Source organism: Engystomops pustulosus, chromosome 2 (genome assembly GCF_040894005.1).
Source record: "Engystomops pustulosus chromosome 2, aEngPut4.maternal, whole genome shotgun sequence".
NCBI lineage: Eukaryota > Metazoa > Chordata > Amphibia > Anura > Leptodactylidae > Engystomops > Engystomops pustulosus.
In genome coordinates, this window is record NC_092412.1 from 222,097,033 (window position 1) to 222,169,121 (window position 72,089).

The following is a 72,089-nucleotide window of genomic DNA, read 5'->3' on the forward strand; positions in this document are numbered from 1 at the left end:
TCAGAACTTTTATAAATTTTAATTCCCCCAATATGCAAATTTCCTAAAGAGGTTACTGTGGCGTTTAGTAGCCGGAGCTGAGGCTACACGGCGCGGCTACTCCATGCCCCAGTAGCCTCTCTTGCGTTCCGCCTATCAATACATCTTCAACGCACAACTATGAGGAGCTGCGCACACTCGTCTGCAGAGCTATTGTACTTGCTTGCGGCTTGCGATAAGATGACCATTATTCTGATTGTTCTCTGCATCTATTCTTCATCATAATGACACTTATTTGTCTGACCATGAATCACGCCTCCCGCTGCCAAACATCACCTGTATTTCCCCCGAGGTGAAAGTCTTGTGCTATTAGATCACACCTTTTAGAAAGAGATGAGACTCAAACCCTGGACAGTCTTAAAGGTGACGTCGTCCAATCTCTCCTACACAAGTATATTTTATATTATATTGGTCTCGGATGTCTCCGCCAAAATGTGTTCATACACTGGTATGGGAGCTTTTAATAAATGTGTAGGTCTGAATGTTTTGTAATAAATAAAATGCAATTTGTTTTTAAGGCAGTTTTGGATACTATGCATTTCTTGGTATTTTATCTCCTACTCAGGTCCAGTGCCCAAGAGAGGCCCATAAAATAGATACCATTACTATAAACAATACATTTAAAGGGAACCTGTCACCAGGAGACCCATTTTTAGCACTCCCCCAGTCCCCACAGAGCATAGTACATATACTGCCAAAGTGTTTTTGTATAAAAAATTGGTTTTACAGAAAAAAAAGATATGTTATATTGTACCTTTCATTATCATCTGCTGTGTGACTAGGCAGTTGCCAAAAGGGAAGGTCTGGTAAGGAGCAGTTTCCCCCCCACCCTTGGGAAACATGTGACCTTTTCAAATATATGAATAACTCCCATCACTCGGGATTGGCTGTAGAGGAGCAGGGGGCGTCGCTAAGCCAAGTGATGGGTGTTTTCATATATTTAAAAAGGTCACATGGAGAAGCTGTTCCCCAAGGGTGGGGGGGAACTGCTCCTTTCCAGACCCTCCCTTTTGGCAACTGCCTAGTCACACAGCAGATGATAATGAAAGGTACAATATAACATATCTTTTTTTTCTGTAAAACCAATTTTTTATACAAAAACACTTTGGCAGTGTATGTACTATGCTCTGTGGGGACTGGGGGAGTGCTAAAAATGGGTCTCCTGGTGACAGGTTCCCTTTAAGATGGGGGGGGGGGGTGCTTGGTACAGATTTTGCCCCCTCTTTTAACTTATACTTTTGTACATAGTTTCTAATAATCAATGTGCACTATATAAACAACTTGTTTAAGGACACCTCAAAGGAAATCTACCACCAGGTTGAAAGATTGTAAACCAAGCACACTGATATACTGGTGTGTGCTCCCTCTGGCAGGATCCCCCCTTTTTTTTAGCTCCATATTCCCTTGTTCTTGCAAAAAAAAGGGTTTAAAAGTTATCGAAAGTAGCATGAGGGGTTCCAGGCTTAATAGGCGTTAATTAAACCTGGAGCCCCTTATGCTCATTTGCATAATTTTTAAAGCCTAATCCTTCATCTTAGCAGTAGATTTCCTTTAAGTTCCTTATTATTGCAAGTTGTTGGGTGATATACTTTCTCATTGGTGCAGATAAATTTATTTAGGTATCATTTGCACAGTCTCCGGATTTGAAAAAGAACAATGAAATAAAAATATGCACTGGTCTGGTGATCAGCCATGCCAACTTCTTGGGTATATGAAGAGTGATCCAAATCTCTTTTTAGAATGATTGATTCTAGTAGTTTCGCCTTATAACAGTATCAGATGTCTATGAAGCTGTGTCTTATTCTTCCTCTGGGAGGAATTAAAGGGTTTGTCCCAAGCTTTGAAGTGAAGGTGATCACTGGGGGCCTGACTGCTGGAACCGCCAATCGCGAGATCAGGACCCCTTGCTATCCTTAGAATGAGGCTCCTGATCTCACCAATCGGTGGAATCAGCAGCAAGATGAGCATGTGTCCTGCTGCTCCATTCAGTTGCATGGATGTGCTAGAAATAGCTGAACACAGCACTCAGCTATCTCCGGCAATCCCATCAAAATGAATTAATCTTCCACTCTGTTCCACTTGTTTACAGATGTAACATATTGACAGTGATTCTATGAACAAGTTATAAAATGATGTCTATTATCTCATTAACGAAAAGTACATCTCATCCTAATCCATATCAATATGTAACAACCATATAAGCAGCTCGTAGAGGTCTATTCTAGAACATTTCTGTCTCATGGTGGCTAAGTTTATATTTTATGTATCATCAAATTTTTCAAGTACAGGTGGTCCCCTGCTTAAGAACACCCAACTTACAGACGACCCCTAGTTACAAACAGACCTCTGGTAAAAGGTAATTTTCTGTACTTTAGCTCCAGGCTACAATAATCAGCTGTAACAGTTATCACAGGTGTCTGCAATGAAGCTTTATTGTTAATCCTGGTTGTCACGGGTGCTCCCGCGACCCCTGTCTCGGATCGCGGGCGCATCCGTGCTCCTCCGTGTGCCCCCGCTGCTGCCCGGTCTCACTCACCTCTCCCGGCTCCTGCTCTTGCCCGGACTGCCGCGGCTCCTTCCGAAAATTTAATGGCCCAGCGCACCGCTAATTGGTGCACTGGTGGAACACCTCACCTTTAAGAATCCTGCCTCTTCCTGTGTTCCCTGCCGGATCTTTGTGCCTCACAGCCTAAGAGAAAGCTTCCTGGTGTTTATCTGTGTTCCTGTGTATTCCTGCGTTCCTGTGTATTCCTGCGTTCCTGTGTATTCCTGCGTTCCTGTGTGTCTCCGCTCCCGAGTCCTGTGTTCCCATGTTACCCGAGTTCCTCCGTGTTGCTGTGTTCCGTGTGCCTGTGTTCCCGTTCCCACCTGCCTGGACCTCCCGTTGCTGACCCTGGATTTGGACTTGACCTCGCATCTCTGCCGCCTGCCCTGACCCCGAGCCTGGACCTGACTACGAGACTGTCTTCTGCTAAGGTACCTCGACCTCGGCTGCCACCGCGGGCTAGTCACGCCTGGGAACGACCTGGTGGTATCCTGCCGCAGCAAGTCCAACCCGCTTTGCGGCGGGCTCTGGTGAAAACCAGGTGCCACTTGGATTCCGGTCCCAGGTGTCGGCTAGTTCCATCTCCCGCGGTGGTCAAGAGGATCCACTGATCCTGACACTGGTTCTTTTGACAATCCAACAGTTTTAAAATCCAATTGTCACAGAGGCCAAAAAAAATTTGTCTGGGGTTGCAATTATAAAATATACAGTTCCGACTTGCATACAAATTCAACTTAAGAACAAACCTACAGAACCTTTCTAGTACGTAACCTGGGGACTGCCTGTATTCTTTTTTATATTTTATCATTGTCTCCATCCTAAGTCCATGCCTTTTCATTTTTCATTGACACTGCTGTAAAGGGGGTTGTTTTTAGCAGGGCCTGATGTATTTTTGAAACAAACCTTATCTTGGGTACATAAACGTATTGAACAACTGTTATTAACCTTTTATTTGTGTTTTAATATTGTGTAATTCACTGTGTGATGTACATAAAATTTCACTTTTGTTTTACATGTTGCTTTGATTACAGTCGTATCAAACATGTTTAGTATTTTATATGCTTTTGAGTTTTTGAACAATAAAATGTCATATTTAAGAAATGATTAATTTTATAGGCCATAACTTATTTTATTGTTTGTCATGGTATAAATTCTGAAGCCAACCATTGGTAGAACAAGACACGGTTTTTTATTGTATGGTTTCTGGTTTCAAGAAACATATTGTTATCTTTTATTCATGGGTGTAAAAAGTAAATCTTTTTTTATATTTTGGGCAGTTTTTAATGGCATTTACAGCATGGTTTAAGTAACTTTTTCTTTTTGTTTTGTGATGGTCACAATTTTTTTTCATGCATTTGCAAAATAAAATAAGTTTATATTGAATAAAATGGTTTTAGGATAAAGCCCTGGTATTGTTGGTAAGCTAGGGTGCAGTCTCTTGTTAATTTTCCATTCATTTTCATGATATTTATAACAGTAAGTGTGCCATCGCTTGTCCTCCACACTTCATTTATTTATACACTTTTTTGGGTTATTTTATGTTGAACATTATGCAATACAGAAAAAGTAACAGGGATAGAAAATGTCAGGCAAGCCATGACGAGAAATTTAGTTGATTTTTAGAACCGATTCTCTCTTTTGATCAATACATGTTAGATATTCTGTTGTACGACACCATTTAGGTCTCCTAAACGCCATCAACTATTAGAAATGAAACCAGCTCCTTTTCCCAAATAGTAACATCACACATTTTAACTTGGGTTGGTGGAATCAGGCAGCGTTGTGATTGATTTAGACAACTGCTTTATGCCACCATAGACCAATACGAAAAATATTTCCATACTTTACTTTGGTACATAGAAATCATGTTTTGTGTGCATATACAGAGATTTCCATTAGAGAAGTTTCCTTACCATTTATCTATTTTATTTTAATCATGTTTATTAAATAATTAAAAGAAAAACTTTATAAACGTTATTATTAGCCTCAGTTTATCAGAATGTGCTGTGTGTTTATAAATGCATACAATATGCATTAAACATCAAATGGAGTAACGAAATCTATATCCAAAAAGAATAAGACATCTGCTAAACATCTGCTAAACTGAACTTTTTTTATTAATCTGGTATTAAATTTGTGTAGCCCGACAACTCAAGGGTTTATAATATTCATTTGTAGATTATAGTTTTCCATGGGAGACATTCTGGCAAACCTGGCATCAATACCATATGGCAAACCAAAAAAAAAATTAGTATATGCAGCCATATTTTGTCTACTCTGTTCAAAAGAGGCTTTTAGTATATGTGGGACCAATCTTGTCCTGGTCTGACCAGTGTAGAGATATCACTCATGGGAGCACATGTATTATTGCATCTGCGTCATAAAAATGCCAGGATTTTAATGTTTTTTTGGCGCAGAACTGTTGTGGATCATTTATAATCAGTTTGCGCCAGAAAGAACAGATGTTTCTGACTATCCCGACTCCTCCGTCTTTTTTTGGCGTGGCCTAACGTTTCCACATTATCCTCCACATTTATGTGTATTTTGTCTGCATTTTTAGGCGCAATTTTTGGCACACGATAGACCAGGAAAAAATTGATCTGATAGCAAAATTAAGGTGCAGTCCATGAAAGATTTTGGCGCACGTCTCATTGATGTCGGCATTTTTATGGCGCCCGACTGATCAGTTCCATCTACCCATTAATTACTAACAGCCTTGCCCCACTTAAATACATCGGGCTGTGCTTTGCGGAGACTGATCTCCGATGCTGACAGACGTGCTTGCACCACAATTAGTAATTCCCCCCCATGGTCTCTGTCAGTTTTCCAGAAGGGACTATAGCAAATACCGCTGCCTGGGGCGGCCACCCCACATCACCTAGCATGCTGTGCGGGGCGAAAATTCTACAAAACGTATGGAAAGAGGGCTTTACACATGCCTTTATAGAAGGCATAGTAAATTCCTCTCAATGACTGATGAAACAGAGATTTTTAGACAGAATTGGAGTTTTTTGTTAAAATATTTTTCTTTTTGAACTTTCTTATATTTGCATGTGGTATTAACCTTTAACAGTTGGTGTAAATGTTAGTGACCATTTAACCGTCTTGGGAAAGAGTATGTTCCAGTGGAAAATCAACATTACAGTAGATTGTAAGCCTGAGTCCTGTGTTTCAGGAAAGATAAGTAGGGGGAACAATTATTATAAATTCACCTATTAACTACCAGTTCTCCATAAAATGTCTTTCCTGTTCATCAGAATCAAGTCTGCCAATTCTCAAGAAGGTATTAGTCATGTTATCCATCCACAATAGAGAGATACGATCACATCCTTGACTGCTTTCCATTGATAAGAGAATAAAAACCATAAACACTTCGTCAGGTCCTACTTACTCACATCTCAATTATTTAATTGGTTATTGCATAAGTTATTATGAGATACAACCAGGTGTGGAGAGATCACAGGTAGAATTCACCTGTTCTGTTTGCTTGACCGTGCCTGGATTTCGCTCACCATAACAGATTCATAAAAATGAGTGAACTGACCCTAAGTGCAAGTGGAACCAGATTATGAGTTCACTACAAGCATGTGTTCTGAAACGGGGTACGGGCTCAAGTATGAGGTTTTCGATAGTTCCACATGTAGCATGAGCTCAGTAATATATTAAGACAAAATAAAACCTTCAAATCACAAAATTCTATTTTTATTGTGAAGTAATTTGCACACTACATGAAGTTTATTGGGTTGCCTAATGCAGGAAAACAACCAAACATTTATTAGGTGTTTTATTCTAGTATATATTGGATTATTATCAGAATGTTCTAAGAAGCTTTTTAGATGTAGAAATATTGGTGGTGCAAGAAAAAAAGTGGCTCAATCGCCCATTTAGGTGAATGAGTCGGCTGATTTTACATTCTAGGGCCTAGGACCAGAGACTCTTCTAGTTTTTCCTGTACACTAGGTGTGATAGATATAGAGAAATAACTTGCGGTTCCTGGTGTTCAATGTAAAATCTATAAGCTGGCCCCGGTCTGCCATGGCCCCGGTCTGCAGATGGGGGCTTTTGAGCCACCATACACCTAGAGCTAGGACGTGTTTACTTACTCTTCATCCACTATAGTTATGCTGTCTTTACATATGTCCCTCACACAAAGAAAAATCAAGACAATAGAACAAGAAATGTTGACGCTATATACAGGGGAAGTATGGCTGTCATGCACTTGGAGGACTACAGCGTTCTTGATTTCCAAGCAATCTCCAGATCAGAGAAGGTAAGAGTTTTCTGGAAAGACAGTACAATCTAATTAGAAACTCATCTTATTATGCAAAACCTTATACTCTCAAAATTATTGGTTTTCAATGGTAATCTTAGAACCTATAAAGCTGCCAGTTCAAATATACTCTATTTAGTTCAGGCTGTTTCATCAAGTCTAGTGAGATGCTTCCCTTTAAAGACTCTGTCACTGTCCTGTAATTTATGTAATATCCTTGCCAAGTCAGAGTGGTGGGTTTTCAGCATATTCCTCTCAACATGGGGCACATGCCAAGTCTACTTTAGCTACACCCCTGCCACCAGCAGGTATCTGTTGTTGTTCTGCTGATTTAGTGGTCCTCCATGGAGAGAAGAGCAGAATAGCATTGTACACATTTGGACACATAGAAAAAGTCGGCTCATCCAATCCCTGGCCACAGCGGTGATTCATCTCAGCAAGTGATTGACTTCCTGCAAGTTGAGGATTTCCAGGAAGTAAGAATATATTTATATACATACATATGTGTGTGTGGAACTCTATGGCAAAAACTTTATTATTTCACCCTGCGAAAGATAGATCTAAATAGTTATATAGTCTTCAGAAGGCCCCTGGTTTGTATAGTCGTCCTAATCAGTCTCATTCACAAAGCTCGGCATAGTACTGCACCATCCTAGCTCTCATCTCTCATCTCATTCCATTACCCAACCTGTGCCAGCAATCTAAGATTATTATCTTCTCTATTCTGGACCTCCCATTCACATCTCCAGGACTTCTCCTGAGCTGCACCAATTCTCAAGAATGCCCTTCCCCACACGAAGGTTATCCAGCTCTTTAGGCAGCATATCACTTTCCCTAAATGTAATTAAGTACAACTCACTTTTCACTAATGTTATGTTATCCTCCAAGTACTAGATGTCAATTACGTATTGTCTGTATTATAATCAAAATTTATTACAGTGAAGCCTCATGCCAACCACTCAAAATTCATTTAAAAATGTCCCCTGCAAACAATGGCCCAAATATATGAAAACTGGTGTAATCTGCATATGCCTAGTGCAGTTTGCCTCACTAATGTGTGGTTAGCGCCAGATAATCCAATAGCGGCGCACGCTCTATGTAAATCTGGCCGGTTTTCAGGATGTGACACAGTTGCACCTTTTTTTTCTTGGTTCACTTTGCTTTATGATGTTGAGACACAATTGTGGCAAAGTGCAGTAATAAATGTGGCACAAACTCCAACTACCGCGCCTCTTTATATGCACAGTTTTTGAAGATGTCAGACAAAATGCAACCGCGACACAAAAGTGGTGCAAACACTTAATAAATACGTATGCAAACTCTAAAGACACTTTTTTTGTGCAAACTCAGAAAAACTCAATGGCATATCTGGGCTAATGATTCCTATTGTAGGAGATGTCCATTATGGATAGTATATGATGGTACATCATGTCATATTTTTCAGATGAATATGAATAATATGGTTAAAAGAGTCGTTCCTAAGGAAGGTGTATAGGTTTCTTTTCTATTGACCAGATTTTAATTTTGATAATTCTTTTGCCTACAGTTTGGGATACAGATCCATATCTCTAGCGGAATTTTCCATCATATTTCCGGTATGTTTTTAGTGTTACTTGTAAATATCAGCTCACCATTTTTATCTTGACCTTGTCTCCATGGCCCTAGGTCCAGGGCTGGGATAGTGGAGCATCGTCGAAAATCTCGAGGATACTGATTGGCCAAAAAGACATTTTGAGGAACCTCAGTGATCCCAGTGTTTTCACAGATGACACGGGCAAATGACACTCTCTCTATGGCGTTCTTCTGAGCTGAGGTGAGCACCCCACGGTTCTCATAATAAAACCTACAAAAAACAATAATTAAGGAGCCTATTAAAAATGTAGCCCTTAGGTTATTGTACCCTTAAGTGAGCAGTTATTGTTTATATCAAATATCTTAATTAACCATACAGGCAGTCCCCGGGTTAAGTTCAAGATAGGGGCCATAGGTTTGTTCTTAAGTTGAATTTGTATGTGAGTCAAAACTGTATATTTTATAATTGTAGTTGTAGACAAATAATTTTTTTTTCCCCAGTGACAATTTGAGTTTTACATTTTTTATCAATAAAGCTTGATTACAGACACCTTACAGCTAATCATTGCAGTCTGTGACTATAGTAAAGCATCCAGAGAGCTTCACCAGAGGTCATAGGGGGCAGAGGGGTCCGTCTGTAACTCTTGGTCGTCTGTAAGTTGGGTGATTGCCTGTATTTTCAAATTATAAAATTTTCCATATATTATGACATCCTCATAAAAGTTCACTTAATAAATAATTATATATTATATATCTGTTCCACAAATTTTTAAAATAGTTTTTTGTCTATACTAAATGTACTTACCGGTCTCCATCCCGAGCCCTACCAAACTGGTTACCAATCAGACATGTAAGCAACTCCCCGATTCTACCATTACGAACTGATGGCTCAGCAACTCCTCCAACCCAAATGTCAATATTTTCTGGAGTTCCATACAAATTTATGAATTTTTGTGCAAGCTCCCTGTTATTCAGCACAGCAGCTAGTTCATTCAGATTTCTCGGTGCAGAAAGTCCACAAAACCTTCTCCAGGCGTTATATCCTATTAAAAAAAATTGTGTGATATAATAGCACACCACCTATAATCACTATAGTAAAGGCAATTCTTCTACACAACTACAAAAAGTAATATATAGTAAAAAAAAAAAAAGCCCACAGACTGTATGTAGACTGTATAGAAATAAACTTTTTGATTTTGAGAGAACATGAACTATGGCTTTCGTGTCTTTGAGGATTTGTGCACAGCATACTGTTGACAGATTGCATAGCAATTACCTGGAATACCATGTTCACGGCCTCGTTGCAGGTTTATGGCTGGTAAGTCAAGACCAGTCCGTTTGAAGAGTTTGAAGAGACGTTCTCGTAACTCATCTACTACCAGCTGATTTTGATGATTGAGTTTAGCTCGGTTTGCCATCAGTCCTCTAAGAAGAGGATCAATTCCACCTATTTGAAAAAAAGAAGAAGATTTTTTTTCTTCTTCATATATCAGGCTACAGGGTGACATGGACAAAGTGTTTGGTCATCCACTTGGCAGACGAGGTTCAATGTGGATAAATGTAAGGTTATGCACCTGGTGGCTAATAATCTACATGCAATATATGTCCTAAGGGGAGTAAATCTGGGAGAGCCCCTTGTTGAGAAGGACCTGGGGGTACTTGTCATGTATCAAAAGTGGCATTGACTCTTGGGATAGGGATGTAACATTACCACTATACAAGGCATGGGTTCGGCCTCTTTTGGAATATGCTGTTAAGCTCTGGGCACCAGTCCATAAAAAGGATGCCCTGGAGCTGGAGAGGGTAAAACGAAGAGCTACAAAAATGAAAAGTTGCATGGAGGGTCTTAGTTATGAGGAAAGATTAAAACAACTACATTTATTTAGTCTCTAAAAGAGACGACTAAAAGGGGACATGATTAACTTCTATAAATATATGAATGGTCTATATAGAAAATATGGTGGGAGAAAGTTGTTCCAGGTTAAATCAAATCAAAAGACAAGGGGGGTCCTGTCTCCATCTGGGGAAAACAAGGTTTAATCACCAAAGACAACAGGACTTTTCTTATTTTGAGAGCTGTCAATCTGTGGAATAGTCAGGCTCAGGCGCTGGTCACAGTAGGGACAGCAGAAAGCTTCAAGGGTCTAGATGCCTTTTTACATCTAAATAACATTGATGTTTATGTTGTAACATAGAATTCGTTGCCTTAAATCTCTTCCTCATCCAATTCCTTCCATGTTTGAACTATGTAACTAGGTAATTATTGATGTTGAAAATGTATTGTGCAGAAAATGGCAGGGCTACTGATGACATCAGAAAGACCAGTTCAATAGTATAACATCAAATGCTGGTATCAAAAATCATATTACACAATAAAAAATATTGTAACAATAGTAAATACTACAGAATACTGAGAGGCTTAATGACTGGCACACCTGGCGCTCAACATGGCAGAATTACTACAAGGTTTTGTGCAGCAGAATTAAGTACGTTACCTTGTCTGACTACTCTCCAGCTATTGAAGAAGGTCATATGAAGAGGGGTCGTTGGCTCTTGGCTCACAACTGTGAAGACATTGGCCACTCTTGGATCCACAGACTCATTATAACCCCTGTAATTTGGAAGAACTCTGGGCATCTGTGACCCCAACAGTAAAGGCAGCCAATCTTTGTATGTTATTTTCTGTAAAAATGAAAGATATAATTGTTAAAGTGTACCTCACTGTTCAACAAACGCTGAATGAAGCAGTCTAGTCTGTGTCAAAAGCCTCTCACTCAGCGAAACCAGTTTCCTACACTCTACTGATGAGACGCAAAAATATCAAAACAGTGCTGTCTGCAGTAGGGAATCTGGTCCTTCTGGAATAGATATAATCCCATAATGTAATTAGGATTCTTAAAAGTCATGCTTGATTTTGAGGCGGCTGCTATACAATGTAGTCAAAAGAGGCATTGTTTTTCTTATTCCATCCTGGAAAATGTATATTCACATATTACATAAGGTTTAAATTTGATCTAGTGACTTGAAATCTTGATTTTCTCTCTGATCTCTCTGAGCTCTTTGTGTGACTTGCACTTGTTTGTGATCTTGTGGGTAGAGTCTTAGTAGCTGTGACTCATCCTCAGGCTTGAAACGCGTCTCTTCCCTGTTATTTGCCTGTCCTTTTACTTGGGGATAATATTTGAGCCCAAAGTTCAACCATTTATTTTATGTAATATGTTTTAAATGTCTGAATAATTCAACACATCCTTATGGTAAAAATGTTCTCTATTCCTGCATATGGAGGTGGAAATACCCATCCCCTCTCCATAGGCTTCTATGTAATCTGACGCTTCAGTGTGCCCCTGTCCATCTCACTTTCAGTAGAGATTTTAGAGAGAAACTCTATATATTGAGAAGGGAATGGGCATTAGAGGAGATCATTAATTGTAGAAAGAATAATTTTACTTTGTTTACATATATATACATGTATATAATCTATGTTTACAAAAAATTTATTTTTTGTTTTCAAAATACGAGTGAATAAAGTGGCTATATATGTGTGACCAGTTACTCCATTTAACCCCCACAATAAGAGGCGTACTACAGTGGTAGCAACCATAGTTGCCCTTATGGGGCCTGCAGTGTCATGGGGCCCGCCCATCCAACCCGCCACACTAAAGAAAGGAGGATGTGCACCATTATATACATGTTTCACTGCACATCTTCCAAAGTACACAGCTGAGCCGGTAGCTCAGATAAGAAATGTCGGGGAGGGGACAGCAGAACAGCAGGGCTAGGGACAAAGAATTGACAAAGAATAAAACATCACCTGTAAGATTGCGCCCACAATCTTCCTAGCCTCTTGATACAATGTTTCACCGGTCATTCTTGGATTTAACCTCCGTAGTGCTGTTGCTATGCGATTGTGTTCACGTACAAAGAGTGTGTGAAAGGCCGTGAGACCAGGATGTTCACTGACACGAGGGTCCCCTATAGATAATAATAAACACATGACTTGTATAGGATCTTATAGTCTACTATATAAAATATTCACTAATAATGGAGGGGTCATGAGAGCTCTAAACTAAAGCAATGTCTGAGATGGAAGATTCACAGAAGGTTGAGTGCGACTGACTGATAAGACTTTAGACCCTACTTTTACTTGATTATTAACAGTCAGAGTAAACAAAATTAATAAAATCTATCTCAGATCTGTACCTCCCAAGAAACAGGGGATTCCAGATGATCTATTAGTCAGGACACAAAAGTCTTCTTCTGCTGTTTCGAATGGCAGATATTCTCGTCCATTGTCTGTGAAGTTCTGGTTGATCGCCATGAGCCCAAACTGATTTGTATTGTTACGTAGCGCGAAAGCCAGAGGCAGGTCACTGCCATACACTTGACTCCCGTCAAGGAAAGATGTGAGGATGTTTATCTGTTCACGGATTGGAGATTCTGGGTTGCATACAGGAGAGGACCGGAAAAGGGGGATACAGTCGCTACGATTTGTAAAACGAGGATCATTTGGTGGAATCTACAAGGAAAAAAAGATGCAAAGTGCAAATGTTAATGAAAAAATCCTGCTGGAAAATACAGTCAAAAGTTGATAACTACAATGCGACAAAATCAACTTGTAACTATAAATATTAGTTTTACTTGTCCTTAAGAAAGGGATCATCTGATCTGGACATTCACATTTAGTTTAATTCATCTGTTAATTCAACATGTAACCATGTTGTTTCTTAGAAATGGTGGCCAGCTGTCCTTGGATTCAACCGAATTCGAATTGTTGTCTGGGAGTTACTACATGTCCCACAGCCGTCCTGTGGTAAAGAACGCTGAATAGTGCAGTGGTGATTGTATCCAAGGACTACTAAATCTTTTTCTAAGGGACAAAAAGGACAACGGGTTGGCCGGGAACCCGGGGCTAAATCATTTGTACACGACCTGCTTCTAAGGGTTTCATGTGTAGCAGAGCAGCTAATCTACTCAATGGCAGATCTTCATATAGGCCTTTGGTTCCTGGGGGCCCATGCCTGCCCATGAAGATCGGCAGGTTAAAAAATAAAGTCTTCTCCTTCCTGTCCAGAAGCATACACTATGACGTGGCGGGGGCCACCGCTGTGTGATGTCATAGTGTTGCACACGGGCTGAGGAGAAGATAGAGCCGCAGGGAGAAGAAGTGGGGCTCTGCTGTTGACATTTCATTTATGGGGGCCTCTGCTGAGGACATTTCGTTAAAGGGGGGCTCTGCTGTGGACATTTCATTAATCGCGGGCTCTGCTTTAGTCATTTCACTGTAGGGGCCTCTGCTGTGGCCATTTCATTAAAGGGGGGCTCTTCTGTGGAGATTTTATTTATCGGGTGAGGGCTCTGCTGTGGCCATTTCATTACAGGGGGACCAGTACTGTCGTCGGATGGAGGAGATCAGGACTTGGGGCACGAGGTTGGTTTGGACGCCAGGGGGGGCCCTAGTTGTGTGAACAGCCCAGGGCCCATGGGACACTAAATCCACCACTGGATCTACTAAAAGTCATCCCATTAGCCAGGTGATTAGTTTTACCCTACTGATGATGTGCTGTTGCAATATTAATCCTGCTCAATACAAGAGGAACCATGAGAGGAAATGTTCAGACATTTGATATAGGGACAGCATAGCCATTTTTTATAACATGTAAGTGAAGAAATGTATATGTATTGTAGCTGAATTAAATGAAATATGAATTCAGAGACAGGAATACCCCTTTAAATGTGTCATCCCAGTTATAATAAATGGACAGTCGTAGTTGTGGTCCCTATAAATTATTTGCTGGAGAATACCCGAAGTCCTGTGTTATTCCTGGAAAAGTAGGATAATTTGGAAACTTGATGTTCGATAGATGTTGGAAGACAGGTGTGAGTTATGTAAATAGCTGTGATTGCTGCATATATTAGTATCAAATATTATATGCATGACTTATATAGGAATGTGGGGAGACGACAATCACTATAGCAGTGATAAAAATGTTATAAAAATAACAGATATATAGTAAAGGGCAATGCTGGTCAGTGATTTCAATTTAGCTGCATGAAGGAGATGGAGAGGGAAAGGTCTGGTAGAAGTTGTCCCCCACCAGTCATGAAATCTCTGAATCCCTTGTGTATTTGTATTTGAGTGAATAACATGGCTCTAGATGAGGGACCAGTCATTCCATCCCCCACTGATTAAACATGTAACACTATCCAATAAATACAATAAAAAAGTTAAAATGAAGAGAAGGTGGGTCATATACTCTGACATATGAATTGATGAGCTGGTTGCACATATACAGCCACTCCATTTACTTATGCTTGGATATCTCAGACAGTCCCATAGAGAATAATTTCACCCCAATTCTTACATGTACAAGGAATCGTTGGGAGTAGACTCTGGGAGATGAGTCTTATCTGAGCAGTCGGTCACAATATAGCAGCAAAACTCAAGGCAGAGATTTTCTGAAAAAGCTTGTCCACTGGACTTGCAGAAGATTGAGCTTTACCTTGAGTGGGAAGCAGGGGGGCTCTCTGGCACAGCTGGTATCACAGTCTATACCTTCCAGGAAAGTTGCCCTTGCAGGAGTTTCAGGGGAAAGATCAAGGTCATGATCCGTCCATTGTCCCCACTGCATAAAGATCAGCGCCCGACCATTGTCTAGGGTGATGTTTTCTGTAGGGAATCTAACAATTTCATTGGATACTTGACGTGCCTAATTACGGGAAAATAGTGAGATCATTAACAATTGCTAGGATTAGCATATTTTGACCCAAGAAACATTGTACATAGGAGCAAAGTAAAAAATATCATCAACTTATACTTACCAATGGAAGACGAAACCCATTAATTCTACGACTCTCAGTCCAGCCGCGGGGAAGAGACACGCCATCCTCATACTGAGCACGGAGCAAACGTGTAAACCCAGTATTAGAAGCACCAAGACTGGGATTTCTCCTATAAATTTACATTGGGAAAAAATAATTATGTTGAACAACTTCTATTATGAAATTCTTAAAGGAAATTTACCATCAAAATCCATCATGATAAACCAGAGAGACTTACTCATAGATCCAGGCACCGTTATTTTGGTAATTTTCTTATATTTGTTATCCATAGCCTCCTTCCTTCGAAAATTAACTTAACATCTTAAAATATACTAATGAGCATAAGGGCTATGGGCCCTCTGTGCTGTAGCTTCACAGGCTGTTACACTGTGCAGGACCATTTCCCCTCTCCCACGTATAAGATTAAAGCTGGCAGAGGGAGGGGGAGTGCTGAGGTAGCACAAGGGAAGGGTAGGGCAGTGTAACAGCCTTTAAAGCTGCAGGAGAGGGGTTCTGGAAACACCCCCAGAGCACTTCAGACTCAATAGCATAATGTTAAAAGTTGATTTTAAAGGGAAAGAGGCCATGGATATCAAATATAAAAAGATTATCACAGTCACAGTGTTTGGATCTATGAGTAAGTGGCATTGGTTTATCATGACTGATTTTGGTGATTAATTTCTTTTAACTTTGATGCACTTTCAAGAAAACATACATGGACCCTTTGATAGTTACCTGGATTTATGCAGTTATTACTAATATAATGGAATCTGATGTTTAGATTCCAATTAAAGACACACAATAAACTTACGCGCAACACCTGTTTTCCCCAAATATAAGACAGTGGGGCACTTTTACTAAAAAAAAATGCAGTCTGTGCTATGTGTAGTTTGTCTGTGTATCGTGCAGAGGGCAACAATTTCAGGTTCTGCATGAATCTGGCGTCCCCTGCACCGCTCCAACAAAGTGCACTACTTTTTTTTGGTGCACCTTTAACAGGGGACGTGAGATACTTCTGTTGGACACTGCATGATATATGTGGCACACGATCCCACTGAGCACTGGAACGACGTCGGGACAAAAATTTCTGTACCGGAAGAGAAGTTCCAGTGCACAGTGGGATCCCGTGCCACATATATCATGCAGTGTCCAACAGAAGTATCTCACGTCCCCTGTTAAAGGTGCACCAAAAAAAAGTAGTGCAAGCGCGACACAAGTTAGTCACGTGCGAAACATATGTGGCGCGGACAGTTCTTAAATACATGTGCAAGCAGTTTGCACATAAAAGAGCATGCAACATCCAACAGAAAACTGGTGCTTAGGTTCTTCTACTGTTTGCCGAGACCACAGTAATAACTTCTCACCTGTTATTGCACTCTCCAGTGATGCTCCGGTATGGACTGTCCTGACAAGCTTTTGGGAGGTGTTGGGTTGCGCAGCCCGAAAACTTGGAAATAGAATTTATCTGGTTCTTTGTGAGTAGATCTGAAATACAAGGTTTGGCAGTAATGAAAAAATCAGCTTAAAGCCTAAGATACTCATCCGATAGCTGAATGATGGAAATGGAGATGAAAAGCGAGTAGTGTAGAGCCTGCAGTGTTTTGGACAAGTCTCTCATCAAAGTACAGCAATGTGCATTGTGTGCTGGCTATGTCTGGCACTGCAGCTCCAACCAATTTACTAATCATATCATGGAATATGTGGTCAGGGTCAGCTCCAGGTTTCAGTAGTCCCCTGGGCAACAGAGCCTCCGTGGGCCCCTTTGCAGTGAATTCACGTGGCAGCATTTGAAATTCAGAAACTAAAACAGTCTCTTGTTCCCTAAAATATTCCCTAGTTTATCATCCCAAACAGTCCCCCCTTGATTATTTTATATACAACCCTCCTCACCCCCTGTGGATTCATTAGATACAGGCCCCCTCAGCCACATGAATTCCTTATGTAAGGTCTTATGTGGGCCGCCCCCAGCAGCTCTGGGGCCTGGCACTTGCCCAGATATGCCTAGTGCTTGCGCCAGCCCTGTATGTGGTACAATACAAGATATGTGAACCCTCATTTTTATGTGCTACCCATTAATACTGCACTCAGGTACCTGTAATATTGAAAGGATGGTCATAAAAGTATTTGACTTTTCCTTCCAGAAGCTGGAGGGTGGTGCCCATGTAGTCAGCAGCTCTGATGGCATTTCTGCTTCCTGCTACAGGCTGCTTAAAGTAAGCCATGAGGTCACGGGCATCGACATTCTTCTTCCTCAAGCGTTCTTTCAGGCTAGATAATATTAAAGCATTAGTTACAGTTAACGGGGTTTTCCAAAAATGTAAAGAATAGTGAGGGGTTGACAACCCCTGGGGGACAGATCATGGAACCCAAAGCAGTTGGCTCTGTGCTCCCTGTAGTGGTTGGAAGCCGAATCTTCAGGTGAGAAACATGATTTACAAACCATCAGACACTTAGAAAATATTCTCTGGATATGCCATAAAAGTATTTGGTAACTGAAACAGGTCTGTCACATCTCCTGACTGTATTCCCCATGAAATAATAATTTTGGATAATCTTTTCATATCTTTTTCTATGTCTTTATTATTTCTTCTATTATGTGACGTGACATATGTGAATAAATTGACAACAAGTGTAACTATCAAAGATCTTTAACCTGCGTGCCAAGCATTGATTGGTCAGTGTATGATGGTGCAGGACCACGTCCACAACTAGTCACACCCAGTTGTCAATTTATTAACACAGTTGTAGAACAGTAACAAAAGAATGACACAACTCGGGTGATGTTTCCTAGAATATTAAAGCAAAATCCAGAAATATGTATTACTGGCGTTTGTCAGGTTTTCTGCTGTTATAACAGAAGTGTAACGGAAATAAATGGAGAGCAGAAGATCAACAAAGACTTTAGACTTAGCTTCCAATCTTGGTTTCCGTTACACTCTTCTAAAACTGATGCAGGTGTGAACTGAACCTTAGTCCACTACGTCTACAGATAACTGATTCATACTTCATGGCTAGCCAACACGATAGACTCTTATCACTAAGTCCTGTTACATTTCTATATTTAGATGCTGTCATTTATGACTAAAGTTCCGCCAGCTTTCCTGTCTTTCTCCAAGCTACGGGATGGTGCGGTGCCACATATGGTCGCCTGAATGTAGCCTTAGGCTACATTCCCACACATGTATGGGGGACGTATATACGGCCGACGTATGTACGGCCGATATACGTCCCCCATACACTTCTATGTGCTCACGGCCCTGTACGGGAGCGGTACGGTGCAGCACACGTGCGGTCCTATCTTTTCCCGTGATACGGCGCCGTCCGCTATATCTTCCTATGGAGAGGGGCGGGGTGAGCAGCGCTCACCTCCTCCTCCTCTCCCCGCGTTGCCGTGTGCCCGCCGTGCTACGGTGCGGCGGGCACACGGCAGTGTGCATGTAGCCTTACTACGTTGAATTTACAGACAAGACTTTACATTTTGTGCAAAATCCTGGGTCTAATACAATACTGTTCAATGCATGATATATGTATTCCATAAATCTGGCTTCAAAAAGTCACAACATTTAGCAATTGCAACATTGAAGTCTCAGTTACACATAGAGTTTATAATATTTTATGAATTTTAATTCACATTTTCCAAAGTGGGAGGTAAAGGGGACATAGTTAGGGTACATATCGCCGTGGGGGCATACCGCCGTGCGCTGGAGAGGAGGTGACCCATCCCCACTCCAAGCATGATCTATCTTTACCCCGTGTACGGCGCAGATCAGTGCCACACACGCGTGGCACCGTACTGCTGCCGGGCCACCATTGTTGTCTATGGGGACGTAAATGCGGCCATATATACATCCCCACGGACGGCCGTCTGATTGAGACCTTAGCCTGTAAGCCAGATATCAAGTAAGATATTTTAAAAAGCCATGAAAATTGTCTTAATCTCCATCTAGTAAAGCAGTAAATCTAAGGTCAGAATTTAAGATTCACCAAGTTTATTACACAGTCACATATTTTCCTGATTAAATGTAATGATAGTTTGTGTGGTCACATTGAAACACATGACATTACAGCCACGAAACTTTATAAAATTTATAGCTACTGGACTATTGGCAGCAAAAATTACATACAAATTGCAGGACTAAAGAAAGCACAAACACGCTTTTTGGGTGCCTCGGGGCTCTTTTACATTGGCGCTCTTTAACACATCTGTGGTTTTGTGATTTCTAGCCATTGATTTTCATGGGTGTTTTCACATTGGTTTGTATTTTCATTCATCCGCTGTCCTTGGAAAAAAATATCAAACATATCCTATTTTTATTCACAGACGCGGATCACGGAAGGCAATTAAAGTCTATGGGGGACATTGATTATCGTGTCTCTCAGATTCGCCTATTTTTGAGCCTGGTTTGTTCCTTTTCTTGTCTTGTGACTTATGATTGATCTAGTTTTACCTTATTAAATGCGTTTTGGAATTGTCGCATATTCGATTAATTGCGCCTAATTTTGACCCTAATTTGTCTCAAATTATAACCCTATATAGTAGATCTCATTTGTGACCAATAATGAGGCAAAATTGAGAAAAGGTGACAGAGCAATCAGGGCTTCATTCTTGCACAAAAAAAGTAACTGCTTGTACAATGTTCAGACTACATTTTGTGCAGAGACTAAAAGTCAAAGATATTTATATATATATATATTTAAAAAATATCTTGCTCAAATGAGCCTTTGCCATTTTTATTATAATGTATAGGAAATGGAGTCTAATAACATTTTCAGATCAGCACATTAAGATGGACAATAATCCCACTCAGACAGATGATCCTATAGAAAATGGTGAAGTCGTTACTTGAAATGTTTTACATTTTAAAACCGTGCTGAAGTATTTTTTATGTTGCATTAACCCCTTAAGGACGCAGGGTTTTTCTGCTCATTTCTCGCTCTTCAACTTCAAAAATCCATAACTTTTTCATTTTTACATGTACAGACCTGTGTGAGGACTTATTTTGTACGTAACTTTCCCGTAATGTTATTTACTTTAACATGCCGTGTACTGCGAAGCTGAAAAAAAATTCCAAATGTGGAAAAATTGAAAAAAAAAGTCACGTTCTTGTGGGCTCAGTTTTTTCGACTTTGACTGTGCAATCAAAATAACACCTCAGCTTTATTCTTTGGTTCGGTGCGATCGTGGTGATACCAAATTTATATAGGTTTTATTGTGTTTTAATACATTTTCAAAAATTAAACGAATGTGTACAAAAAAGAAAAATAAAATTTTGCCATCTTCTGACGCTAATAACTTTTTCATACTTTGGTGCACGGAGCTGTGTGAGGTGTCATTTTTTGCGAAATGAGCCGACATTTTCATTGCTACCATTCTGAGGTCTGTGTGCGACATTTTGATCATTTTTTATTTAATTTTTTTATGTGATGTAAAAAGGTGTAAAAGTCGCATTTCGGACATTTGGGCGCCATTTCCCGCCTCAGAGGTCACTGCCGGTCATAACCGCTTTTATATTTTGATAGATCGGGCATTTTGGGACGCGGCGATACCTAATATGTTTGTGATTTTTACTGTTTATTATGTTTTATATCAGTTCTAGGGAAAGGGGGGGTGATTTGAATTTTTAATATTTTATAAATTTTTTTTATTTTTTTAAACTTTTTTATTTTTTTTTCCACTATTTCTTAGACCATCTAGGGTACATTAACCCTAGATGGTCAGATCGCTCCTACCATATACTGCAATACTTCTGTATTGCAATATATGACATTTTTGCAGCACATTCATTACAATGAGCCACTGGCTCATTGTAACGAATCTGCAGAAGCCATGTAGCCTCGTGTCAAACGAAGACCCGAGGCTACCATGGCAACCGCGCGCCGCCGTTTTCTAAACGCCGCCGGAGACTTTGCCGGCGGCAATGAAAAGGTTAATAGCCGCGATCGGTGCAAGCACCAACCGCGGTTATTAGCGGTGGGGGTTTTCTGCAAAAACCCCCACCCTTGTATGAAAAGGACTCAGCCCGTGAGGCCTCTTCATACACTCCTTATACCTCTGCGCCGTAGAGCTACGGCGCAGAGCGTTAAGGGGTTAAGTTAATTTTTCATTTGGAAAGCGAAGACCTTTGTTTCCAGTAATGAAAAAGGAGGTTTTTTTCAAGTGCAGCTGCTCAGAGCAGGTGTATTTTTGCTACTTTTTAGGTGCAAAATTGTGATAGATGCCGTGCAAACATCTATGCACGGCAGATAAGGTGCAGACATTCAAAATCACTAAGCGCCGGACTTTTGCTTGCGCCCAAAAAAGTCGAAAATTGGAGACAAATTTAACAACTGCCCCAAAAGATTGCACAAAAAACGTCAAAAGCTATGATCAATGCAACATCTGTTTTTTTCATCGATGAGGCTTAAAAACCAGGTAATGTTCGCTCCTACCATATACTGCAATACTTCTGTATTGCAATATATGACATTTTTGCAGCACATTCATTACAATGAGCCACTGGCTCATTGTAACGAATCTGCAGAAGCCATGTAGCCTCGTGTCAAACGAAGACCCGAGGCTACCATGGCAACCGCGCGCCGCCGTTTTCTAAACGCCGCCGGAGACTTTGCCGGCGGCAATGAAAAGGTTAATAGCCGCGATCGGTGCAAGCACCAACCGCGGTTATTAGCGGTGGGGGTTTTCTGCAAAAACCCCCACCCTTGTATGAAAAGGACTCAGCCCGTGAGGCCTCTTCATACACTCCTTATACCTCTGCGCCGTAGAGCTACGGCGCAGAGCGTTAAGGGGTTAAGTTAATTTTTCATTTGGAAAGCGAAGACCTTTGTTTCCAGTAATGAAAAAGGAGGTTTTTTTCAAGTGCAGCTGCTCAGAGCAGGTGTATTTTTGCTACTTTTTAGGTGCAAAATTGTGATAGATGCCGTGCAAACATCTATGCACGGCAGATAAGGTGCAGACATTCAAAATCACTAAGCGCCGGACTTTTGCTTGCGCCCAAAAAAGTCGAAAATTGGAGACAAATTTAACAACTGCCCCAAAAGATTGCACAAAAAACGTCAAAAGCTATGATCAATGCAACATCTGTTTTTTTCATCGATGAGGCTTAAAAACCAGGTAATGTTTGCAATGTTAAACCTTCAGTGTTTTTTTTTCGGACACGGAGACAAAACAGATGAACAACACAGACAAAACCAACAGCTTCACAACTGAAGCGGAGCACCAACATTGAAAAGAATGGTTCAGTAAGGCATCAGAGTTTTTATGCAAATTCATCCAGGAAGATCCACCCACTGGACTCCTAAGCATAGAACAGCTGACAAGTCTTTTGCATCAAAGCAATATACATCTGCCTGCAGAATGAAACCACATGCAATCTATTCTGCATTCTGCAGATTATTCTGCATGACAAATTAGTCATGTGCGACACACATGCTGACACTTCTTAAATACCTGTGCAAGCAGTTTTGACATACAAAGTCTGACAGAAAGCTGGCCCAGGGGCTTTAGTAAATATGGGCCACTGTATATAATTTGCTCAGCTCCTCCTGCTCTATAACATGCTGTCTGCAGACAGGACACTGTACAATCTGCTCAGCTCCTCCTGCTCTATAACATGCTGTCTGCATTGTTATAATATGTAAAGCTTTTCCAATGATATGGAAGAACAGTACTGCAGAAATTTACCTGGACATTTACTTACCAATTACCATTGGTCATAAAAGGGTTAAGGAACATAAAGGGGGCAATATAATAGAAATGGCAGTAGAAAAGCGTTTTTTAAATAAATAATATAAAAGAGTAGATTATTATATTATATTGTGACACAATGGTACTCAAAGGAGACAGAAATTACCTTGACTAGAAGCTGTGGGGATCAGTAAACCTGCCAGCAGCAGTACAGCATATATAGGTTCAGAATTCATCCTGAGACACCTAAAAGAAAATGCAATATGTGACTACAGCTGTGACTATCTATAGAAGATAGTGAGCGCCTCTTCCTCCTCCTTCTGACAAGTTCTCTATTTACCGTGTAATTTATAGGACAGATTTGGCAAGCGATGTATAGTGCTGTGTAATCTGTGCGCTATATGAATAAAGGAATTATTATTATTATTATTACTATAGTAATTGTCCTTAGTTACCCCCAATTACAGGAAAGGAACAGGAAACTTAAAAAAAACTTGGCAGATATTGTGGAATCTGCAGATTCTTCTAGATAACATTTCATGGGATCGTTAAACAGGTAAAAAGATTGAAAGTAAAACTATGTACATGTAGATTATGTACAAGATGGGTACAAGATATTACAGGGTTATATACAGGATAGTATACTCCGTTATACAGGATAGTATACTCCGTTATACAGGATAGTATACTCTGCTCCTCTTCATATTGATCCCAGTACTGTTCTTCGCTTGTCCTAGGGCTCACCTAGAAAAGAAATGGATAATTAGCTCCCATGCTGGGAGAGGAAGATGCGGGTGTGTATAATTACCAACATGTGCGCCGTACATCTTTTCCCCATGCTCCGTGCTACTAACTATAAATTTCTTTTCTAGATGAGTTTCAAGACTAGCGGCGGACAACGCTGGGATCAAGATGAAGAGGAGGACATGGGGACATGGAAAGTGAACTGAAATGTGCAATTTGCATGTGTCGATGGTCCCAGTTGGCTCAAGTGACCAAATACCCTCCGCCTTCTCTATTCAGAAACTCGGAATTGCAGGCATCAAAAGAGGTAAAGTAAAAGCATTTCGTAAACCAAACTGCATGAAGACATAGACCTGACGAAGCGCCCGGTTGTGGCGCGAAACGCATTGTCATTTGTATCATACAGATTTTATCTGTATGTATTTTATCCTGATTATAATATTAAATTGAGTCACTGTTGAGCTTTACGTATAGCCGTGATTCCTTGGGCTGCGCCAGAAGAAGTCCCTATTTTTTATCTGGTATCCATTGAGGAAATTACACTCCACATCTTTTGGATCCACCTATGCATTTTCTACAACCCGAGGAGAGCAAATCACCCACGGGCAAGGACGGGGCAGCACCCAAAAACGTGATCTGATAGTTTTGTGCCTGATAGCACCACCACTAAAGGTGAGTGGAATACATATATGAATTCAAATACACTCAAAAGAAATCACTTTTATTTGCACTAGGCAGCGCCTGTTGTTTTTTCTTTCCCCTGACTTGCATGAAGACATGGATGGAGGAGAGCATCTCCTGCTCTTTCCAGTTCAAAAACCTGTTTTCCAGTAATAAACCAAAGAAAAAGCACAGAACATGTAGTGAAGTCCATTCCGGATGTCTGATCTATTACACTGTACAACATAAACCTGCCATAGTCGCTATACAGATACTACTCATACAATCACCAAGTGGTGCACAATGTACACACAAAGCCTGTATTATGCCTCAGTTCTTACCCACCACCTGTCCTTTTTCCCAAACTTTTACTATGATTGGAAGGAGTACATTACCAAATCCTTTATAAATCTCAAGAGGTAGTCCATCTAGTCCTGGGGAAACATTTCCTTTACATGAAGCCACCGTCTCCAATTCCACAGCTGTATTTGTATGTGACAGGACGTCCCTCTCTTCCCTTCCTAACACTGGAAATTGTATTTTTCCCAAATATTCCTGTATCTCCTGTAATGGGGAATCCAACTCCGAAGTGTAAATATTATTATAAAATTATTAGAAAATTTCCTTAGTATCTTCGTCCTTAGTTACAACCTCCCCAAAACTATCTTTAATAGCCAGGATTCTAGTTAACTCCTGTTGTTTCTTAATCTTCTGAATTAGCCCCTTAGAGGGTAACCCACTTTCACAGTGTCTTTTCAGATCTAGGAAGAATTATTTTTGGAGTACCTTATTACCATATTTTTCGTACTATAAGGCGCACAAAAAATCCTTTAATTTTCTCAGAAATTTAAAGGTGCGCCTTATAGTCCAGTGCGCCTTATACATGAACAATACTTACAGACAACAGCTGCCTTGAACTGTGCACAGATCTGCCACCTGCTGGTCATTCATCCTTATAATCAGGTGCGCCTTATAATCTGGTGCGCCTTATATATGAACCTAGATGTTTTAGCAGGCATTTATTGATGGTGTGCCTTATAATCTGGTGCGCTTTATAGTCCGAAAAATACGGTAGTCAAATATATATTATACTCTTCCTGTGCCTTATTGTAACTTTCAAGGGTACTCTGCTTCTATTACCGGTAATCTGGACTTCTTTTTCTCTTTTTTGTACTTCTTCCTTCAAATGCTTTTCCTTTTTCACAAATTGTTTACGCATATTGATAATTTCTCAATTCAATATTCCTCTTAAAAAAGACTTCAAGTTGTTCTAGAATATGCCCACATCTTGCGCATGTCTGTTGACCTCTATAAACCAACCCAATTCCTTCTTAATCTTGTCTTCATCTGTTATTAACGACAACCAGCATGGGTTACATTTCCAGTACCTCCTTGCCTCTCTGTTATTCCTCACTAATTTGATGACTACTCGTGAGTGATCTGATATAATAATACGGTTATCATAACACATTTTCGCAATACCATCAATTTCCAATTCATTTGCCAATACCAAGTCAATTCTAGAGAAGGAATTGTATGTGCAATTATAACATGAATATGCCAACGCATCCCCCCTTCAGTTTTCATCTACATAAATGAGACCCACCTCCTCACAAAACCTAAAAAGGGCCAGTTTCCATATGGCCCAATTGGGTTATTTTACTATTACGTATTCGATCTTTGATGTTAGAGAAGAATGAGTTAAAATCACCCATAATCCATACCAGACACTCTCCCACCTTAGAAATAAATTGTAGTAATTGACGCAGTACATCATAGCAAAACGGTGGAGGAATATATACCCCTGCCACTACACATTTCTTGCCCTCCAATATTCCACATAAAATAACATATCGTAATCCAATCCAATAATCCAATCCAGGAATCCAATCATTTCAATTTAATAGATCCATGAAACAAAATGGACACTTCTCTAGCAAAGAAAGAAAAAACCGAACTATATCCCTTTTTAATTAAATACAAAGAATCCTTCTCAAGATGGGTTTCCACTAAAATGACAATAGCTGGTAGTTGTTTTCCAATATAGTAAAAGATAATAGAACGTTTAGTGCGGTCTTTCATTCCTCTAATATTCCAAGCTATTAATCTGGTTCCCATTGATCACCACATATAATGGAAGAGAACAAAAACAGTAAAACCGCAGTAAAACTGGAAAAATACCACAAAGAAAGTTTTACCTCCAGCACAGGGAGCCCTCCCCCCTCCCCCACTCCATGTCCTATATACATATAGAACTCTACCTACTGGAGCCACATATCCCCCATCACCCCTGCCCATCTCCACGACAACCATACATAAACAAATACATAAAATATCACATTTTTGTTTTTTCCCCCTTTTTTCTTTTCCTCTTCTTTTCCCCCATTTACAGTCCCTTTGAATCCAACCATTCAGATATTTGCTCTGGGAGACTAAAGAAGTGGGATTGACCCTGATATCTAATTTTTAATTGCGCAGGGAAGATAAGTGAATATGGAAAACCTTTTTCCCTTAAACTTCTTTTAACTTCCACAAAGCTCTTTCTTTTTGGTAAGGTATCCCTAGAAAAATCAGGGAACAGAGAAAATTTTGCTCCCTCAATTGTTAATTCTTTTAACTCACAGGCTCTCCTGAAAATGGAATCCCAGTCCCTGGATAGGATTGTGTTACAAATAATCGTTTGAGGAGAATTACCAGGAATATGAGGAGTTCTAGGGATCCTATGCGCCCGCCCCACATCAAAATTCAACGATAAATAATATTTCCCTATGATCTTAACTAGAGATGAGCGAACATACTCGTCCGAGCTTGATGCTCGATCGAGCATTAGCGTACTCGTAACTGCTCGTTGCTTGGACGAGTATTTCGCCCGCTCGAGAAAATGGCAGCTCCCGCCGTTTTGCTTTTTGGCGGCCAGAAACAGAGCCAATCACAAGCCAGGAGACTCTGCACTCCACCCAGCATGACGTGGTACCCTTACACGTAGATAGCAGTGGTTGGCTGGCCAGATCAGGTGACCCTGGGATAGACTAGCCGCTGCCCGCGCTGCTCGGATCATTCTCTGTCTGGATGCCGCTAGAGAGAGAGCTGCTGCTGGTCAGGGAAAGCGTTAGGGTGTTCTATTAGCTTACTGTTAGGCAGGAATGATTCTAAAAGAACCCAACAGCCCTTCTTAGGGCTACAATAACGTTATAATTTTTTTTTTTTTTTATTTGCAGCTAGTACCATATTGTGAGGAATTTGCAGGGGGACTTGCTACCGTTGTGTTTAGCTCTTAGTGACACACATATCCACCTCAAACACCAAAGTGGGAAAATTTATTAGGGGTTTGAGTAGAATTAGGCACAGTCTGCCAGTTTCTTTTTATTTTACGTTTATTGTTTTAATAACTCAGTGTCATCTCATCTGGCATAGTAGTGTGCTGTAATACTTGGCTAGAAAATAGCCATAGGAGAATACAAACGGCTTAATTACGCCTACAGTAGCATTATATATATTTGATTTCTGGTTGATCTGCTGGTGGCTGTAGTTGTTGCAGTGCATCTACTAGTAAATTGTGAGCAATTTGGAGTCAGACTTGCGACCACTGTGTTTTAGTGACGCACATATCCATCGCAAAGACCGAAGTGGGAAAATTTATTAGGGCCCGGGGTTGTATTTCAATTAGGCACAGTCTGCCATTTCCTTTTTTATTTTACGTTTATTTTTTTCATAACTCAGCGTCATCTCATCTGGCATAGTAGTGTGCTGTAATACTTGGCTAGAAAATAGCCATAGGAGAATACAAACGGCTTAATTACGCCTACAGTAGCGTTATATATATTTGATTTCTGGTTGATCTGCTGGTGGCTGTAGTTGTTGCAGTGCATCTACTAGTAAATTGTGAGCAATTTGGAGTCAGACTTGCGACCACTGTGTTTTAGTGAAGCACATATCCATCGCAAAGACCGAAGTGGGAAAATTTATTAGGGCCCGGGGTTGTATTTCAATTAGGCACAGTCTGCCATTTCCTTTTTTATTTTACGTTTATTTTTTTCATAACTCAGCGTCATCTCATCTGGCATAGTAGTGTGCTGTAATACTTGGCTAGAAAATAGCCATAGGAGAATACAAACGGCTTAATTACGCCTACAGTAGCGTTATATATATTTGATTTCTGGTTGATCTGCTGGTGGCTGTAGTTGTTGCAGTGCATCTACTAGCAAATTGTGAGCAATTTGGAGTCAGACTTGCGACCACTGTGTTTTAGTGACGCACATATCCATCGCAAAGACCGAAGTGGGAAAATTTATTAGGGCCCGGGGTTGTATTTCAATTAGGCACAGTCTGCCATTTCCTTTTTTATTTTATGTTTATTTTTTTCATAACTCAGCGTCATCTCATCTGGCATAGTAGTGTGCTGTAATACTTGGCTAGAAAATAGCCATAGGAGAATACAAACGGCTTAATTACGCCTACAGTAGCGTTATATATATTTGATTTCTGGTTGATCTGCTGGTGGCTGTAGTTGTTGCAGTGCATCTACTAGCAAATTGTGAGCAATTTGGAGTCAGACTTGCGACCACTGTGTTTTAGTGACGCACATATCCATCGCAAAGACCGAAGTGGGAAAATTTATTAGGGCCCGGGGTTGTATTTCAATTAGGCACAGTCTGCCATTTCCTTTTTTATTTTACGTTTATTTTTTTCATAACTCAGCGTCATCTCATCTGGCATAGTAGTGTGCTGTAATACTTGGCTAGAAAATAGCCATAGGAGAATACAAACGGCTTAATTACGCCTACAGTAGCGTTATATATATTTGATTTCTGGTTGATCTGCTGGTGGCTGTAGTTGTTGCAGTGCATCTACTAGCAAATTGTGAGCAATTTGGAGTCAGACTTGCGACCACTGTGTTTTAGTGACGCACATATCCATCGCAAAGACCGAAGTGGGAAAATTTATTAGGGCCCGGGGTTGTATTTCAATTAGGCACAGTCTGCCATTTCCTTTTTTATTTTAAGTTTATTTTTTTCATAACTCAGCGTCATCTCATCTGGCATAGTAGTGTGCTGTAATACTTGGCTAGAAAATAGCCATAGGAGAATACAAACGGCTTAATTACGCCTACAGTAGCGTTATATATATTTGATTTCTGGTTGATCTGCTGGTGGCTGTAGTTGTTGCAGTGCATCTACTAGCAAATTGTGAGCAATTTGGAGTCAGACTTGCGACCACTGTGTTTTAGTGACGCACATATCCATCGCAAAGACCGAAGTGGGAAAATTTATTAGGGCCCGGGGTTGTATTTCAATTAGGCACAGTCTGCCATTTCCTTTTTTATTTTACGTTTATTTTTTTCATAACTCAGCGTCATCTCATCTGGCATAGCAGTGTGCTTTCATACTTGGCTAGAAAATAGCCATAGCAATAGGATAGCATCGTTTGGTTTTAAAAACTAAAAAACACAAAAAAAAAACAAAAAAACAAAAAAAAAGTTAAAAAAAAAATTCAAGTTATAACTCTCATTTTCAAAATGTTTAACCCGAGGGCTAGGGGTAGAGGACGAGGGCGGGGACGTGGGCGTCCAACTACTGCAGGGGTCAGAGGCCGTGGTCCTGGGCGGGGTGAGACACCACCTGCTTATGAGGGAGCAGGGGAACGCCGCAGAGCTACACTCCCTAGGTTCATGTCTGAAGTTACTGGGACTCGTGGTAGAGCACTGTTGAGGCCAGAACAGTGCGAACAGGTGATGTCGTGGATTGCCGACAATGCTTCGAGCAATTTGTCCACCAGTCAGTCTTCCACGCAGTCCACCCATGTCACCGAAATCGGCACTCCTCCAGCTCCTGCACCTCAGCCTCCTCCCCCCCAGTCTGCCCCCTCCCAGCAAAATTTGCCATTTGAACCGGCATACTCTGAGGAACTGTTTTCTGGACCCTTCCCACAGTCACAAACCACTTGTCCGGTTGCTGATGAGCAATTTTCCGATGCCCAGGTTTTCCACCAGTCGCAGTCTGTGGGTGATGATGACCTTGTTGACGTACTGGAAGAAGTGTGTAAAGAGGTGTCCGACGATGAGGAGACACGGTTGTCAGACAGTGGGGAAGTTGTTGTCAGGGCAGGAAGTCCGAGGGGGGAGCAGACTGAGGGATCGGAGGATGATGAGGTGACAGACCCAAGCTGGGTTGAGAGGCCGGGTGAACACAGTGCTTCTGAGACGGAGGAGAGTCCTCGACCAGAACAGGTTGGAAGAGGCAGTGGTGGGGCCAGACGGAGAGGCAGGGCCAGAGCTGGTGCATCAGCGCCAAATGTGTCAACTAGTGAAGCTCCCGTGGCGAGGGCTCCTGCGGCGAGGGCTAGATTTTCAGAAGTCTGGAGGTTCTTTAAGGAAACACCGGATGACCGACGGACTGTGGTGTGCCACATTTGCCAAACCAGGATCAGCAGGGGTTCCACCACTACTAGCTTAACTACCACCAGTATGCGCAGGCATATGAATGCTAAACACCCCACTCAGTGGCAACAAGCGCGTTCACCTCCGGCCGTGCACACCACTGCTCCTTCCCCTGTGTCAGCTGATAGTCAGCCCCCTGCCCAGGACCCTGCCACAAAAACCCCATCGTCGCCTCCACGATCCTCCACAGCATCCACCAGCGTTCAGCTCTCCATACCCCAGACGCTGGAGCGGAAACGCAAATATAGTGCAACCCACCCGCACGCCCAAGCCCTTAATGTGCACATCTCCAGATTGCTAAGCCTGGAGATGCTGCCCTATAGGCTAGTAGAGACCGAGGCCTTTCGCAGCCTCATGACGGCGGCCGCCCCTCGGTATTCGGTCCCCAGCCGCCACTACTTTTCCCGATGTGCCGTCCCAGCCCTGCACCAGCACGTGTCAGACAACATAATCCGTGCCCTGACCAACGCCGTTTCTGACAAGGTCCACCTGACCACGGACACGTGGACGAGTGCTGCCGGGCAGGGCCACTATATATCTCTGACGGCACATTGGGTTAACTTGGTGGAGGCTGGGACCGAGTGTGACCCTGCGGCTCGTCATATACTGCCGACGCCGAGGATTGCGGGGCCTACCTCGGTCCAGGTGTTTGAGGCCTACTATGCCTCCTCCTCCTCCCACCCCTCCTCCACCTCCTCCTCCGAACGACCATCCGTGGGCATGGCGCCATCAGTCGGTAGCTCTAGGCACAGCAGCAGTGCCGTCGCTAAGCGACAGCAGGCGGTGCTCAAACTGCTGAGCCTAGGCGATAAAAGGCACACCGCCCAAGAACTATTACAGGGCATCACGGCGCAGACTGATCTGTGGCTGGCACCGCTGAACCTGAAGCCAGGCATGGTTGTGTGTGACAACGGCCGTAACCTGGTGGCGGCTCTGCAACTCGGCAGACTGACACATGTGCCATGCCTGGCCCATGTGTTAAATCTGATAGTTCAGCGTTTCCTCAAGACATACCCCAATCTGTCTGATTTGCTCACGAAGGTGCGCCGCATCTGTGCGCATTTCAGGAAGTCCAGCACAGATGCTGCCACTTTCAGGGCAGCGCAGCGCCGCCTCCAACTGCCCGCTCACCGACTGTTGTGCGACGTGCCCACGAGGTGGAATTCAACACTGACCATGTTATCCAGAGTTTACCAGCAGCGCCGAGCGATTGTAGACTGCCAGATGTCAACTTCCACCAGAACTGGTAGTCAGGTCAGTCAGCTTCCTCAAGTCTACAATGAGGAGTGGACGTGGATGTCTGATATCTGTCAGGTGCTGAGTAACTTTGAGGAGTCAACACAGATGGTCAGTGGCGATGCCGCCATCATCAGCCTCACCATCCCGCTGCTTGGCCTGTTGAAAACCTCTCTGGTCAGCATGAAGTCGGAAGCTTTGCGCTCCTCACAAGAGACGGGGGAAGAAGATTCCCTTGTTGATAGCCAAAGCACCCTTAGGTCTGTTTCTCAGCGCATATCGGAGGAGGTGGAGGTGGAGGAGGAAGAGGAGGAGAATGTTGGCGAGACACAAGAGGGGACCATTGTTGAGTCCTTCACTGTTGAGCGTGTATGGGCAGAAGAAGAGGAATTGGAGGAGTTGGAGGAGGAGGAAATGGACAGTCAGGCCAGTGAGGGGAGCGAATTCTTACGCGTTGGTACTCTGGCGCATATGGCAGATTTCATGCTAGGCTGCCTATCCCGTGACCCTCGCGTTCAAAGAATTTATTCCAGCACCGATTACTGGGTGTTCACTCTCCTGGACCCACGGTACAAGCAAAATCTTTCCACTCTCATCACTGGAGAGGAAAGGAGTGTGAGAATGCATGAATACCAGCAGGCCCTGGTGCACAAGCTGAAACAGTATTTCCCTTCTGACAGCGCTAGCGGCAGAGTGCGTAGTTCTGCGGGACAAGTAGCGAGGGAGAGTAGGCAAGCAGGCAGCTTGTCCAGCACTGGCAAGGGTACGCTTTACAAGGCTTTTGCCAGCTTTATGTCACCCCAGCAAGACACTGTCACCTGTCCCCAGTCTCGGCAGAGTAGGGCTGATCTTTACAGAAAGATGGTGAGGGAGTACGTAGCTGACCATACCATCGTCCTAAATGATCACACAGCTCCCTACAACTACTGGGTTTCAAAGCTGGACATGTGGCACGAACTGGCGCTGTACGCCTTGGAGGTTCTTGCCTGCCCTGCCGCTAGCGTCTTGTCCGAGCGGGTTTTCAGTGCAGCTGGTGGCATCATCACCGATAAGCGTACACGCCTGTCGACTGACAGCGCTGACAGGCTGACGCTTATCAAGATGAATAAAGCATGGATTTCTCCTAATTTCCAATCTCCAGCAGGTGAAGAAAGCTCAACCTGAATAATTTATCCACTCCTCCTCCTCCTCCTCATTTTCCTCCTTCTCCTGCTCTTTGTACAGTAAAGCAGAGGAAACTGGTTATTTTTTGACAGGGCCCACTGGCTCTACCTATAGTACTTTATGCATTTAATTTTTCTGGAGGGCCACCGACCCGGTCCTCTGTTTTAAACAATTTTTGGGAGTGCCACATACAGGCACTCAATCTATTCCATTTTTCTGGAGGGCCACCTACCTGCTCCTCTGGTTTGAAAACTTTTTTGCACTGCCACATACAGGCACTCAATCTATTCCATTTTTCTGGAGGGCCACCTACCTGCTCCTCTGGTTTGAAAACTTTTTTGGACTGCCACATACAGGCACTCAATCTATTCCATTTTTCTGGAGGGCCACCTACCTGCTCCTCTGGTTTGAAAACTTTTTTGGACTGCCACATACAGGCACTCAATCTATTCCATTTTTCTGGAGGGCCACCTACCTGCTCCTCTGGTTTGAAAACTTTTTTGGACTGCCACATACAGGCACTCAATCTAATCCATTTTTCTGGAGGGCCACCTACCTGCTCCTCTGGTTTGAAAACTTTTTTGGACTGCCACATACAGGCACTCAATCTATTCCATTTTTCTGGAGGGCCACCTACCTGCTCCTCTGGTTTGAAAACTTTTTTGGACTGCCACATACAGGCACTCAATCTATTCCATTTTTCTGGAGGGCCACCTACCTGCTCCTCTGGTTTGAAAACTTTTTTGGACTGCCACATACAGGCACTCAATCTATTCCATTTTTCTGGAGGGCCACCTACCTGCTCCTCTGGTTTGAAAACTTTTTTGGACTGCCACATACAGGCACTATCCAAATTAAATTGTCTCCATAGCAGCCTCCACACGTTGTCTCCATTGCTTCCTCCAAAAGTCGTCCATATAGCTGCCTCCATACATCGTCCCTTTATCAAACGAGGTGTGTCAGGCAGAAATTTGGGTTGTTTTCATGGATTCCACATCAAAGTTGTTAACTTTGTCGCCACCCAGCTGTGTTATCCACAAAATATACTGGCAAACTTTTATCATTTACCAATATTATTTCAGCGCTTCTTGCGCTTCTGTTTACATTCCCCTCACCCGCCATATCCTAAACTTATAAGAACGCTACTACACTTGATCTTATACAAAAGGTTCTTAGAAGTGCTGTTTGGGGAGTAGCCTAGAGACACGGGCTTGGATTGGCGAAAGCTCGCCTGGCAGCGGAGCGCCAGCTCCATGCCAAGATCCAACTAACATAGTTTTAACTGCAGCACCTTTAATCTACTACTAGTTCACTGCCTCCATACATGGTCCCCTTATCAAACGAGCTTTGTCAGGCAGAATTTTGGGTTGTTTTCATGGCTTCCACAACAATCTTGTTAACTTTGTCGCCACCCTGCTGTGTTATCCACAAAATATACTGGCAAACTTTTATCATTTTTCAATATTATTTCAGCGCTTCTTGCGCATCTGTTTACATTCCCCTCACCCGCCATATCCCAAACTTATAAGAACGCTACTACACTTAACTTGGTGCACGCTGGGACCGAGTCTGACCCTGGGGCTGGTGATATACTGCCGACGCAGAGGATTGCGGGGCCTACCTCGGTCCAGGTCTCAAAGGCCTACTATACCTCCTCCTCCTCCCACCCCTCCTCCACCTCCTCCTCCTTCGAATTACCATCCGTGGCCATGGCGCCATCAGTCGGTAGCTCTAGGCACAGCAGCAGTGCCGTCGCTAAGCGACAGCAGGCGGTGCTCAAACTGCTGAGCCTAGCCGATAAAAGGCACACCGCCCAAGAGCTATTACAGGGCATTCCACATCAAACTTGTTAACTTTCTCGCCACCCTGCTGTGTAATCCAGAAAAGATACTGGCAAACTTTTATCATTTACCAATATTATTTCAGCGCTTCTTGCGCATCTGTTTCCATTCCCCTCACCCGCCATATCCTAAACTTATAAGAACGCTATTACACTTGATCTTATACAAAAGGTTCTTAGAAGTGCTGTTTGGGGAGTAGCCTAGAGACAGGGGCTTGGATTGGCGAAAGCTCGCCTGGCAGCGGAGCGCCAGCTCCATGCCAAGATCCAACTAACATAGTTTTAACTGCAGCACCTTTAATCTACTACTAGTTCACTGCCTCCATACATGGTCCCCTTATCAAACGGGCTGTGTCAGGCAGAATTTTGGGTTGTTTTCATGGCTTCCATGTTAACTTTGTCGCCACCCTGCTGTGTAATCCACAAAATATACTGGCAAACTTTTATCATGTACCGATATTATTTGAGCGCTTCTTGCTCACCTCCTTTGGTTCCTCTCTGCCACCCATTGGTTTGAAGCCTGAGTCCATTAAGGGTATGTCGCCATGCCACTCTCTAGCCTGCCGCTGCTGCCGCTGCCTCTGCATGAAGTCCCCTATAGTGTCAGGGTCAATTATTGGATGTTTTAGATGCTATCTAGCTTCATTCTGTCACTCTGTCATGGCCATGCTGTTGCCCATAATTTTGGCATAATGGTGCGATTAAGCAGCCTCAGAGGCATCCATGCATGCTGCCCCTGCTGTTTCCTGTCCATTTACGTGGTGTTTCCATCCTTTTCTGAGGTTCCCAGGTGTTTGGCCAAGCTTCCCTGTGCAGAGCCTTGGTCCCCTTGAAAAATGCTCGAGTCTCCCATTGACTTCAATGGGGCTCGTTATTCGAGACGAGCACTCGAGCATCGGGAAAAGTTCGTCTCGAATAACGAGTACCCGAGCATTTTAGTGCTCGCTCATCTCTAATCTTAACTAACCAATCCTTCACAAAATTAACAGGGTTTGCACCTTCAGCCTTTTCTGGTACCCCAAGGATTCTTATATTAGACCTTCTAGAAAGATCCTCTAGATTTGCTATTTTTCCCTTAACCCCTTAAGGACGGAGGGTTTTCCGGCTCATTTCTCGCTCTCCAACTTCAAAAATCCATAACTTTTTCATTTTTCCGTGTACAGACCTGTGTGAGGGCTTATTTTGTGCGTAACAAATTTTACTTTCCCGTAATGTTATTTATTTTAACATGCCGTGTACTGCGAAGCTGAAAAAAAATTCCAAATGTGGAAAAATTGAAAAAAAACCGCACGTGCGTCACGTTCTTGTGGGCTCAGTTTTTACGACTTTCACTCTTCGCTCCAAATAATACGCCTACTTTATTCTTTGGTTCGGTGCGATCGCGGTGATACCAAATTTATATAGGTTTTATTGTGTTTTAATACATTTTAAAAAATTAAACGAATGTGTACAAAAAAGAAAAAAATTTTTTTGCCATCTTCTGACGCTAATAACTTTTTCATACTTTGGCGCACGGAGCTGGGGGAGGGGTCATTTTTTGCGAAATGAGGCGACGTTTTCATTGCTACCATTTTGAGGTCTGTGCGACATTTTGATCATTTTTTATTTCATTTTTTATGTTATGTAAAAAGGTGTAAAAGTCGCATTTCGGACATTTGGGCGCCATTTCCCGCCTCGGAGGTCACCGCCGGCCATAACCGTTTTTATATTTTGATAGATCGGGCATTTTGGGACGCGGTGATACCTAATATGTTTGTGATTTTTACTGTTTATTATGTTTTATATCCGTTCTAGGGAAAGGGGGGTGATTTGAACTTTTAATATTTTATTAATTTTTTTTATTTTTTAAACTTTTTTTTTTATTTTTTTTTTCACTATCTTTTAGACCATCTAGGGTACATTAACCCTAGATAGTCAGATCGCTCCTACCATATACTGCAATACTTCTGTATTGCAATATATGGCATTTTTGCAGCACATTCATTACAATGAGCCACTGGCTCATTGTAACGAATCTGCAGCTGCCAGATAGCCTCGTGTCAAAAGAAGACACGAGGCTACCATAGCAACCGATCGCCGCCCCCCGATGACGTTCGGGGGCGTGGCGATAGAAAAAAAGATGGCGGCGCCCACGCGCCGCCGTCTTTTAAACGCCGCCCGCGACTTTGCGGGCGGCGTTTAGAGGGTTAATAGCCGCGATCGGTGCAAGCACCGACCGCGGTTATTAGCGGTGGGGGTTTTGTGCAATATGCAAAAACCCCCACCTCTGTATGAAGAGGACTCAGCCCGTGAGCCCTCTTCATACAGCCCTTATACCTCTGCGCCGTAGAGCTACGGCGCAGAGCGTTAAGGGGTTAAGGTTTTCATTCTCTTGGTTCATGTTATTAGTTATAAGTGGCCATTTCTTTTTCCAACTTTTGAACCATCTCTATCCCTAACTTTGTTTAGATCTTCTCTTAGCAGTGACTCTTAGCCGGTGGCTTCAAAAAGATGGCGGCACATGGGCACCGCCATCTTGCCGAGAGTCTTCGCTCCCTGTGACATCATCATCCGTCCCCATGACAGCCTCGGGTCTTCCGAAGACCCGAGGCTGCTTCGTGTTAGCCATTCATTTGTAATGAATGAGGAGGAAAATCCCCATATACTGCCATGCTGTAGTATGGCAGTATATGATAGGATCGTACAGACAACCTAGGGTTAAAGTACCCTAGGTAGTCTGAAAAATAGTAAAAATAAAAATTAAAAAAAAGTTTTATAAAAAAACATAAAAACTCAAATCACCCCCTTTCCCTAGAACTGATATAAATATAAACAAACAGTAAAAATCAAAAACACATTTGGTATGGAAGCGCCTGAAAATGCCCGATCTATCAAAATATAATAACCTTTTTTCACTGCGTTTAACCCCGTAATGGAAAAAAACGCCCAAAAGTCGAAAATGGCACTTTTTTGCCATAAAAAGTAAAATTCTATGAAAAGTGATCAAAAGGTTGTACAGTCCTAAAAATGATAACATTGAAAACGTCATCAAAAGTGGCAAAAAACAACACCTCCCAAAGCTCTGTATACCAAAGTATAAAAAAGTTATTTTTTATACGGCAAGACGAAGCGCAGGAGTGCGCGAAACGGTCCGTCGCCGGAGTTTTTAGCGTGCTGCACCCCCCGTCCTATGTATCGCTTTGAATAAAGAAGATTCTCTTTTTGGGGGGAGTGCCACCATCTTTTTTCCTTTTTCACATATAAAAAAGTTATTAGCGCCAGAAGATAGCAAAATCCCTCCGCCCCCCAAATTTTGAACAGGAGGTTTTAATTTTTGTAAATGTATGAAAACATTATAAAACCTATACAAATTTGGTATCCCTGTAATCGTACTCACCCAAAGAATAAAGTAGACCTGTCATTTGGGGCATACAGTGAAATCCGTAAAAACCAAGCCCGCAAGAATACGGCACAAATGCGTTTTTTTTACCAATTTCACTGCATTTGGAATTTTTTCCCCGCTTCCCAGTACATGGCATGGAATATTAGATACCACCATTTTGAAGTGTAATTTGTTACGCAGAAAATAAACCATAACACAGCTCTGTACATGGAAAAATAAAAAAAGTTATAGATTTTTGAAGGTGGGGAGTGAAAAATGAAAACGCAAAAACGAAAAAGGGCTGCAGCGGGAAGGGGGTTAATATCCTGATCTCAATCCCTGAATTCTTTTAAACATTAGAAACAGCCCGTGTTTTAACTGGGGGGGGGGTGTCTTCCATATTTTATCTAATTTGGCAGAATTGTCTCCCGTACTACTAACTTTTTCGTTGGGCGAACCCAAGGAATTCTTGACGCATTTTTTGGGGCCATTTCACCAATTTACCACCCTCTTATCCCTCCAAGAAAAAAAGAATAGCAATCAAGAATACGCGGCGCTGTACAGCAGAATATTAACACTGTACCCCTAACAATTGCACTGTTGTTCTATCAATGTGGCAATAGCCTCTATGCCACAATTACCACTATAATAACACTATACCATAATAGCAAATGTCCAAAAATCATAGGAATATAGTAGTAAGTTAGTATTTACAAAGTTCCTATTCTCATTTAGGCACCACCAATGTTATATATTCCAAAACTATTTAACAAGAGAAATATAGAGATGTTCCCTTTGCTAGGGATACAATCCGGGCCTAACCGCCCGTCAAACTAATATTCAATCGTCCTCATAGAATAGTATCCTCCAAATCAATTAACCGATGAGTAGTTACTTAATAGTTGGTTAGTCGGTGGATAATGAGTAACTGGCCAGTAGTTGGTTAGTAGATAGTTAGTTTCCAAGTGTTTCCTGTGGAGGGTAACATACGGATCTCACCACCTTACCAGCTCGACACACCGTTATTCAGCCGGCCTCATAGAAATGCATCATCCATACCAATAGGCTGATCAGTAATTAGTTGGTTAGTGATAATTAGTTAATCCACAGATAATAAATCGCTGACCAGTGAATTAATAAATAGTTAGCTAGTTTACAAAAGTTCCCTTTAGTGGGGATAGTATACAGATCTCACCAGTCCCTACTTATCCACACGGCTTCTGAAGTATAGGGCTTCTATGGGTCCTTCATTCAGCACTGTACGAGTTATACTGCTCCTGGCCTTTATGCTGCTCCCGGAATGTTGGCTTCTGTACTGGCCAGTAGCAACGCAGTAAGGGAGTGATCCCTGCAACACACAGCTTGAGCCGCACAACCCCCCGCAGTAGCCAACGGTCACTCCACCTCACATTCCTGATCCTATCGCATCAGATCCTTTCACAATGGTTTGCTGACCCTGAGCCCGTCTGCCAACATCTTTTTCCTTGGAATGTGGTTTATGCCTGCGTTCTCTTTTTCATCTACTCTTCACAACCTCCACAAGTGACATTTTTTCACTATATACTGTGTGAGACACTGAAGGGGTTAACTGTGGATGGGCATCCTAGGTTTTGCTATTATGCAAGGCCTTAGTGCTGAGGTTGTGTTGTCCAGCACCTTGGACACAGGTGGTGGGAACAGCCCAATCAGCCTGCATAAAGCCGCTCTGCAGAGCTGAGAGTGTTGTCTCTCTGGAAGGATGCTGGAGAGCACGCAGCCTTGACCTCTGTGCCTGGAGCAGCAAAAGTGTTTTTGTTAGTGGTGAGTCAGAGAACCATTGTTTAGTTAGCACCCTGACGGGTAGGATATTATTTTGTTTTGATGCCTGAATGTGAAGGCTGTTTTATTTTGTTCCTGCTGAAATAAACACAGGCGAGACCTGTTTTGGACTGTACTTTGGTGTCACTGTCGTGAACTGCATCACAGCACCCCGCTACCACGGTCTCTACTGGGCCAAATCCTCCACAACTGGAAGAATATGACTAATGAGTATAACAGAGCACACGGATGTTCCTGATGGACACAGCGATACATGCAGAAGTTCACCATGACTGGGTGGATCCTGACTAGGCTGCCCCCAACCAAGTGGTTCCTATATATTTTTCCGTGGGATCGCTCTACAGTCAAAAAACCTTTCCAGTTTGGATAACCTTCCTGCCACATCTACCTGCTTATGGGCAATATATACGCATGCCCAGATCTGAGATGGCTGCCGCTGTGTTTGGGTGAAGTCTCGCGAGAGTTGAGGCAATTCTGAGGCAGTAACGATACTGGATGACGTGGTAGATTGCGGCGAGGCTGTACACAGCTCCGCAACGCGATCGCATCGTCCCAGTGAGTCCGCTCGGGTTGCTGCCCCCACCATAGCAGAGGCATGCCTACAATCAGATAAGTGGTGCATTTAGACGTACTCTAGCCTTGATTTATTTTGTGGTTTACAGAGAAGGCGTCCTGTTTAAACTGGGTTGCTTAGCAACCACATTGACATGCGCTGTGGGTTTGTTGACAAACATTGGCGTGACGGCGCCCTGGTTTGATTGTCGGGTACTATGACATTTTTATATCAACACAGCACCTGATGTATTAATACATGCATTAAGATTGTTGACACTATGGGGCAGATTTACTTACCCGGTCCATTCGCGATCCAGCGGCGCGTTCTCTGTGCTGGATTCGGGTCCGGCCGGGATTTATTAAGGTAGTTCCTCCGCCGTCCACCAGGAAAGTGCTGGAGTTCACCGGGCCGGGCTGAGTGAAGGTAAGCGCAAGCTCCACGACAGATTTTTTTTTAAAAATGCGGCGGTTTTTCCGAATCCGTCGGGTTTTCTTCGGCCACGTCCCCGATTTCCGTTGCGTGCATGCCGGCGCCGATGCGCCACAATCCGATCACGTGCGCAAAAATCCCGGGGCAATTCAGGGGAAAAACGGTGCAAATCGAAAATATTCGGATAACACGTCGGGAAAATGCAAATCGGGCCCTTAGTAAATGACCTATGTGATTATAATGAAATATGGTTTAAAATCGCACATGATTTTTTGCTACTGATTTTTTCTATGGATGATGTCACATCCTGCGGGGGATATAAACCCGCCTTGTATGTACACACACTATGCTTGAAAATGGCTACATTGAGATAGCTGAAACGTTGCACTTTTCCACTGGTGAAATAAAACACTAGTTTTCACGGAGTGCTGCTTCCTTGTCTTGGATTTTGGACTGTGGACCTTGGGATCGTGAGTCGGACCCCTAGAAGCCTGCACCCACACGGATTTGAATCCGACTTTCACAGTGCTGCTCTACTCTCTTGTTGTGCATTAGGGGAAGGGTTAAAGTCATTAATGTTGACATTATTATGTTATACAATGTTTATCCCGATCTGAGCAAGCTCTGTTATTGGTTGAAAGGTTGGAATTCCCTAAAGAGTAGGAAGATAGGTAGGAAATATTCCCTCTAGCTGTTATTTTGGTCCCAAACAGTATTTGAACAGTCCAGAACAGCGTGAGAGCACTGGGCAGGAGACTTGCAGTCTGATGATGCCGTGTCCCCTCTTACTCCCCTCTTGCTAGGCCTGCATTTCTGCCTCCATACAGAGCTTGCCTAAACTCCTGCTGTGCAACCAAACTCCTTCTCCAACCCTAGGCCATTGGACCAGGCCTGTGAGCTACATCCAGACTGCATCCAGGCAGTAAGGACCAAGGCAGTAAGCCTCAGCCTGCCTCAGCCACTACCTCAGCCTGTTACCGTTGCTGTGCTGTAGTCTTGGAATAAAGAGACTGTGAGTTGTATGTTGAGTACATAACACAGCTTGTGAATGCCAGCAGGGCACAGAAGTAAATATCCTATTTGTGAAAGTCACTTGCAACATTCTCCCACCAGGGCCTGACCTTTTGGTGTGGGGGCAGCTGAATTCCCCTGGTACCTGTTGGGTCTGGTCTCAAGTCGACCAGTGCAGTGAGTATATTGGACTTAGAATAGTTATTGGTGCTCAGGAACAAGATACAATCAACACAGACTCAGGGTCTGGGCAAAAATCCTAATATTGATTAGGTGATTATCTTATATACTTATCATAGAAAGCGTATAACATACATGATCTTGACAAAATTACATATTGAACTTATCTCTTTTACATTATAGTGAACTCTCTAATCTCACTGAAACGTTTATGTTAGTTTACTTTCCATGTTAAACAAGTTAAACATTTTAGTAGATACATTCAGTCATTATTCCCTTTGTGTTGCTGTGTGCTTTCCGGATTGAGATGTCAAGTTCCATTATTCTGTCTTGAGCGGATGTTTGCAGTGATGCTAAAAACACAGTGATACCTAAGTAGCTTAAAGGTCTATGAGCCAAAATATATGTTAGATATGGAATTATATGGACTACACTGCATCTAACCCTCACTATACTGTATCTAAAAGGTATCTCACTAAATTATAACTATAGGGTATGCCTATCATACTTGAATGGCTGGCTTGAAGCATGGCATAGCAATAGTGTCACGGTAAGCTTGGACCAGTTGAACAGGCCAGATCCCCGGGAAGATGGTGAAGGGAAGGCATGTGATGTTAGTGGCAGTCAAGTCTCACACGTGGAGATAGGGTTATGGACATCAAATGCAATTCACACACCAGAATATATCAGTTCACTAATCGGGTGCACGCTTAAAGGATAATCCTCTCTTTATTCTAGTACAATAGATGTACAACACTTCAGAAGGGAAGGTCGGCACTCCAGTGTCAAAACAGAAATTGGCATCCAGCTTTATTCGTTACATAGACAGCATTAAAAGCAATACAGTACAAACAAACTGTCGCGTTTCTGAGCGTCAAGGTCCTTAATCATAGTAAATTAACACATATACTGCCTAAAGTATCCCCCTAACATCACACACAATCAGTTCAGGTGTGGAATACAAAAGGTTCAAGCAGAAAGAGTAGAATCACATACAAAGACATATATATATAAATAATCAGTGCATCCTCAAAAACAAAATCAACACAACATAATCAAGTAATTTCTCACATGAAGTCCATGAGATATAATAGTATTGATCATTAAAATCCAATAGCTTTCCCTATCGAGTAGCCATCTGTTTTGACTGCTTAACCCTTTCCAGTCCAAGTGATCTGATTGCAGCTAAATCTCCATGGTGATACTGCTGAAAATGTTTGGCAACAATGGGACTTATTTACTAAGGGTCACGGATCGCACTTTCGTCAGACTGTTCATGGTTTTCGTGATTTGTGCCGCTGTTGCAGGTATTTAGCAAGGGATTGTGTCACACGTGATCGAATTTTGGTGCAGCTGCGTTGCTTCCATGAGACAGAATTGGGAGGGGGGGGGGGGTGCGTCGGACTGAGCGCGGGATTGAACTTTCAATTTGTGTTGCAAGACAATGCACTTACATGCACCAGGAAGAAGAAGGTGAACTCTGTCGGACCTGAGCAGGGAAGTGACACATGAAGGTTATGGGGTGCACGATCTTAGTGAATTGTGGCACAATGCATGATCGTCGGACAATGCACTTTGGATGAACTCCTCGGACGGGTAAGTAAATGTGCCTCACTAGATTTCTTTGTTGACTGCCCCATTAAGATGTTTGTTACTCCTGAATTTCAAACTCTGACTGGTGCATGTAACATAGCAGAGATTACACAATGTACAAATTTTACTACACTACATTATTTGTGTTGCAGTTGATAAAATCTTTTATTCTATAATTAGCATTATCAATCTCAGTCATCACATCTTTAGTAGGTTGCGAAACTCTGCATCAAATACATCTATTAGAGCCCCACTTGTAATATCCCAAGACTCCTAATAACTCTGATGCACTGATGACAGAGTGGGGCAAATTTACTTACCCAGTCCTGTCGCAATCCCTGATACGGACGGTCCAACAAAGATGAAGTCTGATGCGATTCACGTAGCTTGTGCGCCTGATTTCCTGCATCTGTTGCTTCCCCGCCGAGGTCCGCCGGAGTTCACCTTCTTCTTCCCGGTGCTTGTAAGTGCGTGTCTTGTGACACAATTTCCGATGTTAAATCCCACGGGTTGTCTGAATCCGTCGGATCGTCCAATGGCCGCCCCCCGATTTGTGTCGTGTGAAAGCCAGCGCCAATGCGCCAAAATCCAATCTCGTGTGCCAAAATCCCCTGTTAAATGGGGCGCAACTCGGAAATCGTCGGGAAACCCGACAAAAATGCGCTCCGCAGAGCTTTATTAAATGAACCCCAGTGTGTCAGACAATTTCACTGTTCATAATCCGTCTTTTCGACCCTGTGCAATCAGTGCAGAGCAGTAGTATGTATGGCAAACGAAATGATAATTTGTCTGCTTTACAAAAACATGCTCTGTCTGAACTTAAATGCAATCAGGATCTTATTATTAGAAAGGCAGAAAAAGGGGGACGGTAGTTCTCCTGAATTTGGGGTTATACTATATTATGAATAAAAAATGACTCTATGTATCTAATAATCACCCTCTGATCCTACTTGTATGTTTAAAACTAAATTATTTATCCTTGTAGAGGAGGGTTTTAAAGGGAACCTGTCACCAGGGACCTCATTTTCACTAAAGACAGATTGCAAAAGCCCATGACATCTGCTTAGCAAATCTGTCTTTCTGCTTTCTCTAAGCATTTGCATTACAATATAATTGTGTGTTATAACTTACCTTGCACCCTGGCAGAATCCTCTGTTTAGTCACAGGGGTTGGGCTTCTGTACAGCTCCTCCCTCTCCCACTGTCAGCTCACCTGGCTGTGACCTCTGTGAAGGAGCAGGAGGGAGGGTGCACCGCTATGTTGCGCGGTGGGAGGAGTGACAGCAAGCCATATATGAACCATGTGGTCAGATATTTAGGATGAGAAACATTTGGAATAAGGGATGCGGTTTTTCCACGGGTAAAGTCCCCATTTTAGGTGCCACTTTGCCCCCCTAGAAAAATTACTGCTGAAGAGAACACTAAACGCACGTGGCTTGGAGTCTTGGGATATTACAAGTGTGGCTCTAATAGATGTCATTGCTGCATAGATCCACAACCTAGTAAAAATCTGATGGTTGACATTGATAATACTAATTATAGAATAAAAGATTTTATCAACTGAAACACAAACAATGTAGTGTACTACATTTTGTAATCTCAGCTATTTTGGATGCACCTGTCATAGTTTGAATATCAGGACTAAAGAACATCTTAATGGGGCAGTTAGCAAAGAGGTTAATAATGGATTGTTGCAAAACATTTTCGGCAGTATCACGATGGAGATTTAGCTGCAATGAAAATAACTGGGCCAGAAAGGGTTAAGCGGTGAAATAGAGGTGGAGATCAAAACAGATGGCTACTGGATTTTAATGATGTTATACCTGATGTACTTAATTGGGCACATTTACTAAGGGTCCCACTGCACTTTTGTCGGATTGTGTACGTTCTTCATGGCTAAAACATGACATGGCTTTCACAGGTATTTAAGAAGTTTACCAAACAAGAGAGACCAAGAGAAGTGTGTATAGGCCAAAAAATATATACAAATCTTTATTCATCTTTAAACATTTAAAAACACCTAAAAAGTACATACGTACATACAACCTTGACCCATGTATTGAGATCACAATAGATCAATACAAATCACATCACCCCAATAAACAGTAGATGTATTGTCTTATTGTTCCTGTCAAAATAATGAGTAAATGGGAACTTTAAATCGTACATAAAGATGTTTAAAGTAAGTATATGCAGTTTGACAGTATGCATATGGTGCTACAGGAACAAAAGGCACACTCTGAAGTGAGAAATGACTGATCAGCGGTACATAGTTACCCATCCATAGTGATTGAGATAAACAGAGTGTGTGCAAAGGGCGATGTGGGCGAAAATACCCCAAGCGTTTCGTCGCTGGGTGTGACTTCCGCAGGGGTCCCTATTGTGTTATCGGACTTCCGTCCGCCATATATACATATGTGACCCTCCCCAGGGTGGAATTGTGGCCAATAACATACCTCATATTGATGTTGCACCTGTATAGTATTAGCCAGGCCCGCGTGGTATCGCAAGGGCGGCCAGTCTAACACACGTCTCGCGAAGATTATGTACAATCATGTGACTAGTCATGCGACTGGTATCAAGTCGCGCAAGACTTGTGAGCCGGCGAAGTGGCAAGACTGATAGCAAGTCGCGCGGGACTTGTAAGCCAGCGAGATGAACTGCATATACTTACTTTAAACATCTTTATGTACGATTTAAAGTTCCCATTTACTCATTATTTTGACAGGAACAATAAGACAATACATCTACTGTTTATTGGGGTGATGTGATTTGTATTGATCTATTCTGATCTCAATACATGGGTCAAGGTTGTATGTACGTATGTACTTTTTAGGTATTTTTAAATGTTTGTTATGTGGTGTCAATAATGAATAAAGATTTGTATATATTTTATGGCCTATACACACTTCTCTTGGTCTCTCTTGTTTGGTAAATTTGTCACTATAGTGTGTTGGCCGTTTTTGGTACCTTTATATTACTCTTTAGCTGTGCAGGTTTGTCCTATATGATAGGTATTTAAGAAGTGTCTATGGCGCTATTGTGTCGCGTGCAACCCTTTGGTGGCGCAGCTGCGCTGGCCTCCATGCTAAACAATTTAGGGGGCGTTCCGTCAGTAGGTCAGACTGATTTGGACCAAGCGCCGTATTTAAATTGCAAGTTTTGTTGCACAACGTATGTTAAAGGTGGATCACAAAAAAGATGGTGAACTCTGTCAGGCCAGCACGGGGAAGCAACAGATTCATTATTTTTGGTGCACGATCTTAGTGAATCGTCGCACTTAGCATTATACACGGAAATAGCACTTTTACTCCCCTGCGCTGAACAACGCAGCTGGAGCCTGTAGTGCCTTGTGGGCTGTGACTTGGGAGTCATGCAAGATGGAAAAGGGACAACGTGCCCTTGTTCTGCAATGACTGGAGTTGGCCAAAACTGTTGTGTTTGCCTTGCTTGGTCTCACCAGGTCTAAAGCCTTAAAGGCCCTCATAGGACTGGGTTAACATCTGCTCCAAAAGGAGCCATCGCTTTTCCCAACTGCTTCAGCTGGAGACACCACTGTTGTACCCCAGCCTGCTTATCCCGGGAAGCCCCAGACATTTGTCGCTTCATCAAGACGGGTCTATTTCTACAATGAGTCCAGGGCATATCCTCAGGTGGGCTTCCCAGGTCGAATAAGCAAAAGCACCTGGAGAAGGAGGCTCCCTATTCCTAATATCTTCCTTTTTCTAAAATTGAATTTTAAAATAACATGCTATTGAGCTGAGGGGCCCTGTGGACATCAACAGAGCCCCTCCAGGTTCCGTCGGCTAATGCTAATGGACATCCCCAGCAGCCCTTATTCCTCTTCTACTTCATCCTATGGGACTTTCCCAAGAACTTGTGATGTCCCCCAGCTCTCCATAAATTCTGCACATTGCGGTTTGCTCTTCATTACCCAGCCTTAAGCCCCATGAATATAACTGTAAGGAAACTTATGTACGGTAGAAAGCTTGCAAGCATACATACGTCCCCCATAGGCCGGCAATGGGTGCACGGAGCAATATGGAGCTGCACACTTGCGGCACCGTACCGCTCCGTACACAGGGAAAAGATAGGATAGGTCCTATCTTTCCCCCGTGTTGCGGCGCTGTGCAACACGGGGAAAGATAGGGGAGTGGTCAACCTTCCTCCTTTCCATGGCGCCGAACGTATGACCACCCGGCTATGACCAGGCAGTTTTTGTGAATGTAGCCTCAACGTGAAGCAGCCGGCTGCACAATGAAGAATCAACTGCACATGGACTAGGAAAATGAGAAATATTTAAGAAATGAAACAAACTATATTGGAGCTTTTTTCAGCAAAATGGCGAAAAGGTGGCAATTTGGACATTTAGAGACTATTTTCTGTCACAGGTTCACCGACAGGTATAATTGGTTTTATATCTTCATACATCAGGATTTCTGGAAGTGGCGATACCTAACATGTTTATGACCTTTTATGTATTTATTGTTAAATCCGTTCTAGGGAAAGGGGGTTTATTTGCACTTTTTGGGTTTTTTTATTTTCGTTTTTAAATATTTTTTACAAATTTTTTTTTACTGTATTTCGGTCCCCCTAAAGTACCTTAACCTTAGGGGTCTGATTGTTCCTACCATATTACTACACACTACTGTGTTGCAGTATTTGGCGGTTTTTCTATGCATCTGTAACAATGATCCACCAGTACATTGTTACAGATCTGTATAAATGACATGCCCTGGGGTCTTACATGGATCTCTGCCAGGACCTGTTTAGACCAGGTCTGAACTGGCAGACATTTCTGCTATAGTCTCTGCTGGTTTTCCGGCAGAAACTATAGTAAATGTGACAGGCTGGAGCGTTCATGCCCCTGGCTGCTCACTGCCGGCCTCGCTCCTTGATATGTAAAGTGAAGTCTGTCTTGGTATTTTCCTCATCAGTCAGACATTCCTGCCCATAAAATGGATGGTTATGTGATCTCTAACTATTTATGAGCAATGTCCCTGCCAGGACTTTATGATCGGCTTCCTGAAATTCAAGCTTGATGCTAAGGGAGCTGTCATACAAGGTAGCTAAAGAGGGAATGTGTTCCTTCTCACATCCTGGGAAACATATTTACATAATTCCCATAATCCTTAGTACTGTTATTATAATTCTATATGGCACAATTGCAGAAACATAGAGTTATGATAATTACCCCGGGGCGCTCAGGCTACGTCACCCGAGTACATCAGGGAGCCTAGTATTTTAATTTATGCACTCCCCCTTTGCGCTAGCAGTCCCTCCCTTTACCTATCTATGCGCGGTGAGAAGGGGATGGCAGATGTCCATGAATTGGCAAAGCCTCTGTAAAGAGAGCTCCAACTCCTAGACATTAGTGAAAAGCCTCTCACTCAGCTAAACCAGGTTCCTACACTGGACTAAAGAGATTCAACCAATTTGAAAACACAGCTGGGAATCTTTCCCTTCTGGGATAGATAAACTGGTTTGGATTTAATCCCACAACATGTCATTAGGATTCCTTAAAATTATGTTAAATTACCTAATATCCTGCCGTCCACACTTACACACACATTACAAAAAGCATGAGGTAAAGTGGCCAACCCTTTTTCAATTCCCTTAAAAAGCTTAATATAACAAAAACTTTTGTATGTCAAATTTATTCAGAAAATCTTATAGTTTTCTTTGATAACATAAAGAGTAAAGGAACAACAAAATGTTTTCAGTTTATTGTAACAATTACAATACAAAGTATCAATAAGTGCTAACACAATTAGTTAGACATATGGATCTGTATCTCACTCCATTATTGTCTGAATGGCAAATTTCCCCTTCGACAAATAAGAGGACAAATTTACCCCTAAGGAAAACTCCCTAAATGTACTGCAGACACAGGTAGAAATTACTACAACCTGAAATAGGTTGGTGGTTTACAGAAGGACACACAATGCTGAGATTGTGTATAGTAGTCTAATGGATTTAGAGAAAGGAAACACAACAAAATCTTTAATCATACATAGGATCCGTAAGGAAATTCTAGGCCAGTGATTTCATTTTTGTATCTTGTGGATTTTCATAAGATAATCTGTAAAAATAAAAAGCATGAATCAGCTCTCAAGAACTCTCCCCTCTTGATTGTCTCACAAATGCACCAGCCAGGGCTATTGTTGTCCATCAGCAATACACATGTAGCCAATATTAAAAGCAAGTTCATTATTTCAAACAAACAAATCTCTAAACAATGCTGCTGCACCTTCTGTCACCACTGTCCAATGTTCTACTCATTACAGGTATCTATACCTACAGTCCCTCAAAGGGGTTGTCTGACTTGTCTTAAAAATCTACAGGAGGGCTTGGGGGGGTGGCTGTTAAAAAAAAGTGTCTGGGGGGGAAGCAGGGGAAGGGTGGCTGTGCCAGGCTGACGGAAGTAGTCAGAGTGGAGGTGCCGTGCCCCTGTTAACAAAAGTAAGCGTAATAAACCAACTTAGTCCCTGACGGTGCTGTTCTGCAGCAGTGGTGGATGCCTTTTGATGCCACACACAATAGTGTAGGGACCCACTACACTACGGTCACCGTAGTTGATCAAAATGTAATTAAGAACCTCGAGTTCGATATATAATGTAGCCTAGCGGCAGGAAACCATTGTGTGATGTGTCGATGTGCAGTCCAGTTCTTTTTCTCTCCCCATGTTGGTAAGCATAATAAGCCTTCATCCGGTTATCCTCACTCTACTCTGGGCTCTTCCATTCGGCAAATATGGTCGACTTCCTCCACCCACATCAATCGGGTATGAGAAGCCGTTGAGTCTGGGGATCACCAACCTCATAGCCACCAGGAAGTGTCTCCGGATACCCTTTTTAATGTCCCGGTGACCCGGGAGCATTGAAAGAAGTGGAAAAGCTGGTATGAGATCTCCAGAGACTCTGCATATGGCTCTATATAAGTCCCAGACAGCAGACCAGATGGAGGCTATCACCTTGCAGTCCCACCAAACGTGGAACATGGAGCCCGAGGCTGAGTGGCATAGCCAACACATCGGTGACACAGATGGGAAAATTTGTTGTAAGTGTATCGGAGTCCTTTACCAGCATGTGAAAATCTTATAATTAGTTTCCTGGATTTTACCAGATATTGATAATTTATCGGGCAAGATAAGGGATTTCTCCTATGATTCCTTAGAGAATTTTTCAACCTCTAGATTTTAAATAAATTCGGACAACCCTTTTAAATAAATCAGTACTTATTAATACAATGAAGTTAGGGTCATTCCAAAACATGGTGCTCTTCCATAGAACCAATGTAAGTAATGTGGTGTAGAGTGAAAAAACATTGAACAATATACTGTATTCCATTTCTTTACTTAAAGACATACTTACAATTGGGGATTCTAAGCTTTCCAAGGAGTCAGATTAATAACTGGGAAGTTAGAACACTCCATGAAATCTGCTGGGTAATCATTGGCCGTGAAGACATTTGGAGGAACTTTTTTAATGTTGGTGTTAGCGCATATGATCTGTGCCAAAGTCACCGACTCTATTGATCTTCTTTGTGCTGAGCTGAAAACTGTGGAATTTTCAAAATAAAACCTAAAAGAACATTTTGTATGCAGTAAGTAAAGAATACAAGGCAACACTGTGTAATCTAGAATAGATGGCATTTAGTAAACAAAGGAAGGGCATCTGTCGTAAATCCCTTAATGCCGCAGATCATTTTGGTATTTCTACTTCAAACCTTAAAGGGGTTGTCCGAGTTTTGAAAAAAAAACTATAGGTGGCCCGGAGCGGGCTGCTTAAAACAATAAAGATGTACTTACCTTCCGGTGCCCTCCGGTATCCAGCATTCAGCTTCCGGCCGGACCTGACAACCTTCCGACCCCCATACACAATGCTGTGTATAGGGACGGATAGGCGAGAGTTTAGCTTTTTTATCTAAAGTTTTAGATTTTACTACTTAATGACTCCATTTATTATTCTATGCAATGTAATGGGAAGCTGGTAGCACTGACAAAAAACTTAAATTGTGCCTTTTTTATGGACTTTTTATCAGTTTCGCCCTGCTTTTGACATTCGGTAACTAATCCTGTTTATTCTTTGGGTCGGCACTGAACTATTGATGGCCTATCCATTTGTTCATTATTATTGTTAGCCAGGAAAGTCTGTTAAAAGCTCAACTTCTGCTCCACCAAGATCCTACTTTCTGTGGTCTTATGGCCGTGTTAAAAGGGGGTTGAAGAACCCATTTTGGTGATTGATGGAGGATCCAATGGTTGGAACGACAACAGTCTAGAAGTTATCAACTACCTACTGAATGGATGATGAAAATCTCTTTAACTAATTATTGTGATACAACAGGTTAGACTGAGTATCTGAAAAGTATTTTTAAAATGATGATTATCTGATCTATATATATATAGATATATATATTTTTTATTTTGTACATTGGCACTTACCTATCTCCAGTTCTAAGTCTGTGGAATTGATTTCCAATCAAGCAAGTTAGTGTTTTCCCAATTCTTCCATTTCTAACTGGGGGCTCTGAGACTCCACCAACCCAGATATCAATATTTTCTGGCGTTCCATACAATTTAATGAGCTTCTTGGCAAGTTCCCTGTTTTTTAGCACATCGGCCAATTCATCAAGATTATTTGGTGCAGAAAGACCACAGAACTTTCTCCATTCATTGTACCCTATGAATTTAAGAAAATTGAGCACGTAAAATTACCTTACCGCACATCTGCAAAGATAGAATAGAAGAATAGAATAAAAACAGTGAAAACAGTGAACACAGGACCATTTAAGTGCAGAACACATTGAAAGAACACTATTCTTCACATTCCAGATGTTCGCGCACATCTTCTAACTTAGCGGGAGACACGCGCGAACACCGGCAAAGTGAAGAATAGTGTTATTTCAATGTGTTCTTACAAGGAAAACATCTGTAAACATGTGTAATGTGTTATTCTTCCCTGTAAACACTGTTCTTCACTGTCTTTTATTAATTGAATGTTTGATCTCGAGCCGGTCGAGATACTCGTCCGAGCAACCAGCCGGTGCGAGTATGCTAATACTCGACCAAGCAGTATACTTGGACTAGTATACTTGCTCATGTCTACTTATGAACCATTTAGCTTAGTAAAACTTCCCCTTAATGTAGTTACTTTTTGGTTGTGTCATATGCATAACTGCAGCCCATTTCTCAGATTGACTTGAAGTTTCCAGTGGAGTACCACAGGGTCAACTTCAACGAAGTTGCCCCCCCTTGTTTAAATTAATTTCCCTTCATTTTAATAATTCATACTGAGGCGGGTAGTATTGTATTACAGAGGGATTTTTTTTGGTCTCTGTGACAATTGGATTTTAAAAATGTTGGGTTGTTATAAGAACCAGGATTAACAATAAAGCTTCATTGCAGACACCTGTGATAACTGTTACAGCTCTTTATTGTAGCCTGGGGCCAAAGTACAGTAAATTACCAACATCCTGAGGTCTGTTTGTAACTAGAGGTCGTCTGTAAGTCAGGTGTTCTTAAGTCAGGTACTACCTGTATGTATCAGTAGTAAATACCCAACATAATACACCAGAAATAAATGTACTGCACAGTAGGCAGATACAGACATCACTTACAGCTTAAATATGGAATTGGCCATCCTGGTCTTCTTCCTAGATGACTCATGACAAGTGACAATCCTTCTCCATCAGGTACTGAACTTAATCACAACCTTACCCGGCCATGACTTATTACTACAAAATTTGCCACCACAGCCTCCCCCCTCCTTAATCTGATAGCACTGACCCCGCTTAGTTAGACCACTAGCCACTGGGATAACACTGCTGCCATTCTATGACATAGACAGCGCCAACAATGTCATTACCTGGTCAAATCACGCAGCCAGGAGTAGTATTGTCTGTGTCCAGTAATCAGTGGTATGTGCATTTTAAAGACGCACATAACAATGGTTACTATAGAGGGCCAGGGCAGCTCTCCGCAGTTTGGGAGGCAAGGGTGGCGTCCTAGGAGACTGCCTACCCCTGGTCACAGCCCTTGGGATAAAGATAGGACTGGAACTAGGTTTTTGTATTGAACTTGGTTCTGCTGATTATTTATGATTGTGTATAATATATATATATATAATGAAATATGCATTTTTATATTGCCCGCACCCTACCTGGTAACCCATGATCTCGACCTCTCTGTATATTGAATGACGCTAGATCACGACCAATATTATTAACCACTGGGAAAAGACGTTCCCTCAATGCGTCCACCATTATCTGATCCTGGCGGTTTAGTTTGGCTTTATTCAGCATCATACCTCTGAGGATTGGATCAATTCCACCTGCGGATGTAAAATATGGTCATTAGAGATGGGCTTGATGGGGGCTTAATGATTATTAATAATTCTACTTATGCTATAACTATACCAGTATAACATTTTCATTTCTAGCATGTAGAGTGATGAAATTTAGAGGTTACCTTCTCTCACTATTCTCCATGGGGCAAAGAATGTTTGGTAAAGTGGAACTGCTGGTTCTGGACTGGCAGGAGAGTAATCCTCTGCTAATCTATAAACGCATGGTCGCACCAGTGTATGACCCATCCTGAAGCCAATGGTGAAGACATTGGCTACTGCTGGGTCCACGTCCTCACTGTAGGATTTATATGGAGGAAGCTCCTTTGAAGTTTCATCACCCAACAATAAAGGCAGCCAGTCCTTGTAAGTTACTTTCTGTCAAAAACAATAAAACATTTTTTGTAACTGGAAAACTCTCTATTTAATTGGGCAGGAACTGAAATAATAATACTGCACCTGTAAGACGGCACCAATTATCTTGCGGGCTTCTTGGTATAGTCTGTCTCCTGACCAACGTGGGTTTAATTTACGCAACTCTTTTGCAAGGCGATTGTGCTCTCTCAAGAAGAGTGTATGGAGGGCAGTCAGCATAGGCTGCTCATTGGAACGGCTGTCCCCTGAAATAAAAATTGAAGTCGTAACAAAGATATAAAAAATTTCATCAGGGATTTTGCATCGAAAACAACATGGTTTTCCAATTTTTTTGTCTGAGCCCTGCTTTTCTATTCATCTTTATTTAACTTTATTGGCAGGTGTGGAAAAATAAACTAAGGTTGCAGGTTGCTTCCCTCGTTCCAGCGTCATGTGTTTACTGGCATGTTTTTTTTTTATACAGGATGTAAATAGTCAGTATTTGAGTTCAGTATGTGCTCAGTATGGCCGAGAACACTTTCCGTGTGTCATCCATATGCCTTCTGTTTTTGCACATCTGCAAAACTGAAAGAAGGCTGGCCAATGATGTAATTGGCTAAAATGTAGGCCTCAGGTCACATGATATTTCCTAGCAACAAAACACAAAAATGGACTGCATACTGATTACACACAATTCACAACTGACTAGAAGACATCCAGGAATAGTACATATCTTACATTGCGCCCAAACGCAAAATAAACGGGTAGAAGGAAAAACACACAGTGGGGCACATTTACTTACCTGGTCCAGCGAGTTCCCCAAAAGTGCATCGTCCGACGATCATGCACTCTGCCGCAATTCACTAAGATTGCGCTCCTGATATCCTGCATGTGTCGCTTCCCCGCTCAGGTCTTGCGACACAATTTGAAAGTTAAATCCCGCACTCAGTCCGAATCCGTCGGATCGTCCGATGACCCGTCCCCTGATTTATGTCGCATGAAAGTCAGCACTTCTACCCCAAAATCCGATCACGTGTGACACAATCCCCAGTTAAATACCTGTCACAGTGGTGCAAATCCTGAAAACATCGGATAATCCGACGAAAGTGCGGGCGCGGACCCTTAGTAAATAAGCCCCATTAAAAATCGCTTGACATACGTTTGACAGTGAGTATTCTCCAGCAGAGCGGCTGAGCTTTTGATAGAGGTCTGATCACATGGATACTGGAGAGGTGGTGAAGCTCCTTAGTGGGGGACACTGTAACACTGAGAGGTTTGGCCTGGACTCTGATTGAAGTATGCCATTTCAGATTATTTGTCTTGATCCGGAGTGGCTGGGCCACAAGTAACAGGAGGAGGTAAATACAAGGGAGTTCCTCCCTGAGTTTCATTTGGTCTAGCAGAGCTGTAAGCAGAGCCTGTTGATGCACGGAGTTTGCATAGGATGTTCTTCAAAAGTCTTACAGAGGCTGTGGACAACCAAGCTCACACTTCCCCTCCAATGCAGTATCAAATAAGTAACTGCGTCCTAGTACTAATAGCCTGACACCTCTACTGTCTGCTAGAAACTGCCTGCTCACCTGTTCTGGGCTATGAGCTGTCTGTCTTACTAAGCCTCCAGAGAAGAGGGTGTCTGCAGATCCTGGTTGCCTTGTTTGCTAAATTACTATGGTTGGCATGGCCTGCAGGAGCGTAACAACATGTGAGAGCTTTACTTAGAGAGACTGTATATTGTGTTTTGGCCTAGATTTCTTAATACAGCTCAGGGGGATACCTGCTGGCTGTGTGCATTATAGTAATCAGGGAGTCAAGTGTCTAGAATTTACTCTAAGTAGAGGACTACGGTTGTTTGCATTCTGTCTTATGTTTCTAAAGGGTTTAGTGGCTGGACAAGGATACTTGTTTTACTGTGTGGAGGTCTGATTACAAATCTTTTGTAATATCTACCTTGCATCCTTTGGGGAAAAATGTCAACTAAAGATACATCCTGGAAGTCTGGAGGTGGAACCCCTGAACGAGGGGAAAGATCGTGAAGGGGGAAGTGACTCCTCCAAATTCCAAGCCTGGAATTTCCTTATTATTCAAACCCAGTAATTAGTCAATCACAGTCGTAGGCCTACTGTGAGCATTTTTTTCCCTAAAGCCCCAAAAAAAGGACTTTTTTCCCCCTTGTCTCCACTAGGTAACCCACAAAGTAGGCCCATAAGTATTCTTTGTGCGGACTGCTTAAAAAATGGAGTTCGTTATCTAAGCAGCCCACTGAAAAAACAGATGAGACACGGATGTTTTTCATAGCCCTATAGACTTTTATGGGAGTGCAGAGACCTAAACACAGCCAAGAATAGGACCGGCATTGGGTTCTTTTCTCAGGGGCACTAGGCTGAGAAACAAGGCTTGACATCTGCCTACTGAGAGACAACCTTGCAGAACATCAGGAAATGGTCTCAGTCAATGGGGCACATTTAATTATCTGTCGGCGGAGTTCACTGAATTGTCCAACGATAATCCCCATAGGGGAAAATATTGCTGTCACTATAAAACGGCTATGTCACAACATAAATTAAAATACAACCATAAGTGCATACAAAACATACACAAACATATACAAGTATGTAAATACACACTTAAACATTTGTTACCATTAAAATCAGCAGCTCCTTACTTGTTGAATAGGATAAAAGAGGATTTAAATCTGTTGGTCTTACATTTCAATTGTAGGAGCCTGTCACTAAAAGTGCTTCAAGATAGTGTGCAGGGGGTTGGATTTATTGTTTAAAACAGAGTCCAATTTGGTCAGCATTCTTTTTTTTTTTTTTTTTATATAATTGTATTTTTATTATCATTTTCAAAACAATATAACAAATAATTTGCACGTATTTCACATTGAAATTTTCCAATAATAGTACAAACGAGAAAACAAGTGTTGTCCCCAACGGTATTGACAGCTCAAATTTCCCATATACATACTGGGGTACAAAGTTTAACAGTGCAGTGTTTTCCTGATAGTAAACCAAATACCAAGGAACGCATGAACTTCATGCTCAGTTGGTCTAGAAGGGTTGGGGAGGTGGGGGGGGAAACCAACAGAAGGAATTCAGACAAACTCACCATGACAACAACTAACACTCGGGTAGAAACGATAGGGGTGACCACCTCACTCTCCTCCTCCTGCCCGTTCTTCTATCCAGTAGCGATCCCAACGTTCCCAGGTTTTGTCGAATAATGGGATACGATTGTTCAGGGAGGCGGTCAAGTGTTCCATACTGCGAGTCTCCCTTACCCTAGCGAGTAGGTCCATTCGGGAGGGGGGGGCCTGCCTTTTCCAAAATTGCGCTATCAGGCATCTTGCAGCTGTGAGTACGTGCAAGCTCAATTTTGTGGCCGTCTTGGCCATGGGCTGAGGAGAGACGTTTAGTAAGTAATACAATGGGGAGAGTGGAATGTCCACCGCTACAACCTCCCGGAGGAGAGACTTTACCTCCTGCCAGAAAGGTTGCACCAATGGGCACGTCCAGAAGATGTGCTGAAGAGTTCCCCCGGGCGAGCCACATCGCCAGCAGGTGTCTGGCGTGTCTGGAAATAATCTGTGTAATAAGGATGGGGTATGGTACCACTGCAACATCAGCTTGTACTGATTCTCCTTATGTGTAGCACATAAAGAGGTTTTAGCTGCTCTATTCCAGATCATCTGCCACGTGTCTTGTGATATTGGACCCCCCACTATGCTTTCCCATTTAGCCATGTATGGATGTGCTATAGGGACATCTGATCTTGGGTGCAAAAGTATCATATAGATATCTGATATAAGACCAGAGGTGTGGGTAGCGGTTTTGCAGATGTGCTCAAACGCGGTGGGCACCGAAACCATCTCAGTATTGCTTAGGGACTGCAGGAAGTGCCTAATACGAATATAGTGGAAGTTGGCTGTATGTGGGAGATGGAATTTGTCTTGCAAGGCAGGGAACGGCAAGATCTTCCTATCTCGGTAGTCTACTATGTCTGCGAATCTAAACAATCCCTTCTCATGCCATGGCTTAATTTCCTGCCCAACTCCAGCCTGCTGCATAAGAGGGGTGTGTAAGAAAGATTGCATAGGAGAGCATTGGGATACCAGCGGAAACCTGGTCACACAGGCCCTCCACAATTTAATTGTGAATGAGATGGGACCCAATTGGGGGTCAGGCAATGTAGGCGCCTCCTCAGGCCAGAGGTAAGAGTTGGGGTGGAAAGGAGCCAACCATAATTTCTCAATCTCCATCCATTTGGAGAATGCCAGCAAGGTAGACCACGCTGGGATTCGTCGCAAATGTGTTGCCCAGTAGTATCTGGTAATATCCGGCACCGATAGTCCACCCTTGGATTTGTGAGAAATTAGAACAGACTTGGAGACTCTGTGCCTCTTTTTGGCCCAGATAAAATGTAAAATTGATGCTTGCAGGGATCTCAGAGCACCCAACGGAACCGGCACCGGCAGGGTTTCAAAAAGATAAAGCAGCTTGGGCAAGATAGTCATTTTGACCGCTGCTATCCTGCCGAAAAGAGAAAGAGGGAGACTATTCCAGTTATCCAGCAGGGTCCTTATTTCTCGGAAGCTATCAGGGAAGTTCTGCCCATAAAGTGTGTTGTACGAGGGGGTCAGGAGTATCCCCAGGTATTTAATAGCATCAGTTTTCCAATTATATCGGAACGTCGCCTTCAATTGATCAACCAATGGTTGGGTAAGATTAAGGGGTAAGGCCTCTGTCTTTGAGGTATTCACTTTATAACCAGATAGACGACCGTACTGCTGTAACCGTGCATGTAGGTTGGGCAGAGAGATTAGGGGTTGAGTTAAAGTGAGCAGGATGTCGTCCGCAAATAGAGACAATTTGAATTCCCTATCTCTGACCATAATACCATGAACATTAGGGTCCTGTCGGATGATGGAGGCCAAGGGTTCAATGCAGAGTATGAACAGGAGAGGAGAAAGTGGGCAACCCTGACGTGTACCATTCCTTATCTGCAGAGGTGGGGAGGATGCATGTGGGAGCTTAATTTCAGCTGTAGGGTTTGAATACAACCCCCTCAAAGCCTGGAGAAAGGGACCTCTTATTCCAATGTGTTCTAGCACTTGAAACATGAAGGGCCAGCTGAGGCGATCAAACGCCTTTTCTGCGTCTAAACTGAGGATCAGGGCCTGGTCGTTTTGCTTGTTGACTACATCAATAAGATCAATTGTTCTCCTCGTGTTGTCGCCACCCTGACGCCCTGGTACAAAGCCCACTTGATCTTTATGAATTACCTGGGGGATCCACTGGATCAGGCGATTGGCCAGCAATTTTGTGAATATTTTCAAATCAGCGTTCAGAAGTGCAATTGGCCTATAATTAGCACAGTCAGTTGCATCTTTCCCGGGCTTAGGGATAAGGGTGATGTAGGAATGAGTAAAAGTTGTAGGCATAGGCTCACCTTGTAAGAACGCATTAAACACTTTTGTCATATGCGGCAACAACACAGGGGAGAAGGTCTGATAATAGAGATATGTGAGCCCATCCGGGCCCGGGGATTTCCCGTTGGGCATTCCTTTGATCACTTCCTCTATCTCCTCCGATGTTAATTCTGTGCTAAGTGTCTCAATAGCCTCCAAGGGGAGGCCCGGGAGGGAACAAGAGTTCAAGAAATCTACTAGCAACGTTTTTCTAAGGCCCTCATCCAAGGGCAGGGTATTTGGTAAAGAGTACAATTTGGCGTAAAAATCTTGAAAACGAGAGGCAATCGCCCTCGGGTCATGCAAGAAGTTGCCCCCAGAATCGCGTATAATATGGGGAGTTTGGTGATCCCTCCTCTCCCTCAGTTGCTTCGCCAGGAGTGAGTGGTGTTTATTTGCTTGTTCATAGTACCGTTGCTTAGTAAACACCAGCAGTTTCTCTACTTCCTGGGTCTGAACCTCTCGCAACTGTTCCCTGACCTCAATTAGCTGTTGGAGTCTTCTCCTGGTTGGTTTGGCTAACAAAGCTGCCTCCTGCTTATCAATTTCTTTCCTTAGCTCTTTCTCCAGATGGACCCTATTCCTTTTCAGTCTGGTTCCCTGTTCAATGCAGTGGCCTCGGAAGACCGCCTTATGAGCTTCCCACATCACAGGAATGGAGGGAATTGAATCCTCGTTAAACTGAAAATACTCCCGCAACGCCCCATTTAACTCTTCCTTGATCAGGGGTTTTTTAAGGAGGGATTCGTTCAAGCGCCAATGACATACCCTCGTTGTAGTGAGGCCCTCTCTAAGCTGCAGGAGGACTGGCGCATGATCTGACCACGATATGTCCCCCACCTCTGCAGTGTGCATCATTCGCAAGAATTGTATATCTCCAAACCAATAATCTATACGGGTATGGGTGCCGTGCGGGGCGGAGTAAAAGGTAAATGAGCGGTCACCCGGGTTGCCCACTCTCCACAAGTCATACAGGGCAAACCTCCTGATGACTCTACGGAATGCGGCTGAGATGGTGTTCTGTGATCTAGTGGTGGGGTTGGGATCAATTGCTAGGCGGTCCATAGTTTCTGAAAAAATGACATTAAAGTCCCCTCCTACCAGTAGGGGTGCTGGTGGAAGTTTAGCTAGCTTATTCAGGACTTTAGTAATGAAGCGGACCTGGGATGTATTGGGAGCATAAATGTTGCATAAAAGTACGGGCGAGCCGAACAATTTACCCTGAATGATGATAAAGCGGCCCATGGGATCCGCAGTCACCGTCTCAGGCACTATGGGGCACGAAGTTGAGAACAGAATCGCCACTCCCGCTTTTTTGTTCTCAGTGGACGCCATATAAGAGACCGGGTAAAGATGCTTAGCAAAGTTAAAATTCCCTGTCACATCATAATGCGTCTCCTGTAGAAACACCACATCTGCTCTACTTCTCTTTAGCTCATTAAGCGTGAGTCTTCGCTTGCGAGCTGAGTTGAGCCCTTTTACATTAAGCGTCAGGAACCGGACCATGGTTAGCTGATTAGCGGATACCCCTGTGCCAGACCCGTTGTGCGCTCCTACGTGGTATGCGCCTGGAGCCAGGGAGGGAGGGGATGAGAGGGGCTATATGTAGCTTCTACAATCAGGCTTCAGTATGTGAGTGGGGAGGGGTGCTGGTGTGTGCACACCCAAAATGTCAGAAACACTGGGAATAAAGGGTAAGGAATGCGACAAAGGGGAAGGACAAAACTTGCACACTACAAGACAGACAGTGAAAACGAATAAAAAACCCAAATAGGAAAATAACAAGAAAACAAGAATAAATTCCCGAGTCTATAACCAGGGAGAGGAGAAATCTCCTGATCCTGGTGCAGGCCTACTCAGCCGAGCTGCCCCTGAAGTAGGAGAGTATAGTCGGCTGGTCTGGATTCACCACCTCCTATATAAATCCCAATCTGGAATTAGGAAGCAGGATCCAGTAAAGACCCACCTAGTGGGAAAAACGTGGTATTGTAACCCTGGAAAGGAGAGAAAGAAATTTTTCCCCTGCAAGTACAGTACTATATTAACTCGAATACTTTGGTATATCACTAACTATCTAGAGAATCCGGGAAATAACCCCGATGCCTTTATGCAAATTACTATCTAAAAAACATTAAGGAGGGAAAGAGTATCCCGAACATAAGCAAACATAAGCAAGCATAGGACCCCCATTAAACTGTAAAGGATATATGTCCAGCAGGTGCTCTCCTCTAATCATAAGAGTCCTGGGATGGAGCTCTGGTTCGTGGTCTTCGTCTCTTGTGTTGCGGCTGGCCCTTAAACTGCTGTTGGCGTAGCTGGTAGGGGAGAGCCCCCCAATCGTCCAGTCGTGGGATCGGAATGCTCCAAATGTCACAGAATTCCTGAAGCTCCTCAATCACTGTGAGCGTGGCCGTAATTCCATCTTTGGTGGCCGACAGGGCAAAAGGAAAGTTCCAGCGGTAAGAGATGCCGTTTTCATGCAGAATATCCAGCAATGGTCGCAGGATCCGCCGCTTCTGAAGGGTGATTCCAGAAAGATCCTGGTAAAGCTGTATGACATCTCCCTTGAAGTTGAAATCCTTGTTTTTCCTCGCGGCAAACATGATGCGTTCCTTCAATTCAAAGTCGTTCACACAACAGATGACATCCCGTGGGTTTCCTCCCAGTGTTTTAGGCCTCAAGGCTCTATGAGCTCTGTCAAGCTTCACCTGTATCTCCGGCTCCCCTAATAATGCTGAAAAAAGTGCTTGTAGTGTAGCGCGAACATCCTCCTTGCCCTCCACCTCCGGCAAACCCCTCACCCTAATATTATTACGTCTTCCTCTGTTATCGAGATCTTCCAGGTGCCTGGCCATATCTTGTAGTGTAACAGATTGGGAGTGCAAAGTATGTTGCGTATGTGTGATCTGACGCCTTGAGTCTGCCTGCGCAGTTTCCAGCTCATCAATTTTCTGCGTCATACACTGAATATCACGTCGTACCTCTGAAATTTCAGACTTGAACGCTTCTTTAACTTCAGCGATCAGCGATTTAAAGTCCTCTTTAGTCGGCAAATTCTGGAGATGAGCATGCCAGTACGGCTCCGGAGCTGATGGCCTCTTGTCTGTCCCAATGTCCATACTATATGGCTCCGGTGATGACGCCCACTCTGGGGAAGGAGCTGCATATCGGGTGAGGGTGGGGGTAGCACCCAGCTCCTCTTCTTGCTCTCCTGACCTGGGGACATACGGAGTACCCGGGATGAATTCTCTTGGCAATGTCCGTTGAGGGGATCGTAGGGGGGGACCCCTAGGGCGTTCCTCATATCCTCCATTATCATCCTGGTCAGGGCCCGGTTCATTCTCCTGGGGCTGTATCTGAGGTGCGGTGGCAGTATTTGACTGGGAGGGCTTCACCTCTCTGGCATTGTGCTGTGAGGCTCCCTGGTCAGTGTCCTGTAGTTGGACCACTTTATTGTGGCGCTGCTGCGCCGCTGTAGTTTGGCGCTGCTGCGCCGCTGCGGTTTGGCGCTGCTGCGCCACTGTGGTTTGGCGCTGCTGCGCCGCTGTGTTTTGGCGCTGCTGCGCTACAGGGGAGCCACGCTGTCCTTTAGGCTGGGGGCTAAGATGGCGGCCTGGCGCGGCCCGCATGGGAAGGCGGCGCCGCGTTAGTCGCCGCGGATCCCCGTCTCCCCGCTGCTGGTGTGGGGGCCATAGCGGATGCCTCGGGTAGCTGCGGTGAGTCACCTTTTAGGTCGTCAGGCCTCCCGGCTGCACGTGAACCCGCGGATCGGAGGAAGAAGCGGGTGAGTGGCGTTTCGCCTGTCCGACCAGCGTCTCGGGATCTCGAGGGCTTCGTTCCCCTTCTGGGGGTCTTTTTTGCTTTTGGGGCCAGGATAGTTCCCCTCCTTATAGCGGAATTAGGCACCGGGGCTGCGGAGCTCTGTTAATGTGCGGCCATCCTGTCCAGGGTCCAGACCACGCCCCCCTCTGGTCAGCATTCTTGAACACAAAACTGTCTCCCACCCAGAATGGCTGGTTTAGACGATTGGCTTAGAAGGACTCTCCCAACAAATCATGGTTGGGAGGACACATGGCACCAGGGAAACAACCTTGGACTGTGAGTTCCATCCCAAGCCACCTCATGGGAGTGTGACTCCTAAGGTCTAAAAGGAATAAGCTTGTATTAAGGATGTATTATATAATGGTGCTGAGGTATGTATTTAACCAGACTACTCCGAAGTGACACATCAAAAATGGATGAAGTTTATTCTCGTGCACAATCGGAATACAATCAACTAATGCACTTCTATCAAGTCATCAAATCTAAGGTAAATCTACATAGAGACTTGACACCTTTTGAGTCCCTGTGCACTGTACAGGGTGCGGCCCCGCACACAATTTCACTGATTTATGGGTTACTATTAGATAACTGGGGCAAATCAGAAATCCCATATGTTAAGGCTTGGGAACGGGAATTAGACAAGTCTTTCCCTCCAGAGGGATAAGCACGCCGCATCGTGCTTATTCACAGCACCCGGCCGCATGCTGTATATATTGTCAAAAAGCACAGCGTGGCCGCTGTCAGTGCACCGCATCGCAGAGAGCCGCCAGCGATTGCGCAATATATGTGTTGCTGACGGCTATTCTTAGAGGTCCTCACTGACAGGGGCGTGGAGGGGGTGTGTCGGTCAGCCCCCTCATGAATAAGGCCGACTGCCAGGGGACAGAATACACGGATCCGACTTCTTATTTGACCTCGCTATCAGAATTCTATAGAGAGACACTTGACTCTAGGTAGAAAAGGCTGACAACTCCTTTTCTGGGAATACCTATTACCTTGTGTAAAAGATTTAGGTGGACACTGACCCCACTGTTGCTGGAGATGTTCAAGAAATCTTACGGGACTGGGTCAGTATCTTGTTCTATGAAGCAATTATCGTTTTTATATACTGATAATTTTAAAAAATGAAAATTTTAGCTAAAGTGCTTGTAAACAGACATAAAAAAGAGATTAAGGGAATTATAGATTCAGATTAGAGCATTTTCATCCTGTGCAGGGCTTTAATTTACATATACTATTTACTGGCATTCATTTGGGGGAGGGTGCTGGTTGCTCCATCCTGTCAATGAATGCTGTAAGGGCACTTGATAGGGTGGAGCGGCGGTAACTTTGGAAAGTCTTGGAGAAGTTTGGTATTGGTCCAAATTTTGGTAGCAAGGAGTAATGTGAGTGAGACTAAGGCTACATTCACACTGCCGTATGGGGGACGTATATACGGCTGACGTATATACAGCCGATATACGTCCCCCATAGACGGCAATGGGCGCACGGCGCATGTCACATGTCCTATCTTCGCCCGTAGTATGGCGCCGTGCGCCATAACTTCCTATGGAGAGGGGCGGGGGTGAGCTGCGCTCACCTCCTCCTCCTCTCCCCGTGCACTGCCGTTGCCCGCTACGGTACGGTACGGGCGGGCAACGGCAGTGGGAATGTAGCCTTAGGGTTGACTAGAGGTACCTGCCATGGTGATGTCCCCTCTCCTCACTGCACTTCAAGGTCTTCATTGAACCCCTGGTTATATTAGTTTGGCTTAACTTTTGTAGTTGGGGGAGCCAGGGGGAGGTGGGATAAGACATTTATAAAACTGGATTATATCTTTTTGCTGGTCCTGAAGCCAAGTGAAGTAATTCCAGGTATTATGCAGGTTATTGAAAAGTCTTTTAAAATTCAAGATAAACTGGGAAATATCAACTTTTGCCAATTCATAGGGACATAGTTGAAATAGATACCCCAGTCATGATATTAAAGAAAGATTTACATTTTTCTTAGTTGGGGATTCCGTTGATCTGGGTAAATGTATTGAGATAAGTTTAGTCCTATTTATAGCCAAGATTTGTCAAAAATGTCATGTTGGTTAAGAAGTGGAAAAAGTAAGAATACAATTACTTTATTTGCATAGGTCCATGGACCTTTCTTTAGTTATTTAATTTCTGCACAATCAGCATTTTTGGTGGTTGAGAGATTTGTATGTTTTTAATAAATTAATTTGCACTGTTAGAAAGCAGGAAAGTTGGGTGGTAGTAGAATTACTCTATAAATATTGGTCTGTGGTCGATTGGTGGTATCTTTCAGTTCTCTCCTTTTTGTGATAATCACAATTTTCTGGAATTTGTTATGATTTCTGACTACTGTGTTTGGGTTAATAATAGGATAAGATATATTACACAGGTAGTTATAGATGAGAAAATGTGCACATTTGAAAGTTAAAAAGGAAATTAGGGGTTAAGGATTCAGCTTACTTAAGATATTTCCGGTTGTTTCATGTTATTGGCATGACTGTGGAATCATGATTGTATTAATTATGGGAATAGTAGTCGAGAAGGTAGACAATTTGAAAATAATGGTTGGGAGGTGCCAAGTTGGATGGTTTAGGGGATTTGTATGTGTTATATTGTCAATAATAATATTAATATATTTATTAATCTATTTATCTATGAGATGGCTTTGTATTGATCCTGGGCCTGTTTTTACACCATGTTGATGCATTTATCAGACAAAAAATAAAGATTATTTTAAAGAAAAATTGTATGCATAAGCCATACAAAGTAATTCCCTACAACTCTGGCTTTACTACATGTACATAAAAGATCATGTCTTTTTATTATTCAAGTACCCTTATATAATCTCACCTGCTACGAAACAAGGTACTTGTGATAATGGATCATTCCTAGAACATTGGTCAGGAGCATTTCCTTTAAAAGGCAGATAGGCAAATCCATGGTCGGAGAAGTTCTGATTAATGGCCAGAAGTTCCAGCTGGTTTGTGTTGTTGCGAAGCGAGTTGGCGAGATTGTTGTCACTACCATACACCTGGCTGGCATCAATGTAAGAAGTCAGGCCATTCACCTGCTGACGTACTGGATCTGTCAGACTGCACACGGAAGCTGTGCGAATCATACCGATACACTCTGTCCCATTGATATAGCGAGGGTCACTTGGTGAAAACTGAAAACATTTAATTTACAGACTATGGGGGTCATTTACTAAGGGCCAGATTCACGGTTTCCCGACGTGTTACCCGAATATTTCTGATTTGCGTCGATTTTCCCTGTATTGCCCCGGGTTTTTGGCGCACGTGATCGGATTGTGGCACATCGGCGCCGGCATGCATGCGACGGAAATCGTTGGGCGTGGCCGAACGATAACCCGACGGATTCGGAGAAACCACCGCATTTTAGAAAAAAAAAGTGTCGCGGGACACGCACTTACCTTCACCAAGTATAGGATGGTGCACTCCGGCGGACCTCAGGGAACTTCAGCGCAGCAGCGACATCTGGTGGACGGCGGAGGAACTGCCTTAGCTGGATCGCGAATGGGCCGGGTAAGTAAATCTGCCCCTATGTGTTGTCTAGGAACACTACAACCACAACCAGGCTTGGCACTTGCTGTCAGACTAGGTAAGTGGTGGCGAACTCACCCTGCAACTTTCCTGGGGGCTATGGCCCTGGGCAGATAAACCTAACCAATGGCCCTTGAGTGACCCTACAAGATGACAGGAAGACTTACTTCATCTGGCAGCTGCTGGATGGTGGAGTGGACAGGTAACAGGAATACTGAGATAGACCGATGTTCACACTGGTACACAGAAAACTAACACAAGTCTGAGACAGGGAATGCAAGATAACAATGGGAGATACACGGCACTGAGGGACAGATACAGATAGACAAGTGGCGTCGGACAAACCGGGTCAAAACCAAGATGGCGGCAAAGGTACAGAATCGATTAGCAAATAGAATGGTCAGGAGGCAAAGCAGAAGTCAATACACAAATATAGCAAACAAAATAGCAATAGCACTACATACAGAGATCAGACTGAATAACCAGGGAGGTGATGGGAGTAGGCAGGTATATAAGGCAGTTCCTGGACATGCCTCTATCAGCAGACAAGAGGAACTGTCCATCAGAATAGTAACCCTTGATGGGCAGGGCTCAAATGCAAGTAGCAGAGTGTGCTTCAATCAATCCAAACACAGAACCCTAAGTCACAGTTCACACACAAGAAACAACCCAATTAATGCCACCTTTTCTGCCAACTGCAAATAGAGGGATGTTTTGGCATTATGTGATTCATCTGCTAAACAGTAGAGTATGTCCTAGTGAGAACCATTGTTCACTGATCACTCATATGGGGACATTTAACAGGAATTGCATGCCATGAAAAAATTGCAATTCCTAGTGTACCACCCCATTCCTGTGCATTGGCTATAACAAGCGGCTGTTCACCTCTGAACTGGAACAGGTTATATCATTATTATATGGCAGGGCAGCCGGCAACCGGAGATATCAGGTGCCTGCCGACATTTCCCATGTGGCGGAGGGTTTCTATTCACCCCACAGACCCCATATATTTTATGGGTATCCATAAAACGGATACAAGACTAAAGTACATGAGCTCTGAAAAACATAGAGAAAGGGACTGAGTTTTTTACAAACTATTTTGGCCACGTCTGTATGCATGTAGGGTGGCAACGTTTCAAGGGGCCAACAATGCCCCAGTGAGAGGATACTAGACATCATAGTGGGTTGACTTAAATCACCATTATAGTATGGCATGCTTGTCTCACAGGGATGCAGGAACTGCTCACACCATGTAACATGCTCATCTGAAACAGGCCTAAAGCCTTATGCCGACAGCTATAGTAGGCATCCCATTCGAGTACTTGAGGCCTTCTGATATACCTCTTCATGCCTCCAAATTATTTAGCCGGCCCCATTTGACATGTAATCGAGCCTTTTTAAGAGATTTGCCGTCTAATGTATGAGGAGGCTTTGTAGCTCGTTGCATAGGAAGTCTACAACCAGAACATGGATATGAAAATGTGTCAGGAAATCGTCTTACCATTAAGGGGAAACATGGATGAGTTTTAACACAGCGATTACAATCCACATTTTGCAAAAATGATGATGTTGTTGGGGTAGAAACAGAGAGATCAAGGTCATGATCCATAAACTGCCCCCATTGCATGAACATAAGTGATATTCTGTCATCCAGTTTCAAGGAATCAGTCGATATCTTTACAACTTCATTTGATACGTCACGTGCCTGTTGCAAAAAATTATGTTAAAAGAGCAGCAAGAGAAAAGATTTTACCTTGTGTATATCAGACTTTCCTAATTCATACATACATACATAAATACATTGGATGGGTTTTATCCAGCAAAATATCAATGTGAATATGCAGTGGCCTAACAAGCGCCGTAGCAGCCGCTGCTATGGGGCCCGCACAAAGCTGGGGCCTGTTTGTAGGTCGTAGGTTAATGGTGTCTGTACTGTGCCTGCTAAAAGCTATTAGCCGACCCTGTACTGACTAGCACACACTACACGGTACCTGTGCCTTTAAAGCGTAACTGTAAAGCTTCTGACAAAAAAAACAGGTTTTAACACAGCTAGACAGAGCCTTTGACAACAATTCCAACAATTCCAAAATACCTGTGTCATGCTGCTGGATTTTTCCTATCCTGATATATAACCTGATATATCTATCTATCAATTCTTCTTATAAATCATATACAGCTAGTTGGCGGGAATTCATATAAATAAGGACCGCATGTTTGTAATTGGCCGGCCTAAAGCATGTGATATCAGTCAAGGTCCTCTTTTCTTCCACTAATCTACTACTGTGCCTCCCAACAAGTCTAATCCTATTTGGGGCCCCAGGATTTCTAAGTACGCCCCTGTGAATATGTGTCTACTTTATTGGTGGAGATGACAAATGCTCGAAACAGCCAGCTATTCTCTGCAGCAGTCACATGTCTGTGTCTGGACATCACCATTGGAGGTAATTTTGGAGGTCATTATAGGGTGAGTGACATTTCTTTGTATGGGAAGTTATTCTATTTTTCCAATATGCTTTATATTCCTCAGAGTTTTCGATATCTGATTACTGAGGTGGTAGAAAATAAACATTTGACATATCCACATGTTAATGTGTATCAGTAATGTCTCATCTTATGAATCATCTTCCATCATAGGTAAACTGTAAGCTTTACCTCATCTACAGTGCACCATAGGGTCTTATGTAGCATTGGGACTTTTGAGGTTCTTCAGCGATAATACTAGGACACCAGTTTGACGGCTATAACTGGACTGCCTAAGATCTCTGCACCCAAATATCTTAGGCTAAAAGCATATGAACATGCTTGGTCATGCATTGAACACTGTACCAGGACAGGACTCTATGCATCATAATTATATATGATGCATAGAGTCCCTGCAAAACCTACTAAAACCTACAAAACCTACTCAAATCATGATTGCATTTCAGCACTGTTGTTCCATGGAGAAGCATGGGATACTTGTATCATATACAACAATGATGCTTGGAGTCCCATCCCCAGCACAGTGCTTGGTCCGTAAAATCCAGGTTTCATAGTTTTTCATAGACAAATAAGGAAATTCTGTATTTCCCTCCCTTTGAGGTTCTAAGTTATTTACCAGGGGTAGAGGATAGCCATTGATGGGGAGATTGGCTGTCCAGCCTCGTGGCAGGGAAATTGCATCTTCATATTGAGGTGGGAGAAGACGTGTGAAACCAGTATTAGACGCACCAAGATAAGGTTTCTTTCTGTGAAAAAAAAGTAGAGGATTCAAAAATTGTGCCGACTTACTTCCAAAAACATTTGCCCGTGTTGTTTATGACAAGCCTAAGGGAAACATAACACACACATGGGTGGGGCCCCAGATAGATGCAGGTCTTAGCTATGGGACCACATATAGCAGACATTTATTGTTTTTACAAGATTCTGTAGGATAAAATATATTTTAAGTAAGAATTTTCGGCACACACAATGGGTTTTTTCTTTGCTTAATTAATTTTTATTTGTAGAGAAAAAAAGTTCATAGATCAGCCTTCACCATGAAGTATTTTTGTATCATAACATCTTTTTTTCAAAACATAAATAGATCAATAATTAGTACGACGTTTCGGTCATCTCGACCTTTGTCAAGTATGATCTTAGTCTGAAAGATTAATAATAAACACGAAATTAGGAAGGATCGTTGCATAGTTCTATATATAATATACATAATCTTATCTATAGTTTATATAACGGATATACATAATGTTATTAACATTAGATGCATGGCAAATATCATAGAGAAAGTACAAAGCAGTACACATAAAATTTAGATTTATCTGGATGAAATAACATTTATATGCACAAAATTGGAAGTCACATAGTTGTAAAAAGAAAAATTCCTTCCAGACAAATATATCGGAAAGAATCCAGATAAAGTGGTTGTTTAGGAATAATAGGAGCTGGGTGGAAGCTATGCATGTCAGAGTGAAGGGGAATATCAGGTTATAGGGAGGTAGATGAAAGTAGCAAAAGCATCACATTAGTTAAAGTATAATTTGACATAGGCAGCATGTAGGGGTCAAGAGAAATCTGTTGTAGAAGACTTACTTTGTAGTGGAGGTATACAGAGTTGAGGTAAGGCAGAAGCACTAGTTGCATGTGAGCACGTTGTTTATATACTGACTTGGCGTCGTCCAAAGTCAGATGCGCATGACCGGAAGGGAGACAGGTTGCTATGGAGAGAGGGAATGCTAATTGTGGCGCATCAAATAGGCGCAGCTGCGCATGATCGAAAAATTAGTGTCGTAATGTATCAGGGAGGCGCAAGAAGAGGAACATTATGTGTGGCGCCTTATATAAATATTACTGTGCATGTTTAAGAAGTTATAGTGTGAGAGTCGTGACAAATTAGAGGCACTTATATCGTAAATGGTCTAGAATACAGAGAGATCAACATATAGTCTTAAACATAGCACAAAATTTGCAGATTAATGGATATATATAAGAAGGTTGATATTATACCATCCGGATTGAAGTAGTGGGGAAGAGACTTATTTCAATATTTCTATTTTTTCTGAAAAGAGAAAAGTATATTATCAAAACACATGTCATATGCAGATTCTAG

At 42.8% G+C, this 72,089-nt stretch overlaps 2 protein-coding genes across 2 annotated transcripts; both read right to left on the reverse strand.

Moving 5' to 3' along the window:
• Positions 1–6,934: 6,934 nt before the first annotated feature.
• On the reverse strand, positions 6,935–25,552 carry LOC140117093 (eosinophil peroxidase-like). Its single transcript, XM_072133526.1, has 15 exons — positions 25,474–25,552; positions 24,982–25,094; positions 24,729–24,897; positions 23,755–23,830; positions 17,338–17,513; positions 16,610–16,730; positions 15,246–15,375; positions 14,927–15,133; positions 12,627–12,942; positions 12,238–12,398; positions 10,922–11,108; positions 9,703–9,873; positions 9,232–9,469; positions 8,486–8,697; positions 6,935–7,306 (listed from the first exon to the last, which is right to left on the reverse strand). Exons 1-15 carry the CDS (start codon positions 25,550–25,552, stop codon positions 7,110–7,112), a joined length of 2,553 nt encoding a protein of 850 aa, XP_071989627.1. The 3' UTR covers positions 6,935–7,109.
• A 24,132-nt stretch (positions 25,553–49,684) lies between these two features.
• Positions 49,685–67,089, reverse strand: LOC140116740 (myeloperoxidase-like). The gene is made up of 7 exons (XM_072133176.1): positions 66,795–67,089; positions 54,762–54,922; positions 54,428–54,680; positions 54,120–54,290; positions 52,403–52,640; positions 51,330–51,539; positions 49,685–50,038 (listed from the first exon to the last, which is right to left on the reverse strand). The coding sequence occupies exons 1-6, from the start codon at positions 67,060–67,062 to the stop codon at positions 51,341–51,343; spliced, it is 1,290 nt and encodes a 429-aa protein (XP_071989277.1). The 5' UTR covers positions 67,063–67,089; the 3' UTR covers positions 49,685–50,038; positions 51,330–51,340.
• Between the last annotated feature and the right edge of the window lie 5,000 nt (positions 67,090–72,089).

What these genes read in the sequence shown, in the direction of transcription:
- LOC140117093 (XM_072133526.1), bottom strand. Translation starts at nt 25,552, where the DNA reads ATGCGTAAACAATTTGTGAAAAAGGAAAAGCATTTGAAGGAAGAAGTA. An exon ending in ACTGGAGAGTGCAATAACAG is followed by an intron (nt 15,376 to 16,609) that starts GTGAGAAGTTAT and finishes GTAAATTTATAG; the next exon opens with GAGAAATCCCAGTCTTGGTG. An exon ending in ATGGGTTTCGTCTTCCATTG is followed by an intron (nt 15,134 to 15,245) that starts GTAAGTATAAGT and finishes TCCCGTAATTAG; the next exon opens with GCACGTCAAGTATCCAATGA.
- LOC140116740 (XM_072133176.1), bottom strand. Translation starts at nt 67,062, where the DNA reads ATGATTCGCACAGCTTCCGTGTGCAGTCTGACAGATCCAGTACGTCAG. An exon ending in AGTACCTTGTTTCGTAGCAG is followed by an intron (nt 54,923 to 66,794) that starts GTGAGATTATAT and finishes TTTTTATTTCAG; the next exon opens with GGGACAGCCGTTCCAATGAG. An exon ending in ATGGAGAATAGTGAGAGAAG is followed by an intron (nt 54,291 to 54,427) that starts GTAACCTCTAAA and finishes TTACATCCGCAG; the next exon opens with GTGGAATTGATCCAATCCTC.